The sequence below is a fragment of the Schistocerca piceifrons genome, chromosome 4, assembly GCF_021461385.2.
Source record: "Schistocerca piceifrons isolate TAMUIC-IGC-003096 chromosome 4, iqSchPice1.1, whole genome shotgun sequence".
Taxonomy (NCBI): domain Eukaryota; kingdom Metazoa; phylum Arthropoda; class Insecta; order Orthoptera; family Acrididae; genus Schistocerca; species Schistocerca piceifrons.
Genome location: NC_060141.1, coordinates 520,050,076 through 520,122,164, shown reverse-complemented (window position 1 = coordinate 520,122,164; position 72,089 = coordinate 520,050,076).

Here is a 72,089-nt window from a genome sequence, read left to right as displayed (position 1 = left end):
CATCTGCCTCGGCGAATGCAGGCTGGTTCCCCTTATTCCACCTCAGTTACACTATGTCGGCGATTGCTGCGCAAACACTGTCTCCACGTATGTGTACACCATAATTACTCTACCATGCAAACCAAACATTGGTGTTATACTCTTCTGGTATGACAGGTTCCTGGGGGGAGGACTGGGGGTCCACTGGGCGCCGAACCACACAATAACCCTGAGTTCGGTGTGGGGCGGCGGTGGGGTGGGTGGACTGCTGTGGCCCGTTGTGGGGTTAATGGACCACTGCGGGCTACGGCAGGACGAAGCCTCTCTGTCGGTTGTAGGACCCCAGTTCAATGCATAATACACAATACACAAACCACAAATACAATATTTAGCCCATAGTCGTCGAAAACAGTATTTCCTAAGATAATAAGAACCAAATTATGCAAATTACACTAACGAGCTCTCTTTACCAATGATCTGCCTAGACATAATTAGTAATGTGATGTGCTTCTAAGCAGATGACCTCACAGTTCATTGAAGAGGCCATTCAAATAATTCCTTGGTGCCACTAATAAGGGACGTACCCAGCTTGAACGGCCAAAACCGTATACAAATTCTTTTCAGATACAGAGACATTGAAATTTCCTCACAGATTAAGACTAGATGCCGGACCTAGACTGGAAGTCAGAATCTTTGCCTTTTGTGTACAAGTGCACTACTGACTGAGTTACCCAAGCATGACTCACGATGCCTCTCACAGCTTTACTTCCGCCAGTACCTCATCTCCGACGTTCCAAACTTCACAGATGCTCTCCTGCTGGACTAGCTCTCCTGGGATAAAGGATGTTGTGGAGACATAGCTTAGCTACAGCCTGGAGGAGATTCCAGAATGAAATATTTGCCTTGCAGGTGAGTGTGCGCTGATACGAAACTGCCTGGCAGATTAAAACTGTGTTCCGCAACGAGACTCGAATTCTTAATATTTGCCTTTCGCGGGTGAGTGTTTTATTGAATTTATCTGTTGATAAATGAATAAAGAACAAAATAAAAAATAAATATAAACAATAGCTGGGTTCCGAACACGGGTCGCAAAACTAACAGGCCTCAACGCTAGCCGCCATGTCACTTCATTTTAATTTCTTATTAAAGGAAAGGACGGATACAGTCAGCTTCAGGCTCGATGGAGACGAGGTAGGCTGGCGTCGATTCCCGGGGCCTGGCCATGATGCCTCCCCTTGCTCCCCGACCCACTTCCCCCCCCCTTTCCCTGTCACTGTGCTGGTCCCTCATATGGTACTGGCCTCTTTATTTATTTTTTCGAATAAAACTTGATAGACATAATTCCACAATTCCAGTACTCAAAAGAAAACAATTTCTTTCTCTAGAAAGGACGCACTGAGAAAACGTTCCAGAACAAGGAAAAAGAAAGACCTATCCAAACTTATCCAATATCTTGACGACGATAGTTAGGTGCTAAATCTATAAGAATAAAGCACGCTAACGTGGAAGCCCATTTCCAATGCGAGTTTACTATGTGCTGGCAAAAAACACGGGGCAGGGATCGTTGTCAGGAAGACTAACATCAAACAATACTATTTTCAAGTTTCTCAATGGTGTGGCCATTTCAATAGGGGAGAGGGATGACTGTACTCCCCAATGGCAGAGCAAAGATCTGGTACTATGCTGTGTAACCGATAAAATGTAGGCTCCCAGAAGACTTATTACAATATAAAATTCACGTATGTGACGCAGTTTAGAGTTGATCTGGCCAACATCTACACGGGGAGTCAGACTGTGATGTAAATATTATAACTTTACAACATTTACGTTGGTAAAAGCACAATGTTCGAACAAAAAGCTATATCTAGTGGCAAAAGGATAATAGTACACCACAAAAAAGAAGGAAAAACATGGTGAACAGTGTGGAAAAGTTCGGAATAGAAAATTGTGCTTATGTTTCGGAAATAAAGTGGTAGTGCTACCTCCAGACCAGAGGAGAGGAAGCACAGGTCACAGCAAACTATCCCACTGAAGATGCCTTAGAGCAACAAAAAGGGCGAAACGTGTCTGGGAAAAATAAAGTAAGTTGCAGCAAGAAAAGGCGGTTTTATTTACAAAACATGTAGAAATGCGTCATACATTTAATATTTTCTGTAATTATTTCACTCTGTATTTACTAGACTAAAATTTGCCTTACAACACAAACAGATACACGTTTGACAAATTGCCTGTTGGCGTCTGTCTCGGGTTCTTCGGCCGACATTCGTCTACATCTACATACATACTCCGCAATCCACAATACGGTGCGTGGCGGAGGGTACCTCGTACCACAACTAGCATCTTCTCTCCCTGTTCCACTCCCAAATACAATGAGGGAAAAATGACTGCCTATATGCCCCTGTACGAGCCCTAATCTCTCTTATCTTATCTTTATGGTCTTTCCGCGAAATGTAAGTCGGCGGCTGTAAAATTGTACTGCAGTCAGCCTCAAATGCTGGTTCTCTAAATTTCCTCAGTAGCGATTCACGAAAAGAACGCCTCCTTTCCTCTAGAGACTCCCACCAAAGTTCCTGAAGCATTTCCGTAACACTTGCGTGATGATCAAACCTACCAGTAACAAATTTAGCAGCCCGCCTCTGAATTGCTTATATGTCCTCCCTCAATCCGACCTGATAGGGATCCCAAACGCTCGAGAAATACTCAAGAATAGGTCGTATTAGTGTTTTATAAGCGGTCTTCTTTACAGATGAACCACATCTTCCCAAAATTCTACCAATGAACCGAAGACGACTATCCGCCTTTCCCGCAACTGCCATTACATGCTTGTCCCACTTCATATCGCTCTACAATGTTACGCCCAAATATTTAATCGACGTGACTGTGTCAAGCGCTACACTGCTAACGGAGTATTCAAACATTACGGGATTCTTTTTCCTATTCATCTGCATTAATTTACATTTATCTATACTTATATTTAGCTGCCATTCTTTACACCAATCACAAATCCTGTCCAAGTCATCTTGTATCCTCCTACAGTCACTCAACGACGACACCTTCCCATACACCACAGCATCATCAGCAAACAGCCGCACATTGCTATCCATCCTATCCAAAAGATCATTTATGTAGATGGAAAACAACAGCGGACCTACCACACTTCCCTGGGGCACTCCAGATGATACCCTCACCTCCAATGAACACTCACCATCGAGGACAATGTACTGAGTTCTATTACTTAAGAAGTCTTCGAGCCACTCACATATTTGGGAACCAATCCCATATGCTCGTACCTTAGTTAGGAGTCTGCAGTGGGGCACCGAGTCGAACGGTTTCCGGAAGTCAAGGAATATGGCATCCGTCTGATACCCTTCATCCATGGTTCGCAAGATATTATGTGAAAAAAGGGCGAGTTGCGTTTCGCAGGAGCGATGCTTTCTAAAGCCGCGCTGATGCATGGACAGCAACTTCTCGGTCTCAAGGAAATTCATTATATTCGAACTGAGAATATGTTCTAGAATCCTGCAACAAACCGATGTTAAGGATATTGGTCTGTAATTTTGAGGATCCGCCCTACTACCCTTCTTATATACAGGCGTCACCTGCGCTTTTTTCCAGTCGCTCGGGACTTTACGTTGGGCAAGAGATTCGCGATAAATGCAAGCTAAGTAAGGAGCCAATGCAGTAGGGTACTCTCTGTAAAACCGAATTGGAATCCCATCAGGACCTGGCGATTTATTTATTTTCAACCCATTCAGCTGCTTCACAACCCCAGGGATGTCTCTCACTATGTCCTCCATACGGGAATCTGTACGAGACTCAAACGGGGGTATATTTGTACTATCCTCCTGCGTGAAAGATTTCTCAAATGCTAAATGATGATTTTTCTGACGTTCCAACAGCACGAGTGGCTGGCATTGTCGACGTTTCACTCTCCATTGCTGGTGGGGTGAAGCTCTGACAATGCCAGCCACTCGTGGCGGTGAAATGTCAGAAACATTATCAGACGAACGTCGGCCGAAGAACCTGAGACAGAAGCCAACAGTACATTTGTCAACAAGTGGCCACGAAAGCCTGGAAAATTTTGAAGATACACTTTTCTAAGAGCAGCTGTAAATACAGAAAGATCAGTACTCATTCAGTTCAGCTAGTATCTACTCTTTTTTTTCACGATGAATTCAGCAATTCAATAACAGATTATTGTAAAAATTTTCAACAAAATAAAATTTATCAACTATATGTAGTATCTATTTTTAAACAGAAATATGTAAATTCTATGAATTATTTGTTGAAGGCAACACAGACCGCTAGAGGTTTCTTTATAGCTCTTTACCTGAGGCAGATCAGCCAATATTTTCTCTTGAAAATCCATTCTGACCTGATGGGGCACGAGTAACAATACAGTTAATGTCAAGAGAGTAACACACATTTAAAATCATTCAAATGCGAAACATAGAGGCACAGTGCAGTTTTTATTTGTGAGTTTATTAATCCGATCTGGGATATTTCATAGTATGCACCAATGTTCTGACACTGTCACCAGTAATGCCATCTGTTAGTGGCATAAGAAAAGGTTTGCATAAATACTTTGATATCTGTAGATAATATTATCTGTGCAATCAGTTATTTCAAAAGCTGAATTACACTAAGAAGTAGATTATGTATTAACAAGAAATAAAATATTTAAAACATGTACTGTACTTGTACAAATGTTACATTAGTTAGGCATAGTCTTTCTTTAACAATAGCAAACTTAGAGAGCGGAAATTTGTAGCAGTTGGATCGTTGTGGCAATGGCATTCTGTGCGCTAATGAGAGCATTCTGTGATGTTTGATGAAATACGTATGGAGGAATATTTATAACATGGCTATATAAGTGATATATTTATTTCTAACACACAGCTTCTCACGAACTGTTTGTGTTCACATTCTAAAACCAAAAGACTCAAATACAGTGTAAACTATTTTCGCAACCCATCATTACAAATTAATTTGGCACTCAAGTATTAAGTTTCGTTATGATTGTACGGTTTCAGTCATTGCAGTAAGTTATTCAGATTAGAACTGCACTTAATTAACTGAACAGTAGTTATTTTGATTAGCCCATGAACAGGATTTTAATACATGAAACCTAATGGTGTGAAGGATTATTGAACTTATTACATTTTTAGATTATTACGTGATCGAGTGAGGCAATGTAACATCAACCTCCCTTTTGTCTTAGTTGTTTTTCCTCATTCTGGTTACTGTCAGTACATGCGATACACACTCACTTTTTCTTGACCCAGTATATAGGGGATCCAGTTTCATTCCTCTTCCAGAAGATATTGCCGCTTTGGAGGCATGTATCAGTGTCCAGAATCCAAATGAGGGGGATGAATATTGCTACACATGATTGCTAATGGGTTGCGATAGAAATTACCCAAAACATGCGTAATGTACAGACATATACAAAATATGTAATGTCTGTGGCATTATAGTATCAACGGCATGTCATTCCCTGTGAAACTCAGGGACATACCAAAATTCGAGATACAGGTTTCTAATTATTCAACTCACATTTACCACTTGGACATAGACAAAAGCAAACAAGTTGATGATGAAGAGAACACTGTGCGGATAGAACTATAGCATAAAGTAGTTGAAGCCCTATACTTTTCTAAACGAGTACGTCAGCTTCCCAAACGTGTAGACTTATTACTATTCTCCGAAGCCGAGAAGCAACACTATGTCTCGATCAAAAACATGTACTGAATACTTTATGCCCAGCTGTCTAAACATAAGCGTAAATGCCAATTTTGTCACAGATGCCTCAGCTCTTTTAGTAAGACCAAGTATCTAGGAAGGCATCTAATTGATTGTACGAGCCAAGAATTGATATGCGTGGAAATGCCTACCGAGGATACAAAGTTCTAAAGTTTAAGAATGAGCACAACAAGAAGAGCTGTCCCTTCAGCGCATATGCTGAATTTGAATCCTTAGTATAGCTCCTCTGACGTGTTCTGAAAATGATCCCATTTACACACATACTATCTTGACAGAGCAGCACGTATTGTATGCAGCAGTTTATCAAGCTACTTGCTTGTATAACTCTACTATCAATCAATTTCAATTATACATCATGGATAATGCAGAGAGATGGTTGCTTCTGAGCTCAAAAAAATTTCACTCAGTGTTGTGGGGATTTATTGCAATAACATTCCCATGACCAAACATCAGGGGAGAATTATGTCTTATATGGGCAGGTAATTGACTGTTGTATTTGTGAACTGTCGTTGGATTGAAAAGGAGAAACTCCATGTAGAGACCACTGTCATCAAATGGGTAGGTCCCTTGATGTAGCTCACAACACATGTGACTTGAAATACCAACCACCATGACACACAATTTGAGTGAGTATGATGCTCAGTTTCTTATTGAGCAGCTGGGTAATGTTTGCATGAAGATTGATAAGGTCAGTGTCATACCCAACAACGTAGAAAACTATGAGGTTGTGCTGAAAAGTAATGCCTCTATGTTTTTATAGAAATTCTTAAAGCTTTTTACTTAAAAGGAACTTAATTAACAATCTAGAACTTTATTTCTCATGCCTACACATTTATTTCTCAATGTAGTCAACCTGGCAATTAACATTCCTCTTAATGAGATATTAATTTGTTGATTCTGTCTCTAAAGAATGTTTGACTTTCTTGATAGATCCACAGCCTCATCTCTACTTGCACCACTTTATTACTATAAAGTGAAATCTTAGAAGATGCTCTTTAAGTTCTGGAAATAGATGACAATTGGGTGGGTAAATTCAGGACTTTATGGAGGATGATCGATGACAATGAACCCAAGGCATCAGATAGTTGCAGATTCCACAGCATAGTCACGCTGAAGGAAAGGGTCCTCCATATGTGGATGGGTTCTTTGAGTTCATGCTTTAAGTTTTTTAAGGGTCTCGAAGTCCTTGAAGAGCTTATGGTAATACCTTCAACCATGAGTTTCAAATGTACCATATTGTGAACATCCCAGAACATTGTGAGTATGACTTGGCCTTATGATGGCATGGTCTTGAAATTTCTTGGTGTTAGTGATCCTCTGTGGCGGAACTCCATTGATATTCTCTTGTTTTGGTGTTCAACTTGTTGAATTCAGCTTTCTTCACTTGTCACAATGTTGTTAGAGAACCCATTACTCTCACACTGAAAACGCAAAAGAAACTGTTGACAAATGTCCAGTCTCTCCTGTTTCATGTCAGAAATGAGCATTCGATGCACCCACCGTGCACACAGTATAGTGTTTCCTACGCACCAACATAGCTAGGTTAGATGCCACCATGTTACACGCTATAATTCAGAGCCCTCTAGTGACAGAGTTTTAAAACTTGCGCCAGCGAAGCGTGAAAGTCGACTGAGTAATATGCATGAAATATAACAACCGAAATTGAAAAGAGAATGAAACATTCTGTCCACCACGCCCTCCTAATTTCATTTATCAAATAAATCAAGCCGAGAACAGAGCACCACTACTCGGATTCATCACATTTCATGCAACTGCTTCTTCAAAACTTTTAATACAATGCATCAGGAGGACAAGTACATCACCAGAGCTACACATCCAGAAGATGCAAAGTTTCGTCTTGTGACTAAGAACGGATCTATCCCTACAAATAACTGGATTCGAAGGAGAGACTCAACGAAACAACGTTACCTCACATAACTACGTTCACCAGGAAATTCACAAGCATTACCTTAACGGATGCTGAGTATGACCACCTGGGTTGGAGTTCAACATTCCTGATTTAGGAGAATATGATAAATTGTAAGTGGACACTGACATACGCCTACTTGCGAACAATTTTCAGAAATTTCAGAATGTGTGCATGGACACATACACTCTGGATCCTGCGCTCTATTACGCTGTGCAAGGACTTTCGTGGCATGCAATGGTAAAAAAGACACTGTTGGCATCAGACTTTTAATCGACATATACAAGCTGCTTTCTTTCCAAACACAGCAGTGTGTACACTGGTATGCCTAGGCAAATAACCTGCATATGAGCGAGGAGAAGTACAGGCTATCTAAAAATATGAGTTACATTCTTTACTTGGCTGTAAGCAAACTCATAAGGCACGCTATGCTGCAGTCTCTGCCATATGGAAGCTTCCAACAGGTGTCCAACAAGGAAGTCGTCAGAATGGGGAAGAAGATCCAACGTGTGGCTGAGGCTTTGGCATATTTCAACCATCTGCACATTGCACAATGCTAGGGAATAAGCACAGATACATTCTGCACTACAGAAATCCCTGGTAATGACTCTGTTAGAATCATCATCAGTATCTACTTCAAGCTTCCCTGTCTGAAAGAATACGTTGAAGCAAATAGTGAAAAGAGGGCTCTGTCGACGTGATTTTGAAAATGGTCTTTATAAGTTAACGAATAATTCTGTTTTCGGCAAAACCATCGAAAATGTTGTAAACCACCACAAAACTCATTTAGTTTACCATAGGGAGGGGCGCTATGGTGCAAGAGATTACATCACCAAGCCATAATCTTCAATGAACGACATTCACTGTGAAGATGGATAAGGTTTCAGTGATGAAACGTGTCTATATCAGAATGTGTATTTGGACCCCTCCAAGCTCCACATCTAATTGGTGCAAGGCTGCGATCCATATAAAGTAATTAGGTACAACCTCCACACATTTATCACAGCTGCACCTGCGGCTGAAATTCCTTATGGTACAAAACCTCAGAACAAGAAGATTACCAACCTAATGAAAGACGACGCAAATGGAATGCACACTGCAGAGTTCGTGAGACTCAGACCTAAAATGTACACGTACTATACAAGTGCATGTGTCACCCTAAGGCGGACTAATGATGTGCATCGTGTGACCTCAAAGGCTCTCACGATCAAGGATTATAAGAAATGTCTGCTTGCAGTGTTGGTGGTGTTCTGCATATGATTCACAAAGTAGTCTTTAAATTGCGACGACGTGTGGCACTGCAGCTGAAAGTCATACTGTCACCCCATGATAACAAACGATTCATCTGTGCAGACTGAGTGTATGGTTGTGTATTCCATTGTACATAGTGATATGTGTGTGTGTGTGTGTGTGTGTGTGTGTGTGTGTGTGTGTGTGTGTGTGAGAGAGAGAGTTAGTGTGTATGTGCGATTGATTGTACATTATGTGTGCATGTACTCATAAATTTTAAATATAATGTGTACTACACATACTATGTGTGCATGTATAAATGCATGCGTATGTGGTTTTTCTTTATTTGCAGCTGCTAGTTCACCAGTTACCCATGCATTGTAAATATTATATACAGAATGTAACTGTGTACAGAGAAGAAAGTTCTGTTCTCTAATAATACAATGGAAAATGTAGTATATGTAGATTCTTTATTAGTTTTAGCATAAATATAGTGTATCTCCATACCTGATAGTACTATTTTTACAAATATGAACATAGCTATCGGTGAAGTATAAAAAATTATTGTAACAAAAGAGGTACTATTTCAGTGTTGTATCTCTCTATATACGGTATAGAGAAAAGAGTATAAGTATAGAAAATGTAAGTAGTATAAGAGTATAAGAGTATTAGTATAGAAAATATAAGTAGTGTAAGAGTACAAGTATAAGAGGATAAGTATAAAAAGTAGTATATAAGAGTATAAGTATAAAAAAATTATAAGTATAGAGAAAAGAAATTGCTGAAAATTATTGCTCTGTATATCTTACACATAAAAATGGATGTTGGTATATCTGTTTGAAATTAACGAACTTAGACACCATCTGGCCAATCACCATGAAGGTTGGTACATACATGTATTTTTTTTTCATGGTAAAGGTTTTAATGGTATCTATTTTACTGTAACTAGCTGGTTGACGGCGCTGGAGCATATCGACTTCCATACTGTTCAACTGACCAGAAGAATCAGAACGACACCTCAGTCCTCTGTATTAACACATGGTGATTGTGGCTATGATTAGTAACTGATGATTGAGTTTGAAATGGAATGCTATTTTCATTTTGTTTCCTGCACCCTGACATGAATAACTATGACGTCCCATTCTTCTGTTTACAGTCATCAACTGAAGATCTTTAAAAGAAAGTTTTTCCAAACATCGCCAGCCGGCCGGATGGCCGTGCGGTTCTAGGCGCTACAGACTGGAGCCGAGCGACCGCTATTGTCGCAGGTTCGAATCCTGCCTCAGGCATGGATGTGTGTGATGTCCTTAGTTTAGTTAGGTTTAATTAGTTCTAAGTTCTAGGCGACTGATGACCTCAGAAGTTAAGGCGCATAGTGCTCAGAGCTATTTGAACTATTTGAACCAAACATCGCCAAAAACTTCAGGAATCACAATTGGCGATGTGAGCCTGCTACTTGAAGTCCAAAGAATGATAACGCAAGCGAATCAAAAATAATATCCAGTTGAAAATTCCTGGTATGGTTACGAAACACGAATCCATCAACACTGTTACAGAAGAGGATCAAGCTGTTAACTACCCAGTAGAATTTCTCAATTCATTGGAGCCTTCTGAAATGCCACCACACACATTGATGTGGAAAGTTGTCTCAGCAACACTGATTCTTTGGAACCTCAACACGCCACAGTTGTGGAATGGGACCAGACTCTCGGTGCGACAATGATTAACGGCAGATGTAAGGGAGAAGATGCTCTGAATCCGCACATTCTAGTGATTCTCTTTGATTTGACCTTCACATTCAAACGCCATTTGACTACAGTTTTGATGTGGGTCTCACTTTCACGATGACAATCAACAAAATTCAAGCACACGCCTGAGTGTTGCCAGATTACACTTAAAAAATCCATGTTTTCCTCATGACGAACTGTATGTTGCTTGTTCCAGACTAGAAACTCCAAAAACTCTGCACATGTGTACATCAGATAGGAAACCAAAAATATTCCTTATCCACTCAAGTTATGCCAGATATTAGCATTATTTTAAATTGTTTTACGATGGTTCAGTTGAACAGCAAATGGAATAGTCAAACATATTGTTCACTTACATGGTATATTAATAAAAAATTATTGCAGTTCATCAATAATTTATGCTAATAAAACAATGGACTCTTATCAGTATGAGCTAATCTTCATTTTTCCTTGTTTTTCTACAACGAATTATAGATTCTAAATAAATATACACAGACAGGGCAATGTCAGCCAGGTTTCATTAGTATTCGCATATAACCCATCTTTTAAAGAAGAAACAAAAGACTGATGAATATTATTGATCATAAGATTTTTTATTGTTAAGAAAGAATTGTTATTTTTTTATACCATTGTTATTATTTTCAAAAGAAGCTGATCCCTAAAATTGATTAGATTCATTCAATTTCTTAAAAAGGAAGAATTGTTATATAGCAAACTGCAAGCTTTGAAAAGCGTAACATCAGTCATCTAATTACTTACAGTGTGAAGATGCACATGTCTTTTTCTACTAGAATGGGCGCATTTACATATTAGGCAGATACTCCTGCATTTTACAAACAATTTATCAAAATTAATTGTGGTCCTTTCACCACAGAGCTAGAACAGCTCGAAAGCAGTGCCTCCTTTCCCAGCAGTTGGCTGACATTGTGATGACATTGCTCAAAGCAGTACACCTGCCCCACTCAACCGCCCCCGCCCCTCATCGGTTGACTGAGAGCATCAAAATGCAGGTGAACAGGGGACGAAAAAGCAGGCCAGCGCCCTTAAATATAACAAGTAGTGTTGTCTGAGTGGCAGAAAAATGTGCTGGCATTAGAACAATCCCTGGAATGCCGACACCGAAAAGTGCTGGTATCAGTGGCTTTTGGGCACTAACTCTCAAAAGCATGTGTTCATTTGAAATGCAAAGTGATGTCCCTTGCACTGTGAACAGCAGCACCATGATGATAAATAAAAGACTCAATTTCGAACTGTTGTCAGATTAGATTAGATTAGATTAATACTAGTTCCATGGATCATGAATACGATATTTCGTAATGATGTGGAACGAGTCGAATTTTCCAATACATGTCATAATTAGGTTAATTTAACAACATACTTAAGTTAATATAACAACTTTATTTTTTTGTGTTTTTTGTTTTTCTTTATTTTTTATTTTTATTTTTTTAATATTTTTGTGTTTTTTTTCTTTTTTTTCTTAATTTATATCTAAAAATTCCTCTATGGAGTAGAAGGAGTTGTCATTCAGAAATTCTTTTAATTTCTTCTTAAATACTTGTTGGTTATCTGTCAGACTTTTGATACTATTTGGTAAGTGACCAAAGACTTTAGTGCCAGTATAATTCACCCCTTTCTGTGCCAAAGTTAGATTTAATCTTGAATAGTGAAGATCGTCCTTTCTCCTAGTATTGTAGTTATGCACACTGCTATTACTTATGAATTGGGTTTGGTTGTTAATAACAAATTTCATAAGAGAGTATATGTACTGAGAAGCTACTGTGAATATCCCTAGATCCTTAAATAAATGTCTGCAGGATGATCTTGGGTGGACTCCAGCTATTATTCTGATTACACGCTTTTGTGCAATAAATACTGTATTCCTCAGTGATGAATTACCCCAAAATATGATGCCATATGAAAGCAATGAGTGAAAATAGGCGTAGTAAGCTAATTTACTAAGATGTTTATCACCAAAATTTGCAATGACCCTTATTGCATAAGTAGCTGAACTCAAACGTTTCAGCAGATCATCAATGTGTTGCTTCCAATTTAATCTCTCATCAATGGACATACCTAAAAATTTGGAATATTCTACCTTAGCTATATGCTTCTGATTAAGGTCTATATTTATTAATGGCGTCATACCATTCACTGTACGGAACTGTATGTACTGTGTCTTATCAAAATTCAGTGAGAGTCCGTTTACAAGGAACCACTTAGTAATTTTCTGAAAGACAGTATTGACAATTTCATCAGTTAATTCTTGTTTCTCAGGTGTGATTACTATACTTGTATCATCAGCGAAGAGAACTAACTTTGCCTCTTCATGAATATAGAATGGCAAGTCATTAATATATAATAAGAACAACAAAGGACCCAAGACTGACCCTTGTGGAACCCCATTCTTGATAGTTCCCCAGTTTGAGGAATGTGCTGATCTTTGCATGTTACGAGAACTACTTATTTCAACTTTCTGCACTCTTCCAGTTAGGTACGAATTAAACCATTTGTGCACTGTCCCACTCATGCCACAATACTTGAGCTTGTCTAGCAGAATTTCATGATTTACACAATCAAAAGCCTTTGAGAGATCACAAAAAATCCCAATGGGTGGTGTTCGGTTATTCAGATCATTCAAAATTTGACTGGTGAAAGCATATATGGCATTTTCTGTTGAAAAACCTTTCTGGAAACCAAACTGACATTTTGTTAGTACTTCATTTTTACAGATATGTCAAGCTACTCTTGAATACATTACTTTCTCAAAAATTTTGGATAAAGCTGTTAGAAGGGAGATTGGACGGTAATTGTTGACATCAGATCTATCCCCCTTTTTATGCCCTGTTCCAGAGAGCTATTACACAGGTGGCTGAGAATCTTACTTATCTGTTGAGAACAAGCTTTTAGTATTTTGCTGGAAATGCCATCAATTCCATGTGAGTTTTTGCTTTTAAGCAAGTTTATTATTTTCCTAATTTCAGAGGGAGAAGTGGGTGAGATTTCAATTGTATCAAATTGCATAGATATGGCCTCTTCCATTAACAGCCTAGCATCTTCTAATGAATACCTGGATCCTACTATATCCACAACATTTAGAAAATGATTATTAAAAATATTTTCAACTTCTGACTTTTTGTTCGTAAAGTTTTCATTCAATTTGATGGTAATACTGTCTTCCTCTGCTCTTGGTTGACCTGTTTCTCTTTTAATAATATTCCAAATTGTTTTAATTTTATTATCAGAGTTGCTGATTTCAGACATGATACACATACTCCTGGATTTTTTAATAACTTTTCTTAATATAACACAGTAGTTTTTATAATTTTTGATAGTTTCTGGGTCACTACCCTTTCTTGCTGTCAGATACATTTCCCTTTTATGGTTACAAGATATTTTTATACCCTTAGTAAGCCATGGTTTGTTACAAGGTTTCTTACGAGTATATTTAACTATTTTCTTGGGGAAGCAGTTTTCAAATGCATTTACAAAAATGTCATGAAATAAATTATATTTTAAATTGGCATCAGGTTCACGGTACACCTCATCCCAGTCTAACTGCTGTAGGCTTTCCCTGAAATTTGCAATTGTTAAATCGTTGACTGAACATACTACTTTGGAGGACTGTTTATTATTGCTGAATGGAGCTATGTCATATATTGTAACTAGCTGTGCACCATGATCAGAAAGGCCATTCTCAACAGGCTGAGCATTTATCTGGTTAAACTTATCTTGGTCTATAAAGAAGTTATCTATCAGTGAGCTGCTATCCTTTACCACCCGAGTAGGAAAATCAATAACGGGTGTCAAATTGAAAGAACCGAGTAATACTTCAAGGTCATTTTTCCTATTACCCTCTTTCAGAGAATCTACATTGAAGTCCCCACAAATAATAATTTGCTTCCCCCTGTCTGACAGATAGCACAACAAGGAGTCCAAATTTTTCAGAAATAGATGAAAATTTCCTGATGGGGACCTATATACAGTTACAATTATAAATGTGCCTTTATTTAATTTAAGCTCACAGGCACATGCTTCTATATGTTTCTCTACACAAAACTTTTTTGTTTCTATACTTTTTGCACAATGATAACTTTTGACATATATGGCAACTCCTCTTTTCTCCATATTTTCTCTCATTACATGTGCAGAGAGCTTATAACCACTTACATTTACCTTATCCATATCAGTAACAATGTGATGCTCAGACAGACATAGTATATCTATTTCATTCTCAGCTTCTAAATCTTCTAAACAAACCAGAAGCTCATCTACTTTATTCTTTAAACTCCCAATATTTCAATGAAATATACTTACATTATTTTTAATTATACTTTTATGAGAACCTTTCCTTATTCTAACATTTGCAGTACTCTCCCGTCTGAGGTTCTCATTGTGCTTCGGCCTAGTTCCTATACCAGTGGTCACATGGTGTTCAGAGAGGCAGATTATGTCAATTGGGTTGGGTGACTTTAGTTCATCAATGCAATTACCTAGGACTGAGATACAACTTGGTGGAGATAAAATTTCTGGTGATTGGTGAAAATTTATAATTGATAGCTGTGATTGGTGATCCAATGTGCTAGAATTGTGCTGTTTAATTTCTTTCCTAAACTGAAGATTTGTTTCAATCCTGACCTCTCGTAGAACTTGACATCTTTCTGTCATACCTATCCTAAAAAAGGTGCTGCTCCAACACCTGTAACCACTGGTATTTTACCATTCATGGCAGTGCCTCCCCCCTTAAATTTCCTGCTATTACCCCAGCCAGTTTCCCCTTCCCTTTCCTGTTGAGATGTAGGCCGTGCCTGGTATAGTCCCACCTACTGAGATAATCAACAGGAACCACACCAATATGAGCCCCCGCACCCGACCCAAGCAGCCGTTCCAACTCCAAATTAACTCTCCCAACAGAAGAGTTCAAATGAGGCCGGTCATGGCGTTTCAGGACAGATACAAATTCAACATTGGTGTGTCTCGATGCCGACGCAATCTTTACCAGGTCACACTCTATACTGTACCCAGGATCTCTGTCGATGCTGTTCCCTAGCCCTCCCACAATAACCACGGTGTCTTCCCTGGTAAATCCTTTACAGAGTGAACCTAAATCCTCTGTCACCTGATCCAGACTAGCACTTGGTTTGAAAAAATTTGTGACCTGGTATTCTGGTCCTAATTCCTCCTGCAGAAGTTGGCCTACACCTCTGGCATGAGAACTGCCTAACAACAAAACTTTCTTCCTTTTCGATGACTTTCCTAAATTCTTTTTCAATTTCCTATTGAAAGTTTGTTGTGTCCTGTCTACACCTACCTCTGCTTGAGGCTCATCAGTTTCTAACTGAAGCAACAGGTCAAACTTATTTTTGACATTCACCACAAAACTGTCAGACTTAGTTCTAGGCCTGTTCCTTCTGCTACCTGTTGCCACTTCCCACCTCTCTTTACCCTTCTCCCTCCTTAACCTGTTCAGATCTTCCCTAGCCTGATCTAGCTCAGCCTGAAGGGCAGCAATTTTCCCCTCCTGTTCCACTATCTTCCTATCTCTGCTGCAAATCCTACATAACCACTGATGAGCCTGATCTACTTTCCCAACACCCACGCCACTGCAGTCCCCCCAGTGAAAAAAACTACTGCATCCATCACAGACTGGATAGCGTGCTGTAGCCTAATATACCTTCTTAGAAATATGTCTTCTATCGACCAAATGTAGTGCTCCTAACCCAAACTGCACAGCAATTAATAGCCGTCAATTTTCACTATCGCTGCAGCACACTCACATACTCTGAAATACCCTTCCCCAGCTATTTGCCAGGTACACAACCCATGTGACAGATACTGTGAGGGACAGCGATATGCACATATACAGATGGCGATAGTATCGCAGACACACGGTATAAAAGGGCAGCACATTAGCGGAGCTGTCATTTCTAGTCAGGTGATCCATGTGGAAAGGTTTCCGACGTCATTATGTTCGCACGATGCAAATTACCGGACTTGGAGCTAGAGGTATGGTACATCCCATTTCGTAAATCATTAGGCAATGCAATATTTCGTTTAAAAAGGTAGTAACGAACTTGTCGCAAAGCAGGTAAATGTAAAATGTGGTCAGGCAGTTCTGATAATTCTTTGGATACTGTAACCATGCATCGTCAAAGAGAAAAATCAGTTTATGATACCCATTTACACTGATCATATTTTTGCACCGAGAATGTACAGAAGTTAGATTTTATGTACACACTAATTAAATTTGTTATCAAGTTGTAACTTGAAGGAGTTAACAATGTCAAACACATCTATCTGCTCATTTTCTTTGAGGCGCATACTGCAGGGGAATCCTCTTACAAGTTTTGAGTTCTGTACAGCGGGTTTTTTCTTTAAGTTTAGTGAGAAAGAATTAACTAGGGATCGTTATCAATATCCATCTAACCATCGTTAACTGATATTTTTAAAATTAATCTTGCTTTGCGATTTATTGCAATTTTTGTATCATATGAAAACAAATCAACTTACTATTTGGTTATGTTACTAATGAAAGGTCATTAACAAACATAAAATAAAGAATTTGGCCTATGATGAAACATTGCAGGACGCTGCATGCAATTATTTCCTAGATAGATGATGCCTTACTGCTTAATACAGGACTGTTTCCTACTGAAACCTTTGTTTCCTATTAGACAGATACAATTTAACCCATTTTGCAGAATTTTTTGTTACAGAATTATATCGTAATTTTATTAAAAGGATATTGTGGCTCACACAGTGAAATACCTATGGCAGATCACAAAATGTACCAGTATATTGTAATTTACTGTCTAATGAATTAAGCACATTCTTGATGCATGCGTAAATAGCCTTCTCTATAACTAAGCCCTTTAGGTTTCTTATGTCTGCACCTATGGTGTAACATAGACCACTGCAAAAGTTGACTTGGATATCTGATGATTCTATCAAAAAATACATCTATAACTTTGACAAAAATTTCTCCCATTAGCCTGACAGATACAGCAGACATTATCACCTTCCGAGGAAAAATAAAAAAGAAAGGGCAAGATCGCAGTCTGCAATAGGTTTAATTTGCTTAGATTTTAAATTATTTTATACAACGAAGCAGTACAACACTCTGAAAGAATTTTAATCAACCTGATTGAGGTTGTTCACAGATGGTGCTTATCTATATAAGATTAATGTAATTTCCCAAGATATTTTTATAATATTCCATACAATCTAATTTTAGTCATACAGAACCTATAAGCAAAATATAATTTTGACCTGTAAGCAAAATACAGGGTGAGTCAAAAAGGACATTACAACTTTGGAATAATATAGAAATTTATTGCGATAACTTATACAATCGGCGTAGGCGTCATTTTGTAGCAGACAATGTCAGTTTTGGTTCATATGGTGCATAAATACCCCATTCCACCACTAGGAGCACCAGTGTAGTGCACACTTAAAATGGCTACTTTCAGTGGCGCAGAGTGTATTCACCATGTGTTTTGGTTTCATGAAATCGATGAAGATGACTGAAATGGGATGGTTTACCATCAGGAAGACGGTGCACTACCACATTTCCTCACGGAAGTTCGATGTTTCCTCGATAATCGCTTTCCAGGTTGGTGGATTGGCCGTAAAGGGACAATCGCATGATCACCTCGCTCCCCAGACTTGACACAACTGGATTTCTTTCTCTGGGGTTTCATTAAAGACTGTGTGTATGTTCCTCCGCTATCAAACAATTTATCCGACCTGAAAAAACGAATCTACACTGCCGCTGCATAAGCTACGTGCGATTTGCTGCATCGAGTGTGGTAAGAAATTGATTACGTACCGGTGTGAAGTTTGCCACATCACAAACTGTAGTCACATCGAACCAAAATGACACTTGACACTGTTATGTGAAACTTGAAGTTCTTCACTACAGAATGACACATCCACCGATTTTGTAAGTAATGTCAATAAAATTTTATGTCACTTAAATTTGTAACTCGTTTTTTACTTACCCTGTATAATCATTGACGGCAGACTTTTTTTAGGACATAAGCAAAGATGTCAGTTGCCAACGTGGCGGATACTGGGCTGTTTTTGTGCAAAATATAAGTGGTTACGACACATTCATAAACGCGCAAATTGGGATAACAAGAAGCTGAGTATAAGGTTAAGTACACCTAAAAAACGATATATCGCAAATATACAACTCGTGAAGTGTAGTAGCTAAACAAATTTGTTATTTTGCGCAGAGCAGCTGCAGCATCCAGTTTGCTGTCGATATTGTAACTGTGTACGTTCTGAAGACTCAAGCCGGCCGAAGTGGCCGTGCGGTTAAAGGCGCTGCAGTCTGGAACCGCAAGACCGCTACGGTCGCAGGTTCGAATCCTGCCTCGGGCATGGATGTTTGTGATGTCCTTAGGTTAGTTAGGTTTAACTAGTTCTAAGTTCTAGGGGACTAAAGACCTCAGCAGTTGAGTCCCATAGTGCTCAGAGCCATTTGAACCATTTTGAAGACTCAAACATGCAGTACGCTAACTGAAGATGGGTGGATGTCCGAATCGCATATTACCTTAGGCAAAAATAAATAGCAAAGTGAGTGGCAGGTTGCTGTATTGATTAAAATAATATAATCCACAGCCGCAGAACTCAACAACAAAGAAATAGATAAATTTGTATTTTTTTTATTTAAACAATGTTGATTAACAAACTTTTATAAAAGATCGATGATAAAGAATTTGTTTCTGCAATGAAGACGATTTTTGTCTGTGATATAATCCTAGAATTTTTATCTGTCACTTGTCTCTTCTTTCATCTCTGGAAAATTCGGAATCCACATTAAACTTTAGATCCCCAAATAACTGGCTGGATAATTCTTTTCAAAGGTCAGAGGAAGGCAACGGCGTACCACCTCCAACAGGACCATGCTTACTACACTGATGAGCCACAACATTATGATAACTGCCCAACACGAGCTTGGATGCCTTCCGGTGCTGTTGCGGGCATGTGATGCAATAAGCATGAAAGTAAGCGGAGAGAGACGAATGGGTAGTCATTATAGCGAAGATACGGCCCGCAAATGTGGAGATCCACTCATATAAGCAGTTCTGACAAAGGGCACATTGTTGTGGCGCTGCGGCTGGAAACGAGAATCTCTGAAACGGCGAAGCTGGTCGCCTATAGACGTACAACTGTCGTGAGCACCTACGGAAAATCATTGAAGGATGGTGAAATAACGAGTAGGTTGTATGGCACTGGACGACCAGTCTCATCACAAAACGTAGAGGTCGGAAGATCCCCCACTGTACGAGGTTTGTCCGGAAAATACGTATAAAAGTTGAATAATAACTTTATTTTACAATTATTCAGGTATTACAATATGGCCTCCTTCAAAGTAATCGCCCTGAGATGCGATACACTTCTGCCAACGCCGTTTCCACTGTTGATAACATTGCTGAAAGTCTTCAGTTGTGATGTTGTTCAGTTGCCGTGTCGTTTCCGCATTGATGCTTCCACATCTCCCAAGATCCCAAGTGCCGCCCCCGAAGCACCATTTTGCATTTCGGAAACATGAAGAAGTCAAACGGGGCTAAATCGGGTGAATAAGGCGGGTGGTCTGTCACGGTGATTGAGCTTCGGGTCAAAAACTCGCGCACAACGAGCGACGTGTGAGCGGGCGCATTGTCGTGATGAAGGATCCAGCTGCCCCTTTTGCCAACTCCGGTCGAACTCGGGCCACACGAGTTCTGAGACGTGTCAGAACATCAACGTAAAAATTTCCGTTCACTCTCTGGCCGGGAGGGACAAATTCCTTGTGAACAATGCCCCTAGAATCAAAGAAAACAATCAACATTGTCTTCACATTGGACCTTGATTTTCGCGACTTTTTTGTTCTCGGTTCTCCTGCTAGTTTCCATCCCTTGCTTTGAGATTTGAGCTCCACATTGAATTCGTAAAATCAGGACTCGTCTCCAGTGATGACTCGGTTGAGAAAGTCCTCTCGTTCCTCTGCTTCCAACCAATCCTCACAGCACTCAACCCTCTTTGCTTTTTGTTCTGGCGTCAAGAGCTTCGGTACGATTTTCGCACGCAATTTCTTCATTTCAAGTTTTTGTGTCAGGATTTCGTGAACGATTGTTTTGGGGATTGACAGCTCGTCAGCAATCATTCTGACTGTCAATCTACGGTCTTTAAGAACACAAGCCCGAATTCGTTCAACATTTGCATCGGAACTCGATGTCGACGGGCGTCCTGGGCGAGGGTCATCGTTTACTTCTTCTCAGCCATCCCGGAACCTTTTTAACCACTTGTTCACGGTTGGTTCCTTCAGAGAATTGTCTCCGTAAAACTGTTTCCAACACTCAAAAATCTCACGGTCATTCTTGCCTAGCTTTGCAAGAAACTTGACGTTGACGCGCTGTTCCTCAATCAGAGAGAGCTCCATGCCGACGGCAGGTGAAAAAGGGTAACTGTCAACAAGCTGCCGCACACTCCCACCTTCACGCAGAGTGCTCTGGCTCAAACTGAGCGTTGATGGGATTGATTACATCAGTAGTCCCACCTGGCGGTGACTGCAACTTGTAACATAAAGACATTATTCAACATTTATACGTATTTTCCGGACAAACCTCGTATAATCCGGCTTAGGCAGCGATTTGTGGCATATCTGCCGACATAGGGCAACGCTGGTGCAGACACAAGTGTTTCAGAGCACACCGTTCAGAGGCCATTGTTGAACATGGACCTCTGCATCACACGACCCCTATATTATTGACCCAACGACATCGTCAGTTATGATTGTAGTGGGCACTGCATTGCTGAATTTTTACTGTAAATCGGTAGGAACGTGCCGCCTGTATTGTTACATCAGTTCTATGGTTAGGTCCTTAGACGCCGTCATCCGGGTGAATGGCTGCACGAAACACGCACCACGCCACAGATGCAGGCCAGTGAGGGCAGAATTATGAGCTGGGCTTTCATGGTATCTGTGGAGGTAATCGAAGGCGTCGTGACAGCAGTGCCCTACGTAAACATTGTTGCAAATCACCTGCATGGCTTCATGCTTGAAGTCCCCCCCCCCCCCCCCCATGACATCTTCCAGCAGGTTTGAGGAGCATTATAGTGATCTCATATTGATGTCTTGGCCAGTAAATGTGCCTGATTTGTGCCACTGGAAAACACATCAGGCGCCAGCTGCATGCCTGTAAACCACCATCTCGTGATTTGCGGGAATTGCTTAACTTGTGCCTAGGCATCTGGTGCCACATGTTTCTGGAATCCTGGCAAGGACTTGTAGAGTCCCTACCAAACAGAATCTCGGATGTCCTGTGTTTGAAAAATGAAACAACGCACTATTAAACAGGTGGTCATAATGTTTTGACTCATCAGTGTAAAGCACTGCGTTCAAAACAATCTTCAGACTGATAACTGCATTATTTTACTTATGTAGTTACAAATAACAACACGAGTGTTTTTCATAAAGTTACAATTAGATGTGTTAGCGTATATTTCAAGAATTTTATAATTAAATGACGTAAATATACGTAATAAATGGGAGGAAACGAAAAAAGTAATGTCCAAAATGAGACTATCCAGCAATTACCAGTCTCAAGCGCTATCGACTTTTTGTTTCTTTTACACACTTCAAAAACAGTTTTGCATCACCCCAGTTCCCAGAACTCCTGAAGATAGACCTTGACGGTGGATATTGTATTACAGACACAGCCCTTTGACTGTTCAGAGATGTCTCTAAAACCACCGTCAGATATAAACAACCATGCTTGAGCAGTGCCTATTAGACGGAGGGGGGCCGACAGCCGATTAGTTCCAGTCATTCCACCAGGAAGGAGGTACACGGCTCGTGTTGTCTGTAGTTCAACCATGCCTAGATGGTCAATACCGCGATTCGATCGCGTCCGCATTGTTACTTTGCGAGAGTAAGGGCTCTCAACAAGGGAAGTGTCCAGGTGTATTGGAGTGAACCAAAGCGATGTTGTTCAGACATGGAGGAGATACAGAGAGACAGGAAGAGTCGATGACATCCTTCGCTCAGGTCGCCCAAAGGCCACTACTGCAGTGGATGACCGCTACCTACGGATTACGGCTCGGAGAATCCCTGACAGCAAAGCCACCATGTTAAATAATGCTTTTCGTGCAGCCACAGGACGTCGTGTTACGACTCAAGCTGTGCGCAATAGGCTGCATGATGCGCAACTTCACTCCCCACGTCCATGGCGAGGCCCATCTTTGCAACCACGACACAATGCAGTGCGGTACAGATGGGACCAACAACAGGCCGAATGGACCGCTCAGGATTGGCATCACGTTCTTTTTACCGATGAGTGTCTCATATGCCTTCAACCAGACAATCGCCGGAGACGTGTTTGGAGGCAACCCGGTCAGGCTGAACGCTTTACACACACTGTCCAGCGAGTGCAGAGCAAGGTGGAGGTTCCCTGCTGTTTTGGAGTGGCATTATGTGGGACCGACGTACGCCGTTGGTGGTCATATAAGGCGCCGTAACGGCTGTAAGGTACGTGAATGACATCCTACGGCCGGTAGTGCAACCATATCGGCAGCATATTGGCGAGGCATTCGACTTCGTGGATAACAAGTCGCGGTCCCATCGTGCACATCTTGTGAACCTTCAGGATAACGACATCGCTCTACTAGCATCTTCTCCAGACATAAACACCAATCGAACATGACTGGGATAGACTGAAAATGGCACGGCGAATACGGGCATGCACCAACGCAAGAGGGCGTGCTACTGGGTATTAGAGGTACCAGTGTGTACAGTAATCTGCATCACCACCTCTGAAGGTCTCGCTGTATTTTGGTACAACATGCAATGTGTGGTTTTCATGAGAAATGGCGGAAATGATGTTTATGTTGATCTCTATTCCATTTTTCTGTACAGGTTCCGGATCTCTCGGAACCGAGGTAATGCAGAACGTTTTTGCTGTGTGTATATATTCTACACTTGACATAAATGCTCGCAGAACATGCACCTTTATTTAAAAATTTGATTTCAGTGGGAGCCAAACCCAGGCCCGCCAGGTGGAATGCGGGCACTTTCACAGAGCCACGCTGCTTGTCGGAAAATGTCCTTGTTTTGGCCCAGTGAGGATGGTCGAAAAACTTCAAAGTTAATTTCCGCGAGAATTTATGAGAGTTGCACCTAAAGGGTGATGGGAGAGATTCTTTGAGTTCCAAGCTTCAAGTACTAGAAATATAAAAAGTTACCAAAGTGCGATTGCTGGGTGGCCTCCTTGTAAGTGCATGAAAAGCAAACGCCTTCTGAGGTGTGGGGCTGATCTGTTATTCTGTTATTCTGCGCAACGGATTAATCTGAGATGTACCCTTTACCCTGTGGCTCCTGCAAGATGCAGTTTCCACCCCTACACTACTACAGAAGTCAAACAGACGCTCCTAACGTTCTGAAGAGAAATGCCTGAAAAACTTTCAGCAATAAATATCTTCTGGAGTCGTCCGCTGTAAGGAAATGACACAAAAATTCACAAAATTTCTTACGTAACTAGTGGGATACTTGGGTACTGGAGTAGTGCTATTTAGTGTAAGAAGAACATGAAATTAACGAAAGTTATTATTTATTTTGCAAAAATTCTGAGAAATCACAATGGCACTTTTAGTTATGAACTGAACAAGTTATATCCTGGTTCTTTTCGGGATGTGAAGTTAACTCTCAAGGATAGGATTCGCTAATGAAATTTCTATACAAAGTTTAAGATGGTTGATGACTTGGCAGAATGGCTGAGAGGCGTGCATACTCAACTTGAATAATTATCCTTTAGAATGTTGCTAGGTACAGTCGAGGCTGTCGCGTGTGAAATGCAGTGAAGTGTACACTTGTGGAGGAAATATGGGGCTCGCAATAGCTGTAGCGCACAATACCGTAAGCTGCGATGACTGCTGTCTGCGCCGCTCGCTGCTGACAAATAAGATAACTCTCGTTGTATCTGGATTGACCTTCGCCAATCAAATTCTCCCTATGCCTTGATGAAGTCAAGGATTCCTATTCGCCCCTAGTCTAACTATTGGCGTGGTACACCAGTCCACCGCGATGCCACTCAAAATTCTCTCGCAGTCGTTTAACTTTAACTCCGTCCATTCACACCGCACAATAAGTGTGTCAGCCAACACAGTGAATAACGCTTAATCGCAAGGACTCAATATGGAGTAGCACTTCGATTCGCTCTTGACAGAGGTGTTCTCACAGTGAAGTACCGAGGAGAGACTTGTTCCTCGCTCCAAGAGCGACAACGGAATGGCACCTCTCCACACCAGACGTGAAGGGGTATATCTTTCGGTCCCTTCCATTATTCCTTCAGCTCAAGGCTTCAGAAATATCGTCTGCCAATCATCATTGCTCTTCTAAAACGGAGAATGACATTTCGTTTAAGGCGACCAATCCGGAAACCTGTAGCATTGGCATTTGGCGTTTGCTGTCTCTCTGTGAAAATCTCTGAAACTGCGTGCTATGTGTAAAGAATGCGTAGGCAGGCCGCTCCCACACAATGTAGTGGACTTTGCTTTTAAGCCGAACACGGGGTTGTTCCCACCTTTCACTCGGGCCCACGCTGTCCGCTACACGGGTGGTCACCGGCCGACATAGGCTGGGTCGTCCTCTGAAGGGACCGGCGTCCCGTTGTGCAGTTTCTCTCCCGAACTAAAAGCTTCTGTGACTGTCGTGTCTGGAATGTATGTGTGTATGCCAGCCTTGAGTATTTCAACCACGGTGCGCTTACTTGTTAAGTGCATATAGTTTACATGAATTCATACAACATTGACGTTATCTTATCGAGTTTGGGTTCGAATGAAGCGTCTTGATGTGCGGAATATGATTTTGAGGGCGGAATATGTAAGCAATTAAGGTCAGGAGACCACGACGTCTTACAGCCTGACTGACATTCACTGGAAGAACTCTAAGGAAAAACAAAATGAATAGCTCAAAAAAAACTCTCGTTTGACTGATCCTTGAGTATTTGTCGTTAGTGCAGGACTTACCAGGTAGGACTCATGGTGCAGAGAGAGAGAGAGAGAGAGAGAGAGAGTGAGAGAGAGAGAGAGAGAGAGACCATCCAAAGAAGAGTGTACAATTACCGGACATATTGGACATATTTAGCCATTTCAGATGGGACATACTTGACGCATGTATTGTGACCAATCATTACTTTAATGCAATGCGTTAAGAACCTACTTACCTCTGATCCTGCACCCAGTGCAGACAGAAGAAGGAAAAGACCTTTGGGAACGGACCTAACCTCCAGACGTCGGTTTCTTCAATACGCGGCGTGCCAATGTCCAGCTGCCGGAAGTGCAGACGTGGTCCGGAGAACCTGTCTGCAGCCTTGGTAACCATGGCGGGGCTGATGTCTACAGCGAGGACGCTAACTCCTGGTGGCAGTCGCGGCAGCAGCTCGTATGTCGTGACGTCACCAGCGCCGCAGCCAACGTCCAACACAGTGCCTTGCTCGCATCGCCAGTCCATGGCCGGCCACAGCTCCTCCAGCACCTTGTTCACGAACTGCTGCTGGAGGCTGCTCGATTTGGCGTACAGTTCTGCGTCGTTCATTTTCCTGTAACGTCATTCTCATTATTGTTACTGTCGTTATGAGCTGATGAGCATATACATGCCAGGCGGACAATAAAAAAGCAAGGAAGGGCAAGTGAGGTTTCGATGTCTCGGTGCTCGCACGGTCGGTACGGGCTGGACTCAGTCTCTGACAGGTCAAAAATGAAAATCGGGACAACAAAGCGGCTCATCTAGAATGCGGGTCGAGTTGCTTGAGAGCTACGTCATTTCATTTGGCGTGGACAAGAAGATATAAAGGGGCACAGCTAATCCAATCTAAAAATCTAAGTGCACTACCTCGAGTGACAGGTAGAATGTTTCAGAAGTGCTGGTCAATAATTCATATGTGAAAATCACAGGCCAAAAGCAGCTAAAGAGCTTCAGTAAACATGGGTCCACAAATCAACCACTGTCGGGATAAAACACGTTTTCTGTTGCGGTTCATCAGTGTCTAGGAACACATGGCATCTCTAAACTTGAAAGTAGGTGTTCGAAATATTGTCTATGCGTCTGCAAGTAACATTGAACTCGCCTTTGAAATTAGTTGGTAATCCTGTCAGGCAGTCCTGGGGAATCCAGAGACCTTGGAGGCCACGGCATAGGGCCTCCTCTATCTACGCAATGTTGATCATACATCCAAGTTAGAAGCTGGCGCACTAGTAAATGAAAAAATGCTGGAGCACCGTCATGCATGAACCACACGTTCAGACGTTGGTTCAGTGGGACATCATCATTTACATTTGGAAGCAGAAACCTCACGTACTGCTGTCCGGTTAGTCCCTGTGTTAGGAAGTGTGGTGCAGTTGTGAGGTCTCTTAGCAGTCCTGCCCAGACATCCAACGAATAACCTTGCTGATGTCGTGATAAGTGGGCTGCACTAAGATTGACATCAGCCCAAATATGACAGTTGTGGTAGTTAAAAATACCATCACAGGTAAATCCAGCCTCATCCGTTAATGCTGCTTACAAACAGGAAATTCAGGATACACTGTTGTTGCACCCATTGACAGTTCTCTCAAGGAGGGAAGTCTGCACTATAGAGCGCTTGCACTGGCTGGAGGTGATATGGATAGAGTACTTGCCGATGTAAAATCCGCCACACACTGCTATGAATCAGGACACGCTCTTGGGTAGCAATACTCCTTGCTGAAGTACCCGGACGTTCGTGTACAATGCTTAACACCCTTTCCTCAACATTGGGTGCTACGGATCTGGGTCGACGTTCTCGTATATGGTGTGCGAAACTCCTGGTTTCTCTAATGCGCTGATATAACCGGCTGAATGTATGCCTTTCCGCCTGCCTGAGGAGAGGAAAAGCTTCTTCATACAATTGTGAAGCCTCAAGGGCACTGCCATTCGCTTTACCATACATGAAGTGCGTGTCAGCGTACTCTTCATTGGTGTTACCTCTGTCCACGGTGCCCTCACGTTCGTAACTGATTGTGAGGGCGATACGGCACAGTGCACGAAGGGGGAAAGAGAGTTAGTTGCGCATGCGTAAACAAGCAGATAGTCGATCCAAATGTAAATACCACGGTATCCAGGAGCGTTTCCAATTGGTTCCCAATTCGAATTAATGCGATACCTCGGCAACTGTTGATTTGCGGACCCTTGTTCAGTAGAGCTTTCTAGCTACTTTTGGCCTGTACTTTCCGAGAGTGAATTATTGACCACCACTTCCTAAGAGAGAGTCTCCATTCCTTCCAAGCTAATTATGTAAGTGTAGACCAGATATGGCTCAAATTCAAAGGTACAGTATCAACAACAATAGATAGATTCACACCGCATAACTTAAGAAGAGACGGGACTGAAACACCATGATACACAAAACACGTCAGAACACTATTGCAGAAGCAACGAAAAAAGCATGCCAAATTCAGAAGAACGCCAAATCTCCAAGACTGGCTAAGTTTCACGGAAGCTAAAAATTTTGTGCGGACATCAATGCGAGATGCTTTTAATAGTTTCCACAATGAAACATTGTCTCAAAATATGGTAGAAAACCCAAAGAGATTATGGTCGCATGTGAAATACACCACTGGCAAAAAACAGTGAATACCGTCACTGGGCGATAGCGATGGAAATGTTACCGATGATGGTCACTAAAGCGGAGTTACTAAATACAGTTTTCCCTAATTCCTTCACGAAACAAGACGAAGTAAATATTCCAGAATTCGAAACTAGAACAGCTGTTAGCTTGAGCGACATAAAAGTAGATATCTTAGGTGTTGCGAAACAACTCAAATCACTTAAGAAAGGCAAGTCTTCCGGTCCAGATGGTATACCAATCAGGTTCCTTTCAGAGAATGTAGACACAATAGCGCCTTTCTTAGCAATCATATACAAATGCTCACTTGACGAAACGTCTGTTCCTAAAGACGAAAGTAGCACAGGTCACACCAATATTCAAGAAAGGAAATAGGAGTAACCCATTGAATTACAGACCCATATCACTGACCTCAATTTGCAGTAGGATTTTGGAGCATATACTGTACTCGAACATTATGAATCACATTGAAGAAAATGACTTATTGATACATAACCAACACGGATTCAGAAAATATCGTTCTTGTGCAACACATTGAGTGCTGTCGACAAGGGATCTCAGATCGATTCCATATTCCTAGATTTCCAGAAGGTTTTCGACACCGTTCCTCACAAGCGACTCTTAATCTAATTGCGTGCATATGGAGTATCGTCTCAGTTGTGTGACTGGATTCGTGATTTCCTCTCAGAGAGGTCACAGTTCGTAGTGATAGACGGCAAATCATCGAGAAGAAGAGAAGTGATATCTGGCGTTCCACAAGGTAGTGTCATAGGCCCTCTGTTGTTCCTGATTTACATAAAGGATCTAGGTGATAATCTGAGCAGCGCCCTTAGATTGTTTGCAGATGGCGCTGTAATTTACCGTCTAGTAAAATCATCAGACGATCAATTCCAATTACAAAATGGTCTACAGAGAATTTCTATATGGTGCGAAAAGTGGCAACTGGCACTAAAGAAAGAAAAATGCGAGGTCATCTACATGGGTACTAAAAGAAATCCGATAAATTTCGGTTATACGATAAATCGCACAAATCTAAGGGCTGTCAGCTCGACTAAATACCTAGGAATTACAATTACAAGTAACTTAAATTGAAAAGCCCACACAGATAATATTGTGGAGAAGGCGAAACAAAGACTGCGCTTTGTTGGCAAAATACTTAGAAGATGCGGCGAACCCACTAAAGAGACAGCCTACACTACATTTGTCCGTCCTCTGTTGGAATATTGCTGCGCCGTGTGGGATCCTCACCAGGTAGGATTGACGGAGGACATCGATAAAGTCAAAGAAGGGCAGCTCGTTTCGTGTTATCGCGCATTAGGGGTGAGAGCGTCACTGATATGCTACGCGAGTTGGGATGGTAGTCACTGAAACAAAGGCGGTTTTCTTTGCGGCGAGATCTATTTAAGAAATTTCAATCACCAACTTTCTTTTCTGAATGCGAAAATATTTTGTTGACACCCACCTACGTAGGGAGAAATGATCATCATAATAAAATAAGAGAAAGCAGAAGTCGAACGGAAAGATTTAGGTGTTCCTTTTTCCCACGCGCCATTCGAGAGTGGAATGGTAGCGAAGTAATATGAAAATGGTTCGATGAACCCTCTGCCAGGCACTTAAGTGTGAATTGCAGAGTAACCATGTAGATGTAAAGGTAGACTTCTGAAGCACCCTATGTACACAAGTTGGTCAGAAAGAGTCTGAAAAGGTTGTAAGGGTGTTGCAGATTAGTTTGTGCCGAGAAATAACTGTTAAGAAAAAAATTTCGGTACGTTGTTCCAGTTCCCTTTTAGTTATCATTTAAGTTATCTAATCGGGTTTTTGAACGTACAAACTCAAGCAGCCTTCCAGACACGGTATCGCCAAACGTGTTCTTCGTTTGGTTTCCTAAAACCAGACAAGAGAGCGATACGAAAAGTGGACACGGGACGGTAGAAAGGATCGAGCCCAAGCCAAAGACTGGGCGGTCTCATGCGCTATCATCTACGCTGTGAGAACAACGGGTATTAATGGTATCTAGTCGACCTTATGAATTTACACTGCAATGTCCTGATTAGCTAACTTCAATGCTAATTAACTCGGAAACTGAGCAACCACAGAAATTTTTTTCTTACAATTATTTCTCAGTACAACGTACATTGCAACATCATTACAAGTTTTTCAGACTGTTTCTGAGCACGCTTTATATCAACTCAGTTTTGTTTGCCTTTCCCGTTGACAGTAATCTCTCGATCTGTCTGACAAAACAGACCGGCGCCCACGGTGAGATTCTGGTTACCACAGAGTTCTTGTCGTACATCTAGTCACTTCGTTACGATGGAATAGCTTTGTGAGACCTCATCTATTGTTCTCTTGCGCGAAGACAAGTGTTACCACTAAATACAGGCAGAGACTTCCTTGCAATTGTGCTTGCATGGATATGACATGTTATGCACAAACGGAAGACGTGTCTCTCGGTCTCATCTTGTGTCCATCTCGTCGAACAGACTCTGCTTTTTTCATGATTCGGCAAATTTATTTTATTTTAACTTTTTAGCTGTGTGGCCCTGCTATCGCCTACGTCGTCAATATATCTTAAGGGAGGAAATCGGAGTGCGTCTTCTGTCTAAATCGTGTAAATCTATCACTCAAAACATAATCAGGGGCGAATACCCAGCTGTAGGTTTCGTATCTACGGCTTCCAGAAGCAATAAAATTTTGATTTTCAGTGTTTCATATAACTATTGACCAAATTTAAAAATTGAAAAATGCTATCATAAGCTACTCACTTATATTAAATGATTAACTCAGTAAGTCAAGCATTAAAGCCATGTCGTCGGTTAAGACTTTAGCATCGGCCGTTACGTTGTAATTTGTTACTTCTTTACCATTATCTCTTTTGCAATACATATTTCAGACAGTATCTGGATATAGTACTGACGTACATCCACAACTACGTCATTTTAAGACAAATAGTTCAGAAGATGTGACGTCATAAACATTCAGATGCTTGAAACAAGTATTTTATACATGAACGTTCGATTCTTTAAAGAATCAGGCGGTGGGCCGTTAACTGGTTTTATACTGTATTTTATCCTATTCTAACTGTGCGTTCGTGTGTGTTTGTGCGTTGTAGGGGGAGGGGGCGTTAGGTGAGCATGTGTGTGTATGTTGTACTTTATGATGCCCCGTAATATGCCTAAACTATCGTGTAAAACCTCATAAAAGCCATTACTCAGGTTCTCCAGTCTACCATACGAATGGTCGTCAATTCGATCTGGATCTGGCACGTGTCTCAGTCTTATAGACTAGCGCAGGGCTTAATTTCGGCCGGAACGAACCGTAACGGCGTTCCGGCACCTCCCAGGTACAAGTCGGCATCTCAGATATAAAACAGTAAATGTGGATTAAATCACAACATAACTTTTACAGGGCTGCGCAAAATAGGTTTTAGGAAGTGTCTGAAGACGTTCGCGGTACTGTGTGGATGTGCTTCACTCTGCACGAACCGGCACAATTTCCTGCGGGCGACGTTGAGAGATTGTATCGCTCCCCTGGACAACTTAGCATTCACTGGACACATTGTGGAACGGCCCTATTATTGTCCTGATCTCTACCCTTGTGACTATTTTGTTATGGTGTTATCTGTAGGACAAAGTCTTCAAAGGTACTCCTTCGACACTCTTGGATCTTCGTAGTGCTACTTCCAGAGATGATTGGGGGGGGGGGGGGGGGGGGCGAGAGAGAGAGAGAGAGAGAGAGAGAGAAATGAAATGAAATGATCGTATGGCATTGTTGGCCAGGAGCCGCCCGCGGTGGCCGTGCGGTTCTAGGCGCTGCAGTCCGGAACCGCGGGACTGCTACGGTCGCAGGTTCGAATCCTGCCTCGGGCATGGATGTGTGTGATGTCCTTAGGTTAGTTAGGTTTAAGTAGTTCTAAGTTCTAGGGGACTGATGATCTAAGATGTTAAATCCCATAGTGCTCAGAGCCATTTGAACCATTTGTTGGCCAGGAGGCCCCATCCGGGGAAGTTCGCCCGCCGAGTGGAAGTAACGATCTGTCTGCACAGACATCGGCGCAGATATCTGTACATGCAAAAGACCGCTGCAAACGTGGTGTGTTCACACGACACAAACCCCAATCTAGTACTCGCCCGCCATCTGTCGGTGTAGAAAAGAAATATCAGTGGCAAGCGACTATGTTCCCCGTAAACGTCAAAAATTTAATTCAGTTATTTTGAAATATAGAAATGGAGGAAGTTCTGTTGTGGTCGGTGTTCGCAACTTGTGTTGCAAGAAACATTCAGACCAACCGCTGGAAACAGAAAAAGCGGTCAAAATGGTGTAGACAGTGGCTGCTAAAGCGAAAGCAGTTTTCTCACGTAAATTTACTGCGAGAGTTGCAGGGCGAACCTAAACATGGACAAGTATATTCACATTTCTTTTCATAACAGCAGTTAATTTTCTATTATGTTTGAACACAAATATATTCTTTTGAATAAACTTTTGATAAACGTATGTGAAATATATTGTTTTACATTATCTCGTGTTCCATTTCCTCGCACATTGACACTCCAATTTCATCTTCAATTGTACTCCTGCTTGGTCTTGGCGTTTCTTGATCACTAAGAAAGCCAAGCAGATCAAAATACCATAACGTTGGCTGGTATACTTGATCTACTCCTACACCAGATCTTCAAGATTTCTGAACTTTGGATAACTCTTTTCGGTAAACAGTTCGCAATGAATTTATTTCTTTTATTACTGTTTCTCTGTTTGCCGAGGTGTCAACTGCCCGCAATTGTTCAATTAGAGCATTGTATGCTGCTGTCTCTTTGTCTCGATCACTACATTCTTTACTTTTAATCTTCCACAAACATGGGTGGTTTCTATATATTTCAATGAATTCACTTACAAACTCTCAAGAACACTGACGAGTATCAGCCATTTTAATGCCCTGTGCGCACAAATACAAACACTAGACTGAGCAAACAGCTGTTTCTCGCCAGATTTGCGGCGATCTCCTGTCCACACACTCCAACTTGTTTACGCAGATGTGGTTTGAACCCACAGATTTGAGTGGTTTCCCTCAAACCACCAACTCCAACTTCCAGGTTTGCACATACCTCAGGTTGGTGCAAATCTTCTGTCCACACGCAACGATCTGTCTGAACAGATGTGATGTGCGCAGACATTTGCGCAGACAGATCGTTGCGTGTGGACGGGCCTTTACTTCAGTCGACGCCACATTGAGCGACTTGTGCGCCGGTGATAAAGATGAAATTGAGGACAACAAAACACCCAGTCCACGAGCGGAGGAAATCTCGAACCCGGCCGGGAACTGAATCCGGGCCCGCAGCAGTTGAAATTATGTTCTCAGTAGTTGAAATGATGTTCTCCAGAAAATCAACATGGAATTCTGTTCTAGGCTCTCTAGACACTCATTTCTTCAGAAGGAAAGAACTTTGAAAACCTTCTTTATTAAATTTCGGATTCTCTGCTAGAGCATAAACACGGTAAAACGGCTCTATCACCCCATGCCATATCGTAGTAGACAAAAACTATAATGCTTGTTTCGTGCCACACCAGTGAAAGAACAAGGGAGCGATTTAACACTCCTATGGAGACAGACGTAGCAACTGCTGTCTGCATTATTCTATGGTATTATTGTTGTGATTATAAAAAAAAGTTTTAAAAACCTGAATTTCATATCAGTGTTTTGTAACATCATGATTTCTCATAGTAAGTTTTATCGCAGGTTTTCAAAAATCGAAACATGGTTTTTATGGCAGGGGGGGGGGGGGGGGTTATTGATTGAAGAGGTGCATTCCGACACCTAAAGCACTGTCGCTAATGCACTGTGTGTTAAGGTATATGAGCATAAATTCATCTCTTACTCTTTCTGACAGACTAGACTGACGGCCATAATGAGGTGCTACGTGTATTTACGTAACAGGTTTTGTAAAGAACTGCTCACTTTTTCGTGAGGCCACATCCAGTGCCCTGTTGCATTAACACAAGAGTCTCAAATTCTATGAGGAAAGATGAGACTTGTGACCTGCTAATTCTAACTGAAGCTAAGACGTAAAAGTAACAACTTTTACTATTACACATGTTCACTATACACGGTTTTAATGTATCGGACTCCATCTAACCTTCTTTAGCCAGCGTTCATACCATGTCTGAAGGATACCACGTAGATATTAAATATGCATTCATGGCGTACATAATATAATGTCAAAAACAAAATTCACGTCGAACATAAGCCAGGATTTAAACAGGCAATGGAGTCTGAAAGGTGTCTTCGTTTTCTGCCCTAACATCTAAAGACGATGTGACAAAAGTGACTACTCGATAAATAGGCAGTTACATAAAACGTTATTTGCAAAGAGGTGTCGGAACTGTAACCGATTACGATGATTCTTTGTACCAGACACGGATATAATGGCAAGAAGCGCATGAATAGTAAATACCTGACTAAGACCTAGAGAGAATATTTTCCAAATGTATTCAGAATACGAAGAAATATTGGGCTAATTTCTCGGGGCTGATTAAAGCTGTGAAATATTACAAGTTTCGTTATGATCTTACTTACGCACTGCAACTATGAAGAGCATTAAGAGCCATAAGATCAATTGCCACGAAAAAGTGTCTAGAATTAACAGCAATATTATTAAAACTCCCAAAACAATGCTCCACCGTACACGTGCCATGAACTTGTCTTCTCCGCGTATCAGTCTAACAGGCAAACACTACAACAAGAAATGTGACTTTTTTAAAAAATAATTACGTTGTATTTTTCAGCATGTAGTCCCAGGCAATTTCGCACTCGTGCGGTAAACTAACGTCAGTCATAAAAAAGCACACATACAATTAACTAAAAATTATAATTTCGATCATGACTTTAATTACAGTTAACTGAGAACAGTTTACTTCCAGCTGAAACAAAATGTAATCTTAGGATATAAATAATTGGATAAATTATTGATTTAAATTGTGCCTTAACTTAACTCACGATTGTTGTTATTTCTCAAGTAGGCAGTCGTTGTCTGGTCCCCGTTTTTCACTTACAGTACGCTACGTTGCGCCACTGGAAGTGATGGTATCACCACACAGTTCGTTACTGGCCTGCGCACAGATAGTTTCTGTAGATTTGTCGGCTGCTGAGTGTCTATTGGTTAACTGCACAATGACTGCGTATCTCTCTCTCTGTGTGTGTGTGTGTGTGTGTGTGTGTCTGTGGGCATACTCACAGTGTGTGTTTTACCGTCCTTGGACGACGATGACAAATGTATGGCTTTCAGTTCAAGGGTTTTCGAGCTGCTTGTGTGTTCTTCAAAGACATTTAACTGCTTTCTTGTCTTCAGAAAAAAATTCTCTTCTAAGATCAAGTTTCTGTTTACGTTTTCACGTATGAACACAATTTTTAAGATGTCTCTTTATTTAATCTCTAGCTTTTATAGCAGTGCAGTTCCTTTAACAATGAGGGCTCCTAATGTGTGAAGAATTTATGATCCGATTATTGTGTCGCACATTTCGGTATTTATTGATGGGAGTTATTTCTATAAACTTTCTTGCGTATGATATTATATAAGTCCTTGTTGCTTGGCATTTCTCTAATGGTCTATAATGACTTACATCTTCAGAAAGCTATTTCAGTAAGAAATTGGTTCTGCAATATTTTTGCTATTAGGTAACAGTTCTCTGTTGACGTGTTCTTCGTCGTAAATACTGCATCGGTGTTGAAATTTATATTACTGGCAGGTGTTCGTCACGGTGAACATAACGATATTTAACATTTGGCTGTCGAGATCCAGTTCTTTCATGATACAGAGCAAAATCGCTCGGTATAAGAATTCTTAGGACTTCATAAACTTAATGACACAGCTGTTGAATATTTTATTCGCATTATGACATTTTTAATGCTGCTTTAATTGTTCTACAATCATCTTAGTTTCCAAGAAACATCTTTCTCATTCTCCTACTCGTTTTGTTAACTGTATGAATAGTCTTGTAAGTAGTATGCGAGATAAAATTTTGTAGTTTCATTAATATTCAACTTTTTCGCTGTTATTTTTCTTTCTCCAATTTTTTTGTGTTTTCTACTTTTCCCTTTTCAAGTTTTACTCATAAAATTAAGTGGGGACCCACAAACACCTGTTACGAAGGTAAATCGCATTATGAATTACTAAGCGTGCAAGAGAAAGAATACAACCGTTATGGAAGGAAGTAAAGTAAAACAATATTAATTAAAAGAAGAGCGAGAATATAAAATGAAGTAGCTGTACACATGAAAGTTAACTTGCTTATTAGCTAAAAGAAAAGCTAGTACTCTCGTCTGGACGCAAATTCTCGTGTCTTATACGGTGTAAATGATGAACAATAATGTATACCTTTTTCCAACTGCTGTGTGCAAGTTCTCTGGACGAACATTTGAGGCAGAAAGTATCCTACCTCCAGGACACTCCCTGTCTACGTCTTCAATATTATTGTGGTTGTTATGGTACGCTAGAGAAACAAATGGTGAACGTAATAAGAAACTTTTTTTTCCATACAGCAACCTCGTGTTCGTCTCTATCCCTTTCAGACCCCCACCCAAACTTGAAATGAAAATATTGAAATAAATGCATTTTTGTAACTAAACAAAATATAGAATCATGGACCAATTGCTTAGAAAATTTTATTGTTTAATTTTGATACAAATTTTGAACCCACACGATTGTGTGGGTCGGGATTATCTTACATATTTATGTCATTTCTTGCAGCGATATTCACGAAAGCAATTACTGTCTTTTGACAAACGCAAATAAATATTACACTTCAGACATCTTGTTCTCGTCCTCTTCTTGCAATTTTTTTGCCTGTAGCAACGAGCTGAAGGCAAATCATCAACAGTTGGCCAGTGATGATATCCGTCCAGCCGCTTCTCATCACATGGTGTGTTTGCTGGTTTGTACATTTTATTTGGTGGCTCTTCATCGGATTCACTTTCATTTTCCTGTCCTGAAGAAGAAGAAATTAGCGCTTCCTTAATCACTTGTCGGAATCCAAGAAGATCTAAAGTATTTTTCTTTTGTACTTTATTGGCTTCGCATTCAGCTTTGTATTGTAAGCAGGAATTGTCGCAAGCCAAATCAAGTAAATGAATCAAAACTTTTAAAGTCCACGTTTTTGTCTTCAAGAAAGTCCTGTAGGTCTCCATCATTTGATCGCAGAGGTCCACTCCTCCCATACACAGGTTGCACTTCACTACGACTGCAGGACATGGCACTAAGATGTACTTCTTTTCTGGTTTACTCCATCTCTCAACACTGCTTACAGGTTCACATCCTGTACAAGTAGAGGCAAGGGTCACAGCTTTTGAATCTTTCCACTGGACAATGACTATTTTATCATCGTCCCTGCAGAATTCTTCCATATCTCCTCTCTTGTCTTTTTTCTTCTGTCAGGTGAACTGGTTTCACTTTGTTTGGTTCCTGTTCCTTCCAGCCCTAGGTCAAGTAACTGTTTCAATAATGGCAAAGCTGTAAAATATTTGTCAAAATATGGTCTTGCACCTTGAGGTAATATTTGAGCAAGGCGAAGTATTACAGATGGCCCAAGACCAAGGCCAACATCTGGCAGAGGAGTTGATTTACCTTGACAAAATTCAAAATCAAGTACTAAACCTTTCGTTATTGCGAAAAAAAAGTTTTTAATTCCCAAAGGGCGCGGTTCGTTTGGAACATACTGAGACAATGTGCAGCGTCCAGTAAATGCTCATCAATGGAATGATCATTTTCAGAGTGGCGTGGAAGTCTCAAACAAGCACTGCGTTGAACATTAATTACAGGTTGTACTTTCCACAATCTATTAGTTTCTGATTCACGTGGAATGTTGTTAGTGTCCACAACATGCAGTGCTGTTCTGAGAGTGAAGAACCTGTCTCTAGGCATGCAATCTACATCTACATGACTACTCTGCAATTCACATTTAAGTGCTTGGCAGAGGGTTCATCGAACCACAATCATACTATCTCTCTACCATTCCACTCCCGGACAGCGCGCTGGGAAAACGAACACCTAAACCTTTCTGTTCGAGCTCTGATTTCTCTTATTTTATTTTGATTATCATTCCTACCTATGTAGGTTGGGCTCAATAAAATATTTTCGCATTCGGAAGAGAAAGTTTGGTGACTGAAATTTCGTAAATAGATCTCGCCGCGACGAAAAACGTCTTTGCTTTAATGACTTCCATACCAATTCGCGTATCATATCTGCCACTCTCTCTCCCCTATTACGTGATAATACAAAACGAGCTGCCCTTTTTTGCACCCTCTTGATGTCCTCCGTCAATCCCACCTGGTAAGGATCCCACACCGCGCAGCAATATTCTAACAGAGGACGAACGAGTGTAGTGTAAGCTGTCTCTTTAGTGGACTTGTTGCATCTTCTAAGTATCCTACCAATGAAACGCAACCTTTGGCTCGCCTTCCCCACAGTATTATCTATGTGGTCTTTCCAATTGAAGTTGTTCGTAATTTTAACACCCAGGTACTTACTTGAATTGACAGCCTTGAGAATTGTGCTATTTATCGAGTAATTGAATTCCAACGGATTTCTTTTGGAACTCATGTGGATCACCACATACTTTTCTTTATTTAGCGTTAACTGGCACTTACCACACCATACAGCATTCTTTTATAAATCGCTTTGCAACTGATACTTGTCTTCGGATGACCTTACTAGACGGTAAATTACAGCATCATCTGCGAACAACCTAAGAGAACTGCTCAGATTGTCACCCAGGTCATTTATATAGACCAGGAACAGCAGAGGTCCCAGGACGCTTCCCTGGGGAACACCTGACATCATTTCAGTTTTACTCGATGATTTGCCGTCTATTACTACGAACTGCGACCTTCCTGACAGGAAATCACGAATCCAGTCGCACAACTGAGACGATACCCCATAGGCCTGCAGCTTGATTAGAAGTCGCTTGTGAGGAACGGTGTCAAAAGTTTTCCGGAAATCTTGAAATACGGAATCAACTTGAGATCCCCTGTCGATAGCGGCCATAACTTCGTGCGAATAAAGAGCTAGCTGCGTTGCACAAGAACGATGTTTTCTGAAACCATGCTCATTACGTATCAATAGATCGTTCCCTTCGAGGTGATTCATAATGTTTGAATACAGTATATGCTCCAAAACCCTATTGCAAACCGACGTAAATGGTATAGGTCTGTAGTTCGATGGATTACTCCTACTATCCTTCTTAAACACTGGTGCGACCTGCGCAATTTTCCAATCTGTAGGTACAGATCTATCGGTGAGCGAGCGGTTGTATATGATTGCTAAGTAGGGAGCTATTGCATCAGCGTAATCTGAAAGTAACCTAATCGGTATACAATCTGGACCTGAAGACTTGCCTGTATCAAGCGATTTCAGTTGCTTCGCAACCCCTAAGGTATCTACTTCTAAGAAACTCATGCTAGCAACTGTTCGTGTTTCAAATTCCGGAATATTCCATTCGTCTTCCCTGGTGAAGGAATTTCGGAAAACTGCGTTCAATAACTCCGCTTTAGCGGCACAGTCGTCGGTAACAGTACCATCGGCACTGCGCAGCGAAGGTATTGACTGCGTCTTGCCGCTTGTGTACTTTACATACGACCAGAATTTCTTCGGATTTTCTACCAAATTTCGAGACAATGTTTCGTTGTGGAACCTATCAAAGGCATCTCGCATTGAAGTCCGTGCAATATTTCGCGCGTCTGTAAATTTTAGCCTATCTTCGGGATTTCGCGTTCTTCTGAACTTCGAATGCTTTTTCCGTTGCCTCTGCAACAGCGTTCGGACCTGTTTTGTGTACCACGGGGGATCAGTTCCATCTCTTACCGATTTATGAGGTATGAATCTCTCAATTGCTGTTGCTACTATATCTTTGAATTTGAGCCACATCTCGTCAACATTTGCATAGTCAGTTCGGAAGGAATGGAGATTGTCTCTTAGGAAGGCTTCTAGTGACACTTTATCCGCTTTTTTAAATAAAATTATTTTGCGTTTGTTTCTGGTGGATTTGGAAGAAACGGTATTGAGCCTAGCTACAACGACCTTGTGATCACTAATCCCTGTATCAGTCATGATGCTCTCTATCAGCTCTGGATTGTTTGTGGCTAAGATTTTCAAATGTGTGTGAAATCTTATGGGAGTTAACTGCTAAGGTCATCAGTCCCTAAGCCTACACACTACTTAACCTAAATTATCCTAAGGACAAACACACACACCCATGCCCGAGGGAGGACTCGAACCTCCGCCGGGACCAGTCGCACAGTCCGTGACTGCAGCGCCTCAGACCGCTCGGCTAATCCCGCGCGGCTGTGGCTAAGAGGTCAAGTGTGTTTTCGCAACCATTTACAATTCGCGTGGGTTCGTGGACTAACTGCTCGAAATAATTCTCGGAGAAAGCATTTAGGACAATCTCGGAAGATGTTTTCTGCCTACCACCGGTTTTCAACAAGTATTTTTGCCAACATATCGAGGGAAGGTTGAAGTCCCCACCAACTATAACCGTATGAGTGGGGTATTTATTTGTTACGAGACTCAAATTTTCTCTGAACTGTTCAGCAACTATATAATCGGAGTCTGGGGGTCGGTAGGAGGAGCCAATTATTAACTTAGTTCGGCTGTTAAGTATAACCTCCACCCATACCAATTCGCACGGAGTATCTACTTCGACTTCACTACAAGATAAACCACTACTGACAGACACAAACACTCCAATTCTGCCTAATCTATCTTTCCTGAACACCGTCTGAGACTTCGTAAAAATTTCTGCAGCACTTATTTCAGGCTTTAGCCAGCGTTCTGTATCTATAACGATTTCAGCTTCTGTGCCTTCTATTAGCGCTTGAAGCTCAGGGACTTTCCCAGCACAACTACAACAATTTACAACTACAATTCCGACTGTTCCTTGATCCAAGCACGTCCTGTATTTGCCATGCACCCTTTGAGATTGCAGCCCACCCCGTACTTTCCCGAGGCCTTCTAACCTAAAAAACCGCCCAGTCCACGCCACACAGCCTCCGCTACCCGTGTAGCCGCCAGCTGAGTGTAGTGAACTCCTGACCTATTCAGCGGAACCCGAAACCCCATCACCCTATGGCGCAAGTCAAGGAATCTGCAGCCAACACGGTCGCAAAACCGTCTGAGCCTCTGATTCAGACCCTCCACCCGGCTCTGCACCAAAGGCCCACAGTCGGTTCTGTCAACGATGCTGCAGATGGTGAGCTCTGCCTTCATCTCGTAAGCAAGACCGGCAGCCTTCACCAAATCAGATAGCCGCTGGAATCCAGAGAGAATTTCCTCAGATCCAAAGCAACACACGTCATTAATGCCGACATGTGCCACCACCTGCAGCTGGCTGTACCCTGTGCTCTTCATGGCATCCGGAAGGACCCTTTACACATCAGGAATGACTCCACCCGGAATGCACACGGAGTGCATACTGCATTTCTTCCCCTCCTTAGCCGCCATATCAATAAGGGGCCCCATTACCCGCCTAACATTGGAGCTCCCAACTACCAATACGCCCACCTGCGATTGCCCGGACCTTGAAGGCTGAGAATCATCCTCTGAAACAGGGCAGACAGCTGCATCTGGCTCAGCCAGAGGCAGTACCTGAAACCTGTTTGTCAGACGCACCGGGGAGGCTTTCTGAACAGCCTCCGGGGACGTCTTTCGCTGCCTGCCACGCCTTGGAACGACCTCCCAATCAACCACAGGCGAGGGATCAGCCCAACTGCGGGCAGCAACCGGGGCAACCACAGCGGCAGACCGATCTGGGGACAAACGGGACGAGGTTGACATCCCCGTGATACCCAAGTCCGGCTCCCCACAGTGGTGCCCATTGGCAACAGCCTCAAGCTGCGCGACCGAAGTCAGCGCCGCTTGCAGCTGTGAGCGAAGGGATGCCAACTCAGCCCTCATCCGAACACAGCAATCACAGTCCCAAATAATAGTTGGCATACGCAATGACTTCTGCCAGTACATCCGTGTTCGAGGATATCTAATGCATCCCATAATTACATGCATGCAATACAGCTTTTTTTTCCCTTGAGGATTTGTGTGAAGCAACTTCCCTTTCTTCAAAAAGTAGTAACTGTTAGTACAGTCAGATGCTAACTGAAAAAATTCTTCTGGGTAGTACTCGCTGAAATAGTTCATTGAGTTTTAATATCCTGTCCTACCTCACTCTGTGAGTGCGCAAAAATTTTGGAGTGAATGGTCTTTTTCTCCAAGTGGACAAACGACGATGTGTTTCCACTGTTTTTTTAGAATTCTTTCTACTGTGTTGACTGGGAAAATTGTGCTGAACTTCTGGAGCAACTGGTAGTATTGTTGCAGAAGCAGTGTTACAATTTTCCTCTTCGTCAGAAGATTCAGAGCTTTCTCCAAGTCTAGGTTTCATTGTTGGAAGAGTCCAAGTTGTATCTAACAATTCGTCATCACTACTGAAGACTTCCACTTCAGAGTCATCTAATATGGCTAGAATTTCCTCGTCAGTAATCCCTAAATCGAAACAAACAAACGAACTGTGAAAATAATGCGTAAATACAGTAGTAAAATTACTTATCTATTCCGTAATCTGTTCCGAATCGTAACCACAAACATCGACCGAAAACGACCATATGCCGGTAAAATAGTCCCAACACGCACAATTGTGCGTGTGGATGTTACAGTCATTGTAGTTATGAAAGATTTCAAATAATTGTGGTGGACTTATTTTTATTTACTTCTGTACACCTTTCGGAATCTCAAACATATTTTTCCAAATGTCAAAACGCAATAAATACAGCACAATAAACATTTACTTCGACAGACATGCTTCCGACCCGCCATCTTGAAAATTATCAAAGATTAAGACACAATATCTCGCGTCTATAACGAGATATCGATATAAATCGAGTTTTATACGAAACACCGATTCCTGCACAGTCGTATCACTTGGGACTCAACTGCATAGCGGAATAATATGATGCTGCAACGGAAATAAACCGCACCCACACAATTGTGCGTATCGAGTCTGAAAGGGCTATACTATTAATCAAGATGGCAGTGAATGTGACCAACCAATAAACGTTCAGTGTCAGAACACACCAGAATTAAAGAATTAATAAAATATCCAACATGAGCATGAACAGCAGCTTATGGAAACGGTGCACGAAATCGACGCCAATAACGCTCTCAGATTGGAAACAGCGTCAATCGAATACACAGTATAAATTGATGCATAGAGAGGCGTAAGATCTTTCTGAAACCTTCGTACCAGTACAGCATTTCGTTAGCGCAGCGAAACGATTGACTGAAGCATTATTGAACGGGTTTCATCCTCTGAAATAAATCATGCAGGTATCGTCAACTGGCCTTCTTTTGGACAAATTCTTGCTTCTCGTGAATCCGACACTGTAGCACACGGAAGTTCCGTGTAGTTGTAAGTTTAGTAAGAAATTTAGGTACTGGCCTTACTTCTCATCTTTATACACATGTAAATCAATATCAGCCTTTCCGTCCCTTAGAACAAAAATTTTTCCGCTTGAAAAGCGTCAAAACTTGTCATGTTTATAATTAAAGGAGATAATTGCTTTTAAAATCAGTCATTAGTTTATTGCAATATATGAAGTGTGATGGAGGTGAATTATTGTGTCATTAAGCGTCGGTAAATGGCTATGATTCTTCTCTTCGCAAACTTGGTACACATTGTGCGTGAAAGGAATTCTTCTGATGCCTACCTAGCTGGGAAGCCCGGCGGCCAGGTGGACACAGGTAGTGCGCCCACGGGCGAGCGGCGGTCGCGCGCCCATGTCGGCACGCTTCACACAGGGCAGGCCCCCAGAGGATTAGCGACAGGCGAAGACGCTGCATACACGCTGCCAAGGGAAGCCGTGGACATTCGCACGTGTGCCCGAGGCAGCGGAAACTACAAACTTCCATCAAAGAACAGTTTTGTCACGATTATAGGTAACGGCGAGTTGAATAGCAACAGCACGATTTGGGTGTCCGCCGGCCGCGGTGGTCTCGTGGTTCTAGGCGCGCAGTCAGGAACCGCGCGACTGCTACGGTCGTAGGTTCGAATCCTGCCTCGGGCATGGATGTGTGTGATGTCCTTAGGTTAGTTAGGTTTAACTAGTTCTAAGTTCTAGGGGACTGATGACCTAAGATGTTAAGTCCCATAGTGCTCAGAGCCATTTGAACCATTTGAACTTGGGTGTCCAAGAATCTCAAGTGGCCCGGGGAATTATGGCCGTTTCCCGCGAGCAGAACACCTAGGAACGTAGAGGCAATACTCAAAGGGGGAAGTCTTGGTTTACTTGTATACTCTGTCTCACACAGAGTATTTCTCTCTTTTCCTAGCGGAATGCGACGGCAAGGAGGGAGGAAATTTTGAAAGGGACTTCTTCATTGGCAAGAATCTAATGTTCGCTTTGAAAAATAGTAATTTGCGGAAGGGCGGAGACAAGACGCTGGAGGGGAGGGCTCTCTCTCTCTCTCTCTCTCCAGGTGCGAGGATCGGACTAGTATTTTGGCATTCCGAATATTGCTTCTGAGGAGGCAGCAGTTCACTCCTGACTGTTTCCGATAAGTAGCAAGGATTCTCTAATCGCTTGTCATGAGACAATGCACTTTGCATTCGTCGCAAACGGCGTAGAGAGCAAAGTTTTTTAGATCCAAATACGTGAGCTTCACTCACTGTGCGCGTTATCAAGAGCTTAACTCAGGATCACATTTTGATTTACTACATGTCCGATGACGGTAGTACTGTTATAACAGTTTTGAGCTTTGTTTAATGCAGATTCACGTAGGTTTGCACTTGCAGATTGACGCATACCGTCGTCCAGTAATGATAACTTCTAGTAGCAGCTTTCGGTCAGTATTTTCAGTGTAGGGCATGTTAGACGCTATCAGCTACGTCGCCAGCAGAGTCTTGACGCAGCCGCACGCAATCAGCCGACTCCACCGCCACGCCGACCACGCTATGAACATGGTAATACATAAAACGCCCGCTTTCCTAGCTGCGCATTCTTCTTTCGCTTTCTTCAATTCTTTGCAATGTGTTAGATGTTCATAGAGACGCAAGGCACAGTACTCACCGTTTGCCCACTAAGAGAGTCATATGTACAGCTGTTTTTTTTTAGTTCTTCCTCGTTTATTACACCAGGTCAACCCGTGTCGTGTAATTTATTTAATTGTGAAATTAGAGTGAAGTCATATAATGCTCATGTTAAAAGGCAAATACCAGGGCAGGCACCTTATATAATTCCCTTGTTGTGAGCTCTTGGTGTCAATTCAATTATATTTGTTGTTTTCTTTATATACTTTCTACAGTATCTGGTGACCCAATTTTTTTTTATTTTTGTTTATCATTATTTAAATAATTTGTGGGTGAGTGTTTAATGAATTTGATCAAATTTCAATAATTACTGCATATGCTGTTCAATGCAGTATCACTGAATAAACCACTTATATGTTGAACAGCACTCCTTGCATTTCATTTATAGAGTCTAAATAAAATTCACACCTCTTTGTCCCTCCCACACGAGGTATCTTGCACGCTATGTTCCATAACATACGCTTTACAATGCAGATTAATTCATTCTTTCCGTTGTGTTGTAATTTGAGGTTACAAAACGCAAAAGAGTCACCTATAGCCAGGTAGTGATAGTAGAGTGGATGAGGTTCCGTTTAGAATCCCACATCTTGCACTTGTTCTACCGCGTGAGCAGTTTTTGATTGCGCACTAGTCTTTGTTGTTTCTGCTTCAACTCACGATGCAGTTGCATAGTAACAGCCGCTGCCGTTTTAGGTACTTTTTGTCAACAATCCTTCATGATATCCTGTGAGACTCGAAGAAATGTCCCAATCATGCCTCTTCCTTCTCCACCGCTCGCCCTCCCGTTCGGCAAAACTGTTTTGAATGTTTCGTTACACATTGTCGACCCATTGTTCTGATCATAGTTCTGTCTCAGACGTCTGAGGCTAATTATACATTTCATCCGTGGTTCCACTGAGAGGCCGAAAATCCTTCTACACACGCTTTTGAAATGCCCATCCTGAGACTTGGTCTAAAGCCAACGAACGTGACAACGATCGTCCAATCAGGTTTCCGATATGTACATATTATGAGTACGTAACCCGTTTGGAGTCTGAGACCCGAATGTATAATTATCTTTCTTAAATTCAAGGACTGTTATTAACTCAACAAGTGAAACATAATTTATGATGAGCAGTTAAGTTATTAATATGGTCCAAAGGGTGCATAACGATTTCCCATTTGTTCCCAAGATGAGAGACAGAGACAGACAGAAAATGAGAGGGACAGAAAAATTTCTAGGTAAAGCCAATTTCAATGCAAATCATCTCCATTTACAATTATTAATTGCACGAAGTTGGTGGTGATATTAGAAGATTCATTTGTATGAAGAGGACGAAGTAGGTGTAATGCTGGGAGGTAGTTGGGATAGTGGGCATCCAGATGAAGACAACCTAAATGTTGAGTACTGCTCCAGTGTTTGGGATCCCCACCAGATAGGAGGAGAGGACACCATCAGATCAATGCAGATGTGTGCTGCTTGTTTTGTTACCGATAGATTCGATCAACAAGAGAGTATCATGAAAAATCATCCCTGAATTCAAATGGGAATCGCTGAGTGAACGAATACGTTCTTTGCACGGAATTCTTTGCACGGAATGCTATTGACAAAGTTTAGAAAACAGGTGTTTGCGACAGATTTCAGAACGATTCTGCTGGCATCAACGTACATATCGCGTAAGTACAGTGACGACAAGATAAATCAGGGATCATATGGAGGCACTTTTGCCACGCTCCATTTCATAATATAACAGGGAAGGGATGTCTATGTTTCAAGGTGACGTACTACGAGCTGTATAGTGGCTTGTTGAGTATGTGTGTTGATGTACATGGACATGAAGTTTCACAACCGACAGAAAGAGCTACCAAAATCCTCATTTGACCAAACTTTTTGACAATCTAGTAGTCGTGGAATAGAGCTAGTTTCAGCACAGCCCACACTGCTGCCAGATATCCGTATGTAAACAAACACCCCTCCCCCATTCCCCTTGTACCACCCCTCCCTCTTTCCCCACAGCTCTGGGCAAATTGGTTGATAGAAAATTCAAAGGGGTATTCTCCTACTTGTTGGGGATCTGAGTGCAGTCTGCATGGTTGCCAGATTTCTCATGTATTTTAAGAATCTATTTCATGACCCTTCCATAAATAAACCTCTCTCTTATGCTCTAACCCATGCTCACCTGAGGATGACACGGCGGTCGGATGGTCCCGGTGGGCCACTTGTGGCCTGAAGACGGAGTGCTTATGCTCCAACCCACCCTCATAACACCCTGTGTATTTAGCCTTATCTTAATGACTATAATTTATGACCCAAAAAAATTATATCACACACTTTGACAAGACAGTCTACATGATAAATTCAAAGAAATACCTGCTACCTCCTCTACACCAATTGTGTAATGGGTCATTATCCTACTGGGTGAATTATTACAATCTAATGACGTCATGCATGCCCAGACACTTTGACATTGGTACTCCAGCACCTAACAACGTCCCATAGCTATTTCCAGTTTTGGGAAAATATCCTCCAATTTTTGGACAATTTTTGCAGAGAACTTGCCAATATTCTCTCAATATTCCAAATATTCACTTTCAACAACTTTTCAAGATCGTCACTAAAAGCCACACAAAGAGAATAATATTTAACAATTAGCACAGCGCATTATTTAAATAAATACACTCTTGCTATGTACATGGCCTACTTTCCACTGTAAGGAACTTGTCGCTGCATTATTACTGTGTTACAATGCTCAACACACCATGATGTCACTATCAGGCTGCCTTAGAGGAGTCTGACACCATAAGATTATATTAGAAGTGTAAATAATGGCGGGAAAATTAAACAGTTCCATGTAGGAATGTTGCTATAGTCTTGTTTGTATGTTAAAAAACACGCACAAGACGTCGCTAAATTCCACTAATATTCCACATTTAAACTATTTCTCGTAAGGCTACTTACAAGAGTTCAAATATCAGTATCAAATGAAGTATCTAGGAATATACTACATCCTGCTGCATATCGGTCATACAATGTTTGCAAAGACGAGATTCAATTACTTACAGCTTGCACAGAGGCGTTTAAGAAATCATTTTTCCGGAGCTAAATTGGCTAACAGAATAGGACGAAATCTTAATCGAGGGTTTCCAGCGAAGGAGTCGCTGATTTCGAAATTAAATATCTGGAAAAGTAAGTTCGATAGACGAGTGCAACAAACGGTATGTTTATTGTGAAAGCTGTAAGAGTTTTACATAGTAGTTGTTCAGAAGTTTCGAAATAGTTCGAAAAGTTGCCAACAAATGGTTCAAATGGCTAAGAGCACTATGGGACTTAACATCTGAGGTCATCAGTCCCCTAGAACTTAAAACTACTTAAACCTAACTAACCTAAGGACAGCATACACATCTATGCCCGAGGCAGGATCCGAACCTGCGACCGTAGTGGTCGAGCGGTTCCAGACTGTAGCGCCTAGAACCGCTCGGCCATACAGGCCGGCCAGCTGCCAACAGATAGCGCTATAATAGCAATACCTTGTGCCTACAAATAGTGCGTTGCAGCTCAGAGCGACCAGTCTCTGCTGATGCATGGAAGGAGGTTAGCGTACCGAAGGAAGAGGTAGGCATCATGTATTCCAGTGAACAACGTTTTTCTGGTACAGGAATACCAGAGACTACACCACGGTCCAGAAGGACTCGACACGAAAACCATTATCTTCCCCTACAATTCCCAAATAAATTTACTTCCTATGCGACTTGATTTGCAAATACATAATTTACGTAAGATGCACAAAGACAAAACGTATTTTGCCGCATATCTGGAGCTGACTCACTCGCATTACGTCCGTCCCTCCGTCCGTTTCAGGCTCGTGCCGCGTTTCCTGAACAATAGTGCTTTCTTCCCACTGGTGCCTGTCATAGGCGACAATTACATCACACCATCATCTTTAAGAATGTGCGCGTTTTTGTTACTAGAATAGCTTCAATTGATAGCTCTCCATGTGATACACTTCGGGCTCTTCCACTCGGTCGGAAAGAAAGTGCAAAGTATGCAGTATTTTTGCTTACGCCAAAGTTCGATCGCCATACCTGTCGAGATACTTAATACACTTTCACAAGCACGTGCAGAATCCTTTCGTCGCACAGTGTTCCGTCTGATACTTGTTACATTCCAGAAACTTACCAGCAATTCTATTTGCATTTCTGTCAACCAACACACTTTAAAAAGTTCTTGTAAATTGTTACAGTCACTAGGCACATCATTCGCACATCTAACGGCGTCTGCCCTGTTGTGTCTTGCTATAGTAGAAATTTGTTCCTGAGCACACCACGATACTGGTAGCATGTCCATAAATTCTTGTGTGAACAGTTTCTGGAGCACTTTTCCGTGGGGACTGAAATAACTAAATTTACGACAGCGAATAAAGGCAGCTTCTGCTGAAGTAACAGGGGAATGTTGTAACACAGTCTGTAGCAACTTCGAAATTTCCTTATCAGTTTTAACCAATTTACCATCTATGCAATTATTATGTGCCATCTTCACTGCTTGAAATGATGCACGTGCTGTTGGTTGAGCACCCAGGTTATCAAGCAGCCATTCTCATTTACATGTTCATCACACCTAGTACTTTGTTCAAGCATTACCTTCGCTAATATCGTTTAATGCTTGGCCTGTTGCCTGCTTTAGTTCTAAGTACTATTGTAAAATAAAGATCAACCGCCTACAGTCACAATTGTGATTTTATTTCAATGTACTTCGTTAAGACTGGAATTTACTTTCGCAACCAGTTTTTTCAACTTTTCATCAGCCTTCTGCTCTAGCCTTACTCGGTATTGGGCAAACTGTTTTTTAATGTCACGTCTGACGTCCGACTTGAACTTCGTCATTTGGTCATACACATGAGGATCTACTACTTTTTTTTCTGTTTTGGGTCACCAGTTTTCTGATTGGTTTGCTGCGGCCCGCCATGGACTCCTCTGCTTAGCTAACGCCTTTGTCTCAGAGTAGCTCTAGTACCCTCATTTCTTATCTTATCAATCCGCCTAATTGTCAATATTCTTTTGTAGCACAGCGTCTCAAACAATTCGATTCTCCTCTGTTCCAGTTTTCTCACTGCCTACGATTTATTGCCATGAAATGCTGTGCTACAAACGCAAATTCTCAGAAATTTCTTCCTCAAATTACAGCCTATGTTTGACATCAGTAAACTTCTCTTGACCAGGAACGCCCTCTTTGCTTTTGCTAGCCTGCTTTTCATGTCCTCCTTGGTTGTCCGTAATGGGTTATTTTGCTTCGAAAGTGGAAGAATTCCTTTAATTCATCTTCTACTTGGTTACCAGTTTTTTATGTTCATTTTAAAGCTAACCTCATTTCTTCTACTCCTCGTTATTATCTTTCGCCGGTTTACCTTCAGTCCATATTCTGTACTCAGTAGACAGATCATTTATTCAACAGGTCCTGTAATTCTTCTTCACTTTTACTTAGGAGAGTAAAGTCATCTATTAATCCTATCATTGATATCCTGTCATCCTGAATTTCAATCCGACTGCTGGACATTTCTCTTATTTCCGTCGTTGCTTCTTCGATGATTGGACAGTAGCAGAGAAAGAGTACATCCCTGTCTTACATAGTTTTTATACGAGAACTTAGTTCTAGGTATTCCATCTTTACTGTTCCCTCTTCGTTTTGGTATATGTTGTGTATTATCTCTCTTTTCCTATGTCTTACACCTATTTTTCTGAGAATGTGGAACATTCACCATTTTATACAGTCGAACGCTTTTCTGGATCGATAAATCCTGTGAAGTTGACTTGATTTTTCTTCAGTCTCGTCTTTCATTAAGAAGCGTAACGTCAGAAATGCCTCTGGTGCCTTTATCTTTCCTACGGGAAAACTTATTGTCCTCAACAGTCCTCAATTTACTTTCCCATTATACTGTATATTATCCCTGTCAGCAGCTTGGAAGATGTTAATCTAAATGTTCGACAGTTCCCGCAGTTATCGGCCCTTGCTATCTTCGGGATCGTGTCGATGATATTTTTCTGAAGGTTCGATGGTATCATGGATTTTACATACCAAATGGAATAGTCATTTGGTTGCCACTACGTCCAATGATTTTAGCTATTTGGATCGAACATTACTATCCCTCCTGAAAATCAAATCTTCCTGAGCTCTTTTAAATATTTATTCCAGTACTGAATCCCATATGTCTTCAATATTCTCTCCAGCTTCTCCTTCTATCACGTCATCGGACAAATCCTTCCCCTCACTGAGGCCTTCAGTGTACTCTTTCCACCTAACGCTCTCTCCTCTGCATTTAACAGTGGAGTTCTCATTGGGCTCTTAATGTTACTTTCCTTGCTTTTAAATTTCACCGACTTTTCTATTTGCTAAATTAGTCATTCCGACCATTATTTCTGTTAAATTTCTTCACATTTTTCCTACAGCCATTTCTCCTTCGTTGCCTTGCACTTCCTATTTATTTCATTTCTAAGGGATTTATGTTGCTGTATTCCTGTCTTTCCCAGCACGTTTGTGTACCTTCTTCTTTCGACGACCAATTGAGATATTTCTTCCGTAACCCAAGGTTTCTATGCTCTTACCTTTCCTTGTACTTATTTTTGACTGTGCAACATCTATGATTGCCCTTTTTAGAGATGTCCAATGCTGTTCAGCTCAACTGCGTACTCTGAAGTTCAAGAGAATCGTCCGGAAGGGCCAGTGTTGAATGGTGTGGGATACTGAAATACTGAGGAATGACGAGACCCGTTTCAAGTTGGCGAAGGATGTGGCTATAGCGATAAGAAATAGCAGTCTGCGGTTCATCATAACTAATTTGTTATCTGAGTACATACATCTGCTCCTGCGTACGCCTTGCAATCCAATATCTGATTTCGGAATCTCTGTTTGACCATGATGTAAACCAGCTAGAATTTTCCAGTGCCTCCAGATCTCTTCCAAGTATACCTCGTGTTACTGTGATTGTTGAATAGAGCATTCGGTATTACAGTCTGAAATTTAGTGCAGAACTCAATTAGCCTTCCTCTTCTGTCGTTCCTACTGGCAAGCCCTTATTCTCCCGTAATCCTTTCTTCTCTTCTTTCCCCTACAACCGCGTTCGAATCCCCCCGTGATTACTAGATGTTTATCTCTCTTTACATACTGTATTACCCGTTCAGTATGTTCATATACCTTCTCTATCTCTCCAGCTTCTCTTGCGACATCGGCATGTATACCTAAACACTATCGTTGTCGGCCTCGGTTTACTGCCAAATCTGACAAGAACAACCATATCACTGAATTGTTCACAGTAACTCACTCTCTGCTCTACCTTCCTATTCATAACGAATCCTACTTCCATTTTCAGCTGCTGTTGATATTACTCTGTGCAGCCCTGAACAGAAATCCTTATTTTCTTTCCATTTCACTCGACTGAGTGTTCTATATCTAGACTGAGCCTCCGCACTCCCCTTTTCAAATTTTCTAGCTTTCCTATTATGTTTCAAGCTCCGACTTCTAGAATGTTATCCCATCATTCTTTATTTCACCTTTTTCTCACGGTCACCTCCCTCTCCCGGAAATTCGAATCGGGGTACAACCCCGAAATCTATTGCCAATGGGAAGGCGATCATGAGACTTTTTCCAATGTAGGCCACATGTCCTGTGGATAGAAATAATGTCTTTAATTCATTTGTTTCCATTGCCTTCTGCTTCCTCATGCTATTGATCATTGACGATTGTTCCGTCTTTTAGGGACAGTTTCCATCCCAAGGGCAAGACAGTTCCCTGAACATCTGTCCGATACCTCCACCCTCTTTGACGAGGCCGTTGGCAGAACGACGGAAGTCTTCAGCCGCCATTGCTGATGTTTTTTGTTCAAAATTTGAACAGTGACTGTATTCTAACCTGGGACCCAGGACATTTTGCTTACTAGACAAAGACAAACCCTACATAACGGCTTCATAGTAGGTACTTAGTTATTTGGGTTTCAATTTCAATCTTGGGATTAACTGACGTTTCAAACAGTGATCATAGGAAAACATTTTGCCCTTCTGGCTTTGTCTCCGGAGCCAGCTGCTTCTCCACTCCATCTGTCATTACTTGTCATTACTTGAGTTTCATCACTGCCTGCAAGCAGCGAACTGCGCAAATTAATTTCCAGCGGTTCCAGCTTCGCCCTCGTACGACGTCACTGAGCAGCATCTATTCAAAAACAGCGGCAGCGGCGCCGCGGCACCGCTCAGCTTAAACCTCTCTATAGGAAAAGTATGGTCAACTTGCCAGTGACCTCCATTTTCGGCCCACTGCGCCGTTGGTGATACATTCACTTCCGCAGCATATTTAGCCGTGTATATTAAATAACTGCACTCAAGCGTCTAATGCACTGCTAAAACTGATCAGTGGTTGCAAACGGAACATGTCGGATACTTAGCGACAAAAAATCCCAACAAATTAAGGCAAATGAGTCGAAAAGTATTTGTTGTGGCGTGCATGAAACACAGTTTTTCCCCTGTTAGCCGTTATTAATGGTGAAAGCATATTTCGCAGTTTCTGTTGCGGTATCGAGTTTGAACATCTGTTTTCGTAATCAGCCTTAAATTGGTCCTATCCAATAGTCAGCAGGACAAAACGGAACCAATATTAGTTCGCAAGTGCAAGGAAAAATCCATCGCTAATTTAAAGCTCTATATTGACTTACTTCTTGTTCCTGCTACTCGGTACTATGAAAATTCGCCCAATGTCTCTTTTGTTATACCAAATAAAGCATTGGATTGAAATATATATGCGCGGTACCTTAGTAAATGAAATTGATAAACGTTCATATATGAGTACATGTGCTTTATATTTTTGTCAGATCTATCACATAAAATTTTGCCTGCAAATTGTTCTATGACATTAGGAGAATGATTACCAAAGTGCAAGATAAAACAATATTTTTAAAATGTATTCGAATAAAACTAGGCCTACGATCAAAAGTAGGCTGTAGGAAACAGTAACAACCGTAATCGTATTAATACAATGTAGATTAGCAGCCAGGTTGCAACAGTTCTACTAGTCTCCTGGTATCGTTAACAGTTACTGTTAGGTACGGCACTTGCATAGCGCAATTTTTTTTCTTCTTGTACATTACATTGTGCAGAGTTTCAGGGAGGGCATAAGGGAACAATTGACAGGAATGGGGGAAAGAAATACAGTAAAAGATGAATGGGTAGCTTTGAGGGATGAAGTAGTGAAGGCAGCAGAGGATCTAGTAGGTAAAAAGAGGAGGGCTAGTAGAAATCCTTGGGTAACAGAAGAAATATTGAATTTAACTGATGAAAGGAGAAAATATAAAAATGCAGTAAATGAAGCAGACCAAAAGGAATACAAATGTCTCAAAAATGAGATCGACGGGAAGTGCAAAATGGCTAAGCGGGGATGGCTATAGGACAAATGTAAGAATGTAGAGGCCTACAGGAAAATTAAAGAGATTGGTGCAAATGGCTCTGAGCACTATGGGACTTAACTTCTAACTTAATCAGTCCCCTATAACTTAGAACTACTTAAACCTAAGTAACCTAAGGACATCACACACATCCATGCCCGAGGCAGGATTCGAACCTGCGACCGTAGCGGTCACGCGGTTCCAGACTGTAGCGCCTAGAACCGCACGGCCACCCCGGCCGGCCAAAATTAAAGAGACCTTTGGATAAAAGAGAACCACTTGTATGAATATCAAGAGCTCAGATGGAAACCCAGTTCTAAGCAAAGAAGGAAAAGCAGAAAGGTGGAAGGAGTATATAGATGGTCTATACAAGGGCGATGTACTTGAGGACAATATTATGGAAATGTAAGAGAATGTAGATGAAGATGAAATGGGAGATATGATACTGCGTGAAGAGTTTGACAGAGCACTGAAAGACCTGAGTCCAAACAGGGCCCCGAGAGTAGACAACATTCCATTAGAACTACCGACAGCCTTGGGAGAGCCAGTCCTGACCAAACTCTACCATCTGGAGAGCAAGATCTATGAGACAGGCGAAATACCCTCAGACTTCAAGAAGAATATACTAATTCCAATCCCAAAGAAAGCAGGTGTTGACATGTGAAAATTACAGACCTATCAGTTTAATAAGTCACAGTTGGAAAATACTAACACGAATTCCTTAGAGACGAATGGAAAAATTGGTAGAAGCCAAACTTGGGGAATATCAGTTTGGATTCCGAAGGAACGTTGGAACATATGAGGCAATACTGACCCTACGACTTAGCTTAAAAGATAGGTTACGGAAAGGCAAATCTATGCTTCTAGCATTTATAAAGTTAGAGAAAGCTTTTGAGAATGTTGACTGGAATTCTCCCTTTCAAAATCTGAATGGGGCAGGGGTAAAACACAGAGAGCGAGAGGCTATTTACAATTTGTACAGAAATCAGATGGCAGTTGAATGAGTCTAAGGGGATGAAAGGAAAGCAGTAGTTGAAAAGGGAGTGCGACTGGGTTGTAGCTTATCCTTGATGTTATTCAATCTGTATACTGAGCAAGCAGTAAAGGAAACTAAAGATAAATTTGGAGTAGAAATTAAAATCGATGGAGAAGAAATAAAAATTTTGTGGTTTGCCGACAACATTGTAATTCTGGCAGAGGCAGCAAAGGACCTGGAAGAGCATTTGAACGGAATGGACAGTTTCTTGAAAGGAGGATGTAAGATACACATCAATAAAAGCCAAACGAGGATAATGAAATTTAGCCAAATTAAATCAGGTGATGCGTAGGGAATTAGATTAGGAAATGAGACACCTAAAGTAGTCGATAAATTTTGCTATTTGGAGAGTAAAATAACTGATGATGGTTGAACTAGACAGGATATAAAATTAAGATTGGCAATGGCAAGGAAAGTGTTTCTGAAGAAGAGAAATTTGTTAACATCGAGTAGAGATTTAAATGTCAGGAAGTCGTTTCTGAAAGTATTTGTATGGAGTGTAGCCATGTATGGAAATGAAACGTGGACGATAAATAGTTTGGACAAGAAGAGAATAGAAGCTTTCGAAATATGGTGCTACAGAAGAATGCTGAAGATTAGATGGTAGATCACATAACTAACAAGGAGGTATTGAATAGAATTGGAGAGAAGAGGAGTTTGTGGCACAACTTGACTAGAAGAAGGGATCGGTTGGTAGGACATGTTCTGAGGCATCAAGGGATCACCAATTTAGTATTGGAGGGCAGCGTGGAGGGTAAAAATCGTAGAGGGAGACCAAGAGATGAATAGACTAAGCAGATTCAGAAGGATGTAGGATGCAGTAGTTGCTTGGAGATGGAGAAGCTTGCACAGGATAGAGTAGCATGGAGAGCTGGATCAAACCAGTCTCAGGAGTGAAGACCACAACAACAACAACATTATATTGTGTGGAAAAAAGTACATTTTATTATAGTGAGCATCCTAAACCATACTGTACAGTCAATCAGGTCAAATTTTGAACCAGTCATGATAACTTTGTACGGTACCATTCACTATTTTTCGCTTTATGTGCTCACAGTGGCAGTTTTATTCTAAGATTTCTATTTTGTAATTAAATTTCCATTAAACCATCGTAATAGCTCTTCTGACTTTTCTTTTTGCTGTTCGAATGGATCGGAAACTAAGTAACAGAAATGTAAAAATGAGACGAAGACAACAGGACAGTAATGAATAAACTTATCCGAGTGGTTAAATCGAGTTCCTGCAACCTTTCTGCCATATTCTCCTTCTTGTCGTATCTCTCCCTTCAAAAGGAATTCTGTTCAGTTTTCTTCCCCAGTTTTTCCGAACAGCCAAAAGCACAGCATTGAAGCATTTTTCTACTTAAAACTTCGAAAATACACAACACTTTTTACGCTTCACACATAACGCTTCGGCCCACAATGCCTGCTAATGTCACATGACGCGGTTTCAGCCAATCCTGAACTGTGGCAGCCGGCAAACGCAAGGGAAAAGGATAGCCATACTTTCCTTTATACAGAGCTATAGCTCAGCCACTTCTTGGGGGCGCTGCCGGCGACCGCCCGCAACGTGGGCACCACAGCGAGGCGCCGGGCGGTACCAGTTAGCGATTGTGCAGAGAGAGCGGTGGAGTGCCAGGGACGCCACCGGCAAACTGGTCAGAAAAGAGTGGGCTGGCCGCGTAATTGTGTGCTTTACGCCTATCTGTGCGGCCTATTCCCGCAAGGCAACATTGCACACAGCAACTTAACTTCTGTGAATGTGTGATCAGAAAAGGCTATTCTTACTTTGTGTGACAAGTGGTGGTTAGCTGTCGTCTTGATCCAATCAGTGTGTTCGATTAGAAAGAGTGGTGCGATTTATAGGCGCAACATATCTTACCAGTACTAGGCTAGTAGAACTGCACCAGAGGTCTACGGCAGTACGGCTTTAACGGTCGAAAGCGCGGACATGTTCTGTGTTTCCGCCTGCAGTGCTGGCCCACTCGTCTTGTTTACTTTTTTCGGCCGACACTAACGTGACGCCGTAGCGTAACAAGATCATGGTGAATGAAAGCCGAAGATCAACACTGAGATTCGCTTTTTGGAAGCGACTTTGGTAGACCAAAAGCTCCAGTTGTAGAACGCTGTTTAACAGACATCATCGGCATCTACTTTTTGATCGTAAGTAACATGGTCTGTGTAAAACTAACGATGCAAGGTGCGACAGGATTCTTCGAGACATGAAACAAAGACTAGGCTTCCGCCACGCAGATGGAAATGTCGGTAAAGTCGAGGTTGCTCATTCCGGACTGGAATTGCGGACTATACGCATATTTGAACTACCCTTCGTTGTCCAACGAGCACGCACGCCCGTAATAATCGTTACGAGACCAGTTAAAAGTGCTGCTGTATTTTGTAACACCAAGGTTACTCGATTGAAGCAGGCCTGAAGATGACGTAGTGTATCGTCGAAACTGGTAACCTAGAAATAAACCTAAATAACGGCGATTGGTATTGTTTTATTGGATATTGACAAGCCTTAGTCCCATACTCCAGCCAGGAGATGGAGTTGCATTCGCTAATGAAGTTGGATACGGAAGTACTAGGGAATGAAGAGGTACGCTTGAAGTTCTCTAAGGCTATAGATACTGAGATAAGGAATAGATCAGTACACAAATCAGTTGAAAAGAAATGGACATCTCTAAAAAGGACAGCCAAAGATGCTGAAAGGAAAACCATAGGTACAAACAAGATAGCTGCGAAGAAACTATGAGTAAAAGAAGAAATACTTCAGCTGGTCGATGAAAGAAGGAAGTACAAATATGTTCAGGGAAATTCAGAAACACACGAAAGAAAGTCACTTAGGAATTAAATAAATGGAACGTGCAGGAAAGCTAAGGCGGAATGGCTGCATGAAAGGGTGAATAAACGAAACAGGAATTTTGGTCAGAAGGACTGACTCAGCAGAAACTACACTCATGTTCAGAAGAAACGGAACAGCTTGAACGACTAGAGATAGCACATTCATATTCACAGCACATGTACATTAGTGTGTTCTGCAGAAACGAGTAGCATTTGAACGATGTTGGCCCACGGGTTCAAGATCAACATCAATCTCGCGGCTCAGTACCACCCACCGGTAAAATCTGCCCGTGGTTGTGGTTGTCGCTGTAAACCGAAGGTAACGGATCAGACGTGCAGGGTGCCTCGCAGGCGTATAAGCGAAGAATACACTCAAATCAGTGAGTTTTAAACAGGACGCGTTATTGGCATAAGAGAATGTGATGCATGCATCGGGGAAATTGTTGCTCTTGTAGGACCAAGTGTTTCGGCAGTGCCACGGGTGTGAGTGGAATGCTTCGCGGTATGGCCATAGAACACGACGAAATGGGTCAGGTCGCACCACCCAGGTCACCCACGGAGAAGATCGACACCTCATCCGAATGGCATTGCAGGACAGATCTGCGTCCGCCTTGACTCTGGCGCAACATTGGAACAGTGTACTACATCTTAAATTATCAGGGGTGACAGTCCGTCGCCGTTATTATGGCACGGGTTACTTGCGTCCACTTCTACGCCTACCTTTGACGAATGTGCAGAAACATGCTCTGCGACAATGGTGAATGGAACGACTTCACTGTGGGCAGGAATGTCATCAGATGGTGTTTGCGGACGAATCCAGGTACTGTTGGTTTGAAAATAGTGTGCGAATTTTGGTTAGAAAATGGTGTGCGAATATTGGTTCGCCACCGACAAGGGAGCGGCATCATAGTGACTGCATTCGTCCAAGCCATACAGCGCTAACTCGAGGCCTTGTGGTGTGGGGTGCTGTTGGTTGCAACCACAAATCACTGTTGGTGTGTGTCGAGGGCATTGTGACCAGTGTGACCTAAGTGAATGACATCCTGCGACCCTTTCTGCACTACATCCCGACGCTATTTTTCGGCAAGCCAATGCACGACCACAAGTGCCTTCTTCGTATCACAGGATGTCGGCCTTTTGCGCTGGCTCGCCAGATCACCAGACCAATCGATAATGTGTGGGATATGGTGAAACGACGGGTGCAGCACTGTGACCCAATGCCGAACAACACAAATGAACTTTGGAACCAGGTGAAAGTAGCATGGATCGCTATACCACAGGACGCCATTCGCGCTTTATACGCGTCGAAGCCAGCAAGCATGGAACAAATTATCACGGCCAGTGGCGGACTCAGTGCCTGCTAGGCAACAGGACACATGCTGAACCGAAGTGACTGAACTGCTAATCCTTTCTGCAGAACATACTAAGTACATGTCCTATGAACATGAAGGTCCTTTCTCTAGTCATTCAAGGTATTCTGTTTTCTCTGAACATGAGTGTAGAAGTAAGGACGGTAGCATTAAGAGTGCAATAGGAGTTCCAATGCTAAATGCATATAAGAGAGAGGACAGTGGAAAGTCTATTTTGAAGGCCTCTACTAGGAGGAATAATTGTCTGATGTGATAGAAGAATTTCTCGATAATACATAACGAGCTGCCCTTCTTTGAATTTTTTCGATTTCTTTCGTCAATCCTCCCCACAACATTACCTATGTGATCCTACAAATTCAAGTTGTTCGCAGTTGTGATACCTAGGTATTTAGTTGAATTGACAACATTTAGATTTGTGTTATTTGTCATGTAACCAAAGTTTAACGGATTTCCTTTCGTACTTTTGGAAGACCTCACACTTCATTATTTAGGGCCAAATGCCACATTTCTCCCCAAGTCTTGTGTAAATTAATTTGCCTTGTTCATCTCATATCTTTACGAGACAGCACCGTTTGCTAACAGCTGCTCCGATTGTCTCCTGAATCATTTACATAGATTAGTAGCAGTAGAGGACCTAAAAATTTTCTTGGGGAACGCCAAATACATCCGTTGTTTTAATCGATGACTTTCCATTAATTATTACATTAAGACAACTGAGATGGCACTGTATATGCATGTAGTTTAATTAGAAGCCGCTTGTGAGAAACGGTATAGAAACCCTTCTGGAAATCCAGAAATATGGATCCCTGTCGATAACACTCTTAAGATCTTTTTTTTTTTCTTAGCAGAAGACAAACTTCTTAGCCAAGATCAAAATAAAATACTGTATTGTGGATGACCGGTTTCGGTAAAACTATGTTACCACCATCAAACCTTCGTACACGTTATTACACTGAAAAGCCATAGATATTGGTATGGGCAAGCGTATTCAAATACAGACATATGTAAACAGGCAGAATACAGCGCTGCGGTCGGCAACGCCTATATACAAGACAAAAAGTGTCTGGCGCAGTAGTTAGATCGGTTGCTGCTGCTACAATCACAGGTTATCAATATTTAAGTGAGTTTGGACGTTGAAAGGTGGCTACACTGAGTCAAAGCGCCAGAGATTCCGCCACCTCCACTGGCAGTAGTAGTTCAGAGGATGTCGAGGACAGTCGTTGTTCTGTTGGGCGAGAGAGTAGACGATCTGAGTGTTGATTGAAATGTTGTACTGTTCGGTTGGTGTAATGTATAGATGGAAGAAGATGCAATTGTCTGAATATATTTGAGAAAGGAGATGGGCTTTTGATTTATGACGCTGATGTAATGGAATATTTTCGTCAATATATAATGAGGTAAAAAGGTATTACAGTTTTCTTTAATAACAATCCCTCTTGCTCACAGGTACAGTCATCAAAGCATCTGGCTCGTGTTCATTTATTAGACTTATAATTCTGGTTTCTATGTGCAATTATAGTATTTCTGGTTTTTCAATTAGTTCATTGTAAATGGTGTTTAAAATATTTTGTCGTAGTGAGAAAGAACCGAGCCAGATACATGTACGTTGAGTCACACTACCACACACAGAACAGTTACACTTTTGCTTTGTTGTTTAGTAGCTTTTATCGTTGCAGGGGACTTAATTAATCAATTGTTTTAATGGAAATTCCTTGTCATTCTTTATTTTTATTTTATGCAGTCAGATTGCGTGCTAATAATAGTCAGGGCCAACCGGTTACGAGACTTCGTAACCGGTCACACAGCTAGTAAAATTATTGCATTTATTCATTAATATTAGTCTTTTCCTTTTTAATTAAGCCCCCTTGCAACGTGGTATTACAGTCGGCGCACGAGCGATGGAACACAGCATCTCCGAGGTAGCGGTGAAGTGGGGATTTTCCCGTATTACCATTTCACGTGTGTACCGTGAATATCAGGAATACGGTAAAACATCAACTCTCCGATATGGCTGCGGCGGTAAAATGATGCTGCAAGAACGAGACCAACGACGACTGAAGAGAATCGTTCAACGTGACAGAAGTGCAACCCTTCCTCAAATTGCTGCAGATTTCAACGCTGGGCCACAACAAGTGTTAGCGTGCGAACCATTCAACGAAACATCTTCGATATGGGCTTTTGGAGCCGAAGGCCCACTCGTGTACCCTTGATGACTACACAACACAGAGCTTTACGCCTCGCCTGGGCCCGTCAACACCGACATTGAACTGTTGATGACTGGAAACATGTCGCCTGCTCGGACGAGTCCCGTCTCAAATTTTATCGAGTGGATGGACGTGTACGGGTATGGAGACAACCTAATGAATCCCTGGACCATGCATGTCAGCAGGAGACTGTTCAAACTGGTGAAGGCTCCATAATGGTGTGGGGCGTGTGCAGTTGCAGTGATATGAAACCTTTGATACGTCTAGATACGACTGTGACAGTGACAAATACGTAAGCATCCTGCCTGATCAACTGTATCCGCTGATGTCCAATATGCATTCCGACGGACTTGGGCAATTCCAGTGGGACAATGCGACACCCCACACGTCCACAATTGCTACAGAGTCGCTCCAGAAATACTTTTCTGAATTTAAACACTTCAGCTGGCCACCACACTCCCCAGTGTATAACATTATTCAGCATATCTGAGATGCATTGCAACGTGCAAGTCTGAAGAGATCTCCACCCCCTCGTATTTTTATGGATTAATGGACAGCCCTGCAGGATTCATGGTGTCAGTTCCCTCCAGTATTACTTCAAACATTATCCGAGTCCATGCCAGGTCGTGTTGCGGCACTTCTGCATGCTCGCGGGGGCCCTACCCGATATTAGACAAGTGTACCGGTTTCTTTGGTTCTTCAGTGTATAAACATCTTGTGCCAGATGCATACAAAATATTTCCATTAAACCTCCAGATGCACAACATATGACACGAATGATGTGTTGGCACGTCAAAAATAAAAGTTAAAATTATTATGTAGTACCCAAATGGCCACAACATTGCAATCATATGATCACACGACATGCCTACTAGGGTGCCACTAGACTAACTGTCATGACGTGTGATCGTATGGATGCAATGTTGTGGGCGTTTGGGTACATAGCAATTTTAACTTTTACTTTTGACGTGCCAACACATCATTCATGTCACATGTTGTGCACCTGGAGATTTAATGGAAAGATTTTGTGTGCATCTAGCACAAGATGTTTATAATAACCTGCACGAAAATCTGATGATGCCAACATTGTTTACCGAACCGGTCATCAACAATACAGTGTTTAATTCGATCTTGGCTAAGAAGTTTGTCTTCTCCTATGAAAGTAAATTCAGATCGCCCCCTCATACTCAGTATGAGTACACTAACTCTTAAGTTCATCCTCATGAGGAATTGTGTAGCGCAAGAACGACGTGTCAAAAGACCGTTTTCTTCGAGGTAATTCATAATGTTCGAATACGTTATATATGTTCTAAAACAGCACTGGAACCGACGTCAGTGATAAGCGTCTGTAATTCAGCGGATTACTTCTATTTCCTTTCTTGAGTGCTGGTGCGGCCTGTGTAACGTTCCAGTCCTTAGTTATGGGTCTTTCATCGAGCGAGAAATTGTATATAATTGCTAAGAATAGATGTATTATATCAGCATACCCTGAAAGGAATATATTTGATACACAGTCTGGAACTAAGATTTATTTTTATTAAATGGTTTCAGTTTGTTTGATAGATGCTAGACCAAGGATATCTTTTTCTTAGTTGCCCATATTGGCAGCTGCTGCATCTGCTTGGAATTCTTAAATATTTAATTTATCTGCTTTAGTGAAAGAATTTCGGAAAACCGTATTTAGTAACTCCTTAACCCGTCAATTCGACATTTTCTTATCAGTGGTGCGATCCCGGCCGTAGCGAGCAGGAATATCATGGGATGGTGAACAGTATCGACAGACGTTTATGCTTCTCACGTGAGACATAAATGATCTTCTCACAAATAACATTCAAGTGCCATTTCTGAGTGAGAAACACGCTACGTAATCTTTTCGTACGTACATGAAGAACATGGAACCCCTTCCACCTAACTGGTGAGGTTCCGCCGATACGCTAACCATCTTCGTAAGCAGTGCATTCCATTGTGGCTCAACGTTTTTTGTGTGGCACCTTCATTTTGTTGCTATTGTAATGGCCAGCAGTCTAGTTTTAGCTATTTAAACTGCCCTAGTAATATTGAGCTCATGCATTCAAGTTGCTCACAAGAATAATACACAGAAGAGTGGGAAAGAAAATTGAGGATGTGTTAGATGACTATCAGTTTGGCTTTAGGAAAGGTTATTCTGTCACTGGGGTTGATAATGATAGTAAGACACCAGAAAACTCAAGTCATATTCATAAGATTTGTCAACCTGTAAAGAGCGTTCGACAATGTCAAATGGTGCAAGTTATTCGAAATTCTGGAAAAAATAGAGTAAGGTATAGAGAGAGACGGGTAATATACAATATGTACAAGAATGAAGAGGGAACAGTAAAAGTGGAAGATCAAGAACGGATGCTCGGATTAAAAAGGGTCTAAGACAGGAATGTAGTCTTTAGCCCCTACCGTTCAGTCCGTTCATCGAAGGAGCAATGACGGAAGTAAAACAAAGGTTCAAGACAGGAATTAAAATCAAAGGTGAAATGATATCAATGATACGATTCGCTGATGACATTGCTAGCCTCGGTGAAAGTGAAGAAGAATTACAGGATCCGCTAAAAGGAATGAAGAGTCTAATGACTACAATATATGGATTGCGTGTAAATCGAAGAAAGACGGAAGTAATGAGACGAAGCAGAAATGAGAACAGCAATAAACTTAATATCAGGATTGATGATCACGAAACATATGAAGTTAAGGATTTATGTTACCTAGGCAGCAAAATAAACAATGACGGACAGAGTAAGGAGGACATAAAAAGCAGACTAGCACCCGCAAAAAGGACCATTCTGGCCAAGAGAAATCTGCTAGTGTCAAACATAGGCCTTAATTTGAGGAAGAAATTTCTGATGACTTACGTTTGGAGCACAGCAATATATGGAAGGGAAACTTGGACTGTGGGAAAACCGGCAAAGAATAGAATTGAAGCATTTGAGATGTGGTGCTACAGAAGAATGTTGAAAACTAGGTTGACTGATAAGGTAAGGAATGAAGAGAGGAATATACGGAAAATACTGAGAAGAAGAAGGGACAGGATGGTAGAACATTTGTTAAGACATTAGTGAATAACTTCCATGATACTAGAGGAGGCTGTAGCGGGCGTAAACTATAGAGGAAGACAGAGATTGAAATACAACCAGCAAATAACTGAGGACGTAGGTTGCAAGTGCTACTCCCAGATGAAGAAGTTGGCACAGGAGAGGAATTAATGGTGGGCAGCATCAAATTAGTCAGAAGATTGATGACCAAAAAATAAATTTTCAGTTTTGTAGGGAGTGGCCAGTTGTGGTGGCTTGAGGTGTACTGGTATCTGGCCCGTTATGTAAGAATAAGTAATGTTATAGTCAAATATTGTTGTGTGCAGCTCCACAGTCCTTCAATAACTATGCCTTTGTTCCATTCCAAATGATTTTACTAAGTACATTTTTGCTGACTGCCGTTAGGCAATTTTCGGAATTCAGGAACGCGTATAATTATTCAAATAATTTGTTGCTTTTGTGTTTTAAGACTGTTTCGGGATACTAGGGGTGTATTAATTGTTTCTTTAATTGCGAATTTTTGTCTTTCGTTTTTTAATTGTGAAATTTGTTTGTGGCTTTCCTTCACATTACATTGTGAAACACATATTTAAACTGCGCTACATTAATTAGCTAAATATCTTCCGTAAAATTAATTTTGAGAATAAAAGTTTTAAATGTAACAGACTATTCACAGGTCGACCCAGTCCTACCATTCCCTCTTGGAGCACGCTAACGCTACAATACATGGAGATTCTAAATTCATTTCCTGTACAACCAAGCACGTACGAGCACGTATCAGTAATACTAGTCACTTCTCTGCTACGTAGTCCTCTCTCAATCCAATCAATGTGAATCCTACATTCAATTTCGCCTTTCAAGTAAACTCTATTAGTTGTCTATCAGAATCGGCCGTTCTTCTCTGTAAAGTTACTAATGCCGACAATAGCTAGTAAAAGACTAATATATTGTCAAAGCCAAGTGCCCTCCAATTTCATAGGTGTACATTCGTTACAGTAGTTGCATAAAGTTACAAACGCTCCGATCAGAATTCACAGTGCTCTCGAAAATGTAGCTTCTTACTCTCGCCCCGATACTACCAATCAGAACGTGCAGTACTAATCTGCCACTGTTCCACAACGCTTTGAAATCTGTACCTGCCATGCGGGTCTTGCTAACATACCGCCAGAATAGTTTGGGAAACGTTCCACTTTCTCAACAAACCCAAAATAACGAATTTCTCCCTGTCGCTACCATATTGTCATCAGTGACGATAAAGTCACTACACTGAGGCAGTAAATATTGAAATAGTAATAGCACCCACTTTACGTACACATGAATCGTATAATGGCTTCGCAGCTGCTATAAGCTTTGCACATCGTGGGACATCATCTCAGTCTGAGAATTTGTCATTGGAAATATGCTTAGAAGCCCCAAACAAATTTAATTTCTATGCGACTTAACTTGCGAATACATTTTTTACTTAATGTGGACAAGGAAAAACAGTATTTTGCCGTAACTGTGTGGCTGCCTCAAGGACCACGTCCGCCCACTTCAGGGTCCAGCCGTGTTCTCCTGAACAATGGTACGTCCTCCCCACTGCTGCCTTTCACGACCGACAATGGCGTCACATTATCACCTTTAAGAATTGCGAATATTTTTGATACCAGAATTCCTTCCGTCGATAGCTCCATATGATAACCTTCCAGAATGATGTCTGCAAAAATTTTGCCTGTATGCTATTACAGTTTGTACACTACTGGTCATTAAAATTGCTATACCAAGAAGAAATGCAGATGATAAACGAGTATTCATTGGATAAATATATTACACTAGAACTGAAATGTGATTACATTTTCAAGCAATTTGGGTGCATAGATCCTGAGAAATCAGCACCCAGAACAACCACCTCTGGCCGTAATAACGGCCTTGATATGCCTGGGCATAGAGTCAAACAGGGCTTGGATGGCGTGTACATGTACAGCTGCCCACGCAGCTTCAACACGATACCCCAGTTTACCAAGAGTAGTGACTGGCGTATTGTGACGAGCCAGTTGCTCGGCCACCATGGACCAGACGTTTTCAGTTGGTGAGAGATCTCGAGAATCTGCTGGCCAGGGCAGCAGTCGAACATTTTCTGTATCCAGAAAGGCCCGTACAGGACCTGCACATGTGGTCGTGAGTTATCCTGCTGAAATGTAGGGTTTCGCAGGGATCGAATTAAGGGTAGAGCCACGGGTCGTAACACATCTGAAATGTAACGACCACTGTTCAAAGTGCCGTCAATGCAAACAAGAGGTGACCGAGACGTGTAACCAATGGCACCCCATACCATCACGCCGGGTGATATGCCAGTATGGCGATGACGAACCACGCTTCCAATGTGCGTTCACCGCGATGGCGCCAAACACGGATGCGACCATCATGATGCTGTAAACAGAACCTGGATTCGTCCGAAAAAATGACGTTTTGCCATTCGTGCACCCAGGTTCGTCGTTGAGTACACCAGCGCAGGCGCTCCTGTCTGTGATGCAGCGTCAAGGGTAACCGCAGCCACCATGGTCTCCGAGCTGATAGTCCATGCTGCTGCAAACGTCGTTGAACTGCTCGTGCAGCTGGTTGTTGTCTTGCAAACGTCCCCATCTGTCGACTCATGGATCGAGACGTGGCTGCGCGATCCGTTACAGCCATGCGGATAAGATGCCTGTCATCTCGACTGCAAGTCATACGATGCCGTTGGGATCCAGCACGGCGTTCCGTATTACCCTCCTGAACCCACCGATTCCATGTTATTCTAACAGTCATTGGATCTCGACCAATGCGAGCAGCAATGTCGCGACACGATAAACCGCAATCGCGATAGGCTACAATCCGACCTTTTATCAAAGTCGGAAACGCGATGGTACGCATTTCTCCTCCTTACACGAGGCATCACAACAACGTTTCACCAGGCAACGCCGGTCAACTGCTGTTTGTGTATGAGAAATCGTTTGGAAACTTTCCTCATGTCAGCATGTTGTAGGTGTCGCCACCGGCGCCAACCTTGTGTGAATGCTCTGAAAAACTAATCATTTACATATCACAGCATCTTCTTCCTGTCGGTTAAATTTCGCGTCTGTAGCACGTCATCTTCGTGGTGTAGCAATTTTAATGCCAGTAGTGTACGAACAGTTCTCATTAAATTTCTGCAATCCAATACGCTTCTAAAAACTTGTCCTCGAACACTCGTGAATCATTATGCTCGTCAGCCACATCTTTTCTGCTAGGAAAGAAATCTGATCCTGAACAGACGAGAATGCACTAGCACATCCACAAATTTTTGTATGAACAATTTCGGATGCACGTTTCCTTGCGGATCGAAATAATTAAATTCACGACAGCGAATACATGCAGCTTCTGCTGAAGAACAGGAGAATGTTGCAACACAGTTCGTAACAGCTGTGAGATTTCCTTATCAGTTTGAACCAGCTTAAAGTCTATGGAGTTTTTACTTGCCATCTACACAGCTTGAAATGATGCACTCGCTGATCGTCAGCAACCAGCAATCATCCATTGTCATTCACATGTTTATCAAACTTGTTCAGTCATTATCTTCACTGATATCGAGTAATTCTTGGAAAACTCTCTGCTCATTTTCTAAATATTCTAATTCCTTTGTCATACATCACAATTTTTACACGCTTCGTTAAGATCGGAATCTACTTTTGAAACCAATTTTTCAACTCTTCATCAGCATTCCACTCTAATTTTTCTACGTATTGGGCAAAGTGTTTTCCTGTGTTACACCTTAGGTACTATTTTAACTCTGTCATTGGTTTAGACAAATGAGAATTTGCTGCCTCATAGCGTTTACTTATTTGGTTATGCAATTCCTTCTTGAAATTACCTACCGTTTCAAACACTGATAACAGCAAAGCATCTTTCTCACGTGGCTTTACCTGTGAAGCCGTTTCTCCAGTGATTCTATCATTACTTGAGTATCATCAATACCTGCAAGCATCGATTCACTCTGTTTAATTTTTAGTAGTTCCAGTTTGACTTCTTCTAACGCTAAAATACTCGCAGATTCTAAACTCATTTCCTCTTCATCCAAAATTCTTGTTGAGTACGTGTAAGTACTAATCACTACTTAATTCTTCCTTCATCCTATCCATATCAGTTATACCTTCTGTTTCACCTCTGAAGTGGAATCAGCTGGGTCTCTGTCAGAATCAGCCATTCTAGGGTGTAAAGTTCCTAGCGCCCACAGCACCTGATACAGAATCTGAGAGCGTACCTCTGGATGTGGTCAGCACCTCGTCGTCAACTGTGGCGTGGAACCGGCTGCCATGATGGCCCCCACCACTGTCAGCTGGTGCCGACAACTCGTCGTTTGGCAGACTTGGACCACCCGACGCCACAGACCAGGTGGCTTCGTCCGGCGACGCTATCTGCTTTGGCCAAAGTGCCCGACACACTTCTACACTCTCACTTCCTTTCCACAACAAAGATGCCTTTTTCGCTTCCGGCTGCTACTGCTCATTGTTGTTTCCCACTCACTCAACTCTGTTTTAAACCTTTCTCACTACTTCCTCAGCAATGTCACACATTGTTCAACATCACAATGCACTAGTTGGAAATAGTATTTCAATTTTTATTCAGCAATATCCAAGCTGTTTCCCGGATGCCCATACATCATGTTGTAACCTCTTCTCATATGCATCTCGTATTTTACGTAATTTGACTTGCTACATTTTTAGTATCAAAGGAAAGAAAATACATTCCAAACGCTAACCAACAACTTACCTTTCGTAAACTGCCAGCATCAGAAAGCGGTTGTCTAACAGGAATGCGTGGATCTTGTGAACAGCAGACCTACCTATTTTATTCCGTATTTTCGGAGGCCAACCGCACATTCTCCATCTGTCAAACTTACCCATCCATATCTTATTTGCAGGACAGCAACCAGCACGTTATGCACCAGCATATGAAAAAAAATGGTTCAAATGGCTCTGAGCACTATGGGACTCAACTGCTGTGGTCATAAGTCCCCTAGAACTTAGAACTACTTAAACCTAACTAACCTAAGGACAGCACACAACACCCAGCCATCACGAGGCAGAGAAAATCCCTGACCCCGCCGGGAATCGAACCCGGGAACCCGGGCGTGGGAAGCGAGAACGCTACCAGCATATGAACTCTGCGAACGAATGTGCTACAAAATTATACTCTGGGAAAGTTGGTAAGCCCGTAAATGAATCACAGGCAAATTTGATGGAAGTTTCATATATTGTCGAGGCCCAGTGTCCTCAAATTTCGTAGGTGTTCATTTGTTACAGCAGCTGCACAAAGTGTTACAAATGCTTCGTTCAGAATTCACAGTGCTCTTGCAAACTTAACTTCCTACTCTCGCACCAAAAATTTCCGATATGCAAGAGAAAGTGTTCCTTTTTTTAAATAATTGGATTACGAGACGTGCTAATGTGGCCATCTCAACAGCGGAATTTCAATCATGACGATACGAACGTAAGGACAATACAACACCCAATACAACAACCCAAGTGGAAAAAATCTCCAGCCTGGATGGAAATCGAACCCGGACCTCGTCGGTTAGCAATCCGCCGCAAAAGCGAAAGCTATTTGCACTAGAATGCATAATACTAATCTTCCATAATTCTACTATGCTTTGAAGCCTGTACCAGCCACGCTGGTCTTGCAACCACAGCACCAGGATAATTTAGCAAATCCTGGCTGGCAATTTCTTAACAGGGAAAATAACGGAATCCTATGTCCGTCGCAAACAAATAGTCATCAGCGACGATAAAGTCACAACAAAATGGTCATTAGCGACGATAAAGTCGTAACAACGAAACAGTAAACATTGGAACAGTAAAAGCACTCAACTTACATACATGAATTGTAGTAATCACAACTGACAAAGCTTTTCGCATTGTCTGGCATCGTCTAAGCCTGAGAATTTATCACAAATCAAGATATGCTTATAATCCCCAAAAGAATTCAGTTCCTACGCGACTTGACTTCCAGATACATTATTCACATAATATGGGCAAGGACAAAGCGTAGATTACCATAAATGTGGAGTTGCGGCTCACATCATGACCAACCAATTCAGGCTCCAACCACCTCCTCCTAAAGAAAGATGCGTCCTCCCTGCTGCTGCCCATCATGGGCGACGATGATGTCATGTCATCAGCTTGCAGAACTGTGAATGTTTTTGATGTTAAAATACTTTCCGTCAGCAGCTCTATTAGAGTTCGCAACTCTATCATGTCCTACTTTTACCACACTGCGGACTCTTTCATCGTATTGGAAAGAATGGGTGTCCGCTGCTGCAAACTACTTGGTATTTTTGTTTGGGACATAGTTCATGTCCATCTGTCAGACTTCGAAACTTTCACAACGCCGTGTCTTCACCTGCGTCCCAGTGACTTTGGATTTTGGCGGCCACCATCGGCGACCGCGCCACTACGCAACAATAGCGGATATGGCTCACTTCCGCCACTCATGAACTTCGAGCAAATCAGCAGCTTCAAAACTTGAATATCTCGTGCTTTACTACTCGGATCAGGTTGCGGTTTTCACCACTATTCTAATAAAATTCTATGTACAGCTATTTTAATTTGTCCAGTTGTGGACAAGGAGTACAATGAGTTTGGACAGAATATAGGAATACCACTGCCACGTCTAAAGAGTGAGATCCAAAAACTCATTAATGATTGGCCTCAAACTGTCTGAAGAGACGACAGTATCTATAATAGAACCACTTAACAACGATTCCTTAATGAATGGAACTCACATATATAAAAAA